The 72,089-nt window shown below is 48.3% G+C and overlaps 2 long non-coding RNA genes across 2 annotated transcripts; one reads left to right on the top strand and one right to left on the bottom strand.

Moving 5' to 3' along the window:
• Positions 1 to 28,572: 28,572 nt before the first annotated feature.
• LOC121745571 lies at positions 28,573 to 31,143 on the bottom strand. Its single transcript, XR_006038854.1, has 2 exons — positions 31,011 to 31,143; positions 28,573 to 30,209 (listed from the first exon to the last, which is right to left on the bottom strand). It is a non-coding gene; the product is annotated as an uncharacterized LOC121745571 (long non-coding RNA).
• Positions 30,195 to 31,740, top strand: LOC121745564. Its single transcript, XR_006038853.1, has 3 exons — positions 30,195 to 30,452; positions 30,537 to 31,155; positions 31,487 to 31,740. It is a non-coding gene; the product is annotated as an uncharacterized LOC121745564 (long non-coding RNA).
• Positions 31,741 to 72,089: the final 40,349 nt, after the last annotated feature.

The raw sequence follows: 72,089 nt of genomic DNA, 5'->3' as shown, positions 1-72,089 counted from the left end.
GAGCATGGTAGCTCGGCCTTCGCGGCACGCGCCTGTCAGGCGCCGAGGCTCGAGCCACCGAGGCCCTCACCTGAGATGAACTTCACCGCATCACTTGAGGAATTCCCTCCCCTTGAGAAGGGTAGAACACTCAAAATTCGGGACACATTTAAGATGGGAGCGTTGCCTTGGAAGGAGGAGTTGGCCGCGACGAAACCAAAGTGGGGTAGCTCCGTGCCACTCCGACTAGGATATGGAGTACCGAGCATCGAAGCGTCCATCCCAATGGTAATTGAAGAAAGGGAGACGGAGACGGGTAACAATTACAAACCGCCGGACTTGCACTGGCCGAACCAACAAAACCTCGGATCAGGGGTGGGGCCTAGCACGGGACCGAACCACGCGAAACAGCCCAAGACACACGATTCACACTCGGAACATGCCAGGAAGCCGACCACGATGGCCGATATACTAAAAGGCGCTTCCGACCCAAATGGCCCGCAAGTATACGGCATCCCGGCCATATACTTTTCCGGGGCGGAGACACAAAAGTTGGCCGAAAGCATCGGGCACGCAATCGTGGGAAAGTTATCTCACTCCATCCCTAAGGGGCATCAAATACAAAAGGCTCTTGAAAACATCAAATTGACTCGTGGCTTTAATTGGAAATACATTAATGCGAAACACATTCTTATCCAATGCGAGGACATTGCGGATTACGCTCGCCTTCTTGGTGGCCCGAGGGGTTCCCCCGTATGGTTCATTGACCGCCACCCGATGAGGGTATTCAAATGGTCCCCAGAATTTGACGCATATTGTGAGTCCCCGATCGCGGCAATTTGGTGTAACCTAATAGGCCTCCCAATTCATTTGTATGATCATTCGGCCTTATTCGCCATCGGCAAACTCCTTGGCACCCCAATCCAAATTGATCGTGCCACGGCCAACAAGTCGCGGCTAACCTTCGAGTCCGAGACGGATCACGAATGGCATGACCAACAAATGATCGAATTCCAATGGGGGCCTTCACACCCGCCGGGTACGGAACCTCATTGTTAATTATGTCTATTAACTAAATGTTTTGGAACGTTAGGAGTATTGCGAACGCATCAACCCAAAACGTTTTAAAAAGATTAATCAAGTCTTATAATGTTCATTTTCTTGCAATAATGGAGCCGTTTACCTGCCCCAACCCGGAGAAATTCTCTAGGGCTTTGGGGCTAGTGTTTAAATGTCATGACCACATTTTCTAAGGATAGGAAACACGGTTGATCGCGACTAAGGGGGAACTAAGAAGCGGGGAAGAAAGGGGAAAACAACACAACTCGACCATAGCTCGAAACCATTGATTGCGAGACATGACTAATTAAGTGCTGACACATAGAAGAAAGATACTCGATCATGAAAACTTGAGTAATTGTTTGTAAAAAATTTAAAATATCAGAGTTTTGAACGCGGTTACATGTACAACGAAAGCAAATGAACGCGGTTACATGTATGAAGACATGAACCTCCGAGAGTCAAAATCTGACTGAATTAAATGCCTTGTCTCAATAGCACTTCCTCCACCACTTCGCTGCTGAACCTGCACATTTACAAATATATGCAGGGCTGAGTACAAAAGTACTCAGTGAACACATTGCCGAAAAATACAAATATACATTTGAAAATATTGTCAAGCCATCATCACAGTAACACTCGGGGTTTTATTGAAAAGGCCAGAGCTTACTAAAATATTCACATTGGACTGCAGTCCCTTTTTCTTGTACTTAGCCATATCTGATCACATTATGCCGTCAAGATGGTGTTCTCGCACGGTCACCTTCTCTGCCCATCATGTCAGAGGTATCCTTGTGCCGGGAAGGTGGCCACCTTCCTCGGTCACCTGCTCTGCCCAACATGTCAGAGGTAGCTTGTTTACACTAATCCGAGCGGGGACACCACCCTTACTGAGACCCGAATTCGACTTATATCATCATTCATAATTCCTTTGGCCTTAGCCAAACAGATAGGCATCATACAAAAACATTTATGGCAAGACAACATCTTTAAGAATCACGAACATGTGTTCGTGTTTTCATAAAATACGATTTGTATTTTTAGTATAGGAAATCTCACCTTGATCGTTTAGTTTCCTTAACTTGAATTTTCCTGACTCCACCTTTAACTCGCGGAGATAGCCTTTTGAAAGCAAACAACGTACTAATAAGACTCGAGAAAATTCTTAATCTTTTAATTAGAATTAGAATGCATGCCCCTGATTACTCATGGCCCAAGAACTTAATTAGAATTATAGCATAAAGCAAACTTATATTGCAGCCCAAACTCCTTTAGGAAAATAATCCCATTTATTCTCTTCTCTAGGCTCAAATTCGCTTAAATTGGAGCAGCCCATTTTCGATCCAAACAATTAAAGAGTGGTCCAACTTATTAAGTTCCATTCCAATTCTTGAATAAAATAAAATCAGTCCACTCCTTAATTAATTCATTCAGCCCCAAATTTATCACAGTAAAAACACTTGGCCCAATTCGGAAGCCCAATCTAATTGTTGGTGGCCCAATGATTTACATAATCTTTCTCCTTACTACCATCGTATCCTCCTCTCTCTTTCTTCTCAACTTTAAATCAAAATCCCCTAAATTCAAGACTAAATTTATGTTGCCCCGAACTACAATCCCAATCCAAATTGACACCACCTACACAGTGCTCGTCGTCCTCCACCGCCTCCTCCGGCGGTGTTTCTCCTCCTGCGGTACTCTCTCTAAATTCAAAAATATGAGATTAAATTTCTCTCCCTCTTTTCCTCTCGCCATCCTTTCTCACCAGCAATTCGCAGCATCGCCGCCGCCAAACACGCACAGGCGCCGGTCTTTGCTGTTGCTGCCTCCCGTCCTTTCACTGCGACTCAGTGTCGTCGCTGACGTATCCGACCGAGGCAGACGCTGCTCAGTCTGCTTCGCAGACCAGCGCCGCCGCCGCCTCCGCTGCCCGTCGGGGTCCCCGCGGCTGCCCTCGTGGACTCGCCGTCGCCGGTGGTCTCGAGGCAGCCCCTCGGCCTTAAAGCTAAGTTCTTTTACTCCCTTTCATTATTTAGTATTTTGTTGAGAATTTGGGCAGTAGCTATGTAGAGTTGGAGGTCTTGAAAATTACTACTGTGTTACTGGAATGTGTTCATTATATTGGGAACTTCAACTGCTACTTGTTCTAAGAGTTGCTATTGTCATGAAATTTCTACAGCCATGATTCTATCTTCAAAAATATGCATATGCTTGTACGTAAATGTAAAGGAAAAGAAGGGTTCGGGATTCACCTTTTTGATGTGGAATAAAGGGTTGGTGGATTGCAGTGCTTGACCCTACAATTGTGTGCAAATCCCTCTCCTTGGACTCCTCTATCCTACGTTGGGTTGGTGTGTGGTGTGTGCAGTGAATTTAGGATTTGTGATGGTGATGAGGGTGAGTGACAAAAAGATTTATATACATATATATATATATATATATATATATATATATATATATATATATATATATATATATATATATATATATAAAGATGCAAGTGGGGATATTTTCTATGCAAGTGGGGCTTATCTTTCAAATATTTTCTGTCAGGGATATGATTTCTTCCTGCCCATATTAAATGCAGCATTAAATGTTGCTGATAACACTCATTCGATTCTCTCAGGATATGCTTTTTATTTTTAATTTATTTATTCTTCTTTCTTTTTTTTATAGTTGTTTATTAAATTTTATTATTTGTATATTTATTTACTTATTTATTTAATTTGGTATAGGAAAAACCCAGTTTAAGCTTGTGGCTTTGGTGTAGGAAAACAAATTACATCCATAGTCTTCCCTGATGATGTACCAGACTTTCTTGGAGTGCGAGCACGACCGTTGAACGGGCTGCGTGAACTTTCCTATAATTGTAATAGATAAGGATTCGATGTTACTTTTTTTACTTGAAATATTCGTTCGAGAATGAAGCAACGATTATTTATAATTCCAAGATCAATTATTATACATGAAAATGGCAGATTTTGAATACTACAACGATCACTTATTCTTTATCTTTAGGCTAATAATAATAATAAGGTACGAAAGTTCGGGTTGTTACATTCTACCCTCCTTAAAAGAAATTTCGTCCCGAAATTTAGGAAGTATTTAGACAAAAAGCTCAGGATATTTCTCCTTCATTTTCTTTTCTAGCTCCCATGTTGCTTCTTCCTGTCCGTGGTTTTTCCACAAAACTTTCATTGTAGTAATCGACTTGTTCCGAAGTTGCTGCACCTTTCGATCTAGTATTTCTACCGACTTTTCTTCGTAACTCAGGTCAGGTTCTAGAACGATTTCTTCGTGGCAAATCACATGTTTTGGGTAGAACACATACCTTCGAAGTTGGGAGACGTGGAATACGTTGTGTACGTTCCCAAAATTGGGTGGTAATGCCAAGCGATATGCTACTGGGCACACTTCTTTCAGAATTTCATAGGGTCCAATAAATCGTGGTTTCAGCTTTCCCTTGAGTCCAAATCTGGTTATTCCTTTGGAAGGGGATACTTTCAAGAAGATCTTCTCCCCGATGTTAAATTTCAATTCTGTTCGACGCTCATCGGCGTAGGATTTTTGCCGGTCTTGCGCTTCCTTGAGGGTCTCACGCGAGGAAATTTAGAGGTGGTATAACAGTTTTAACTTTGATAGGAACTGAATTTGAGACTCCAAGAGAAATATTCGAATCGTTCTTGCTTTGGGTAGGCTCCAAGGTAACCATGAAAATAAAACGATTATAATTATTTCAAATACGTGAGTGTTTGGTTCACCACAAACTTTCACCAGTAGCTTGCAACAAAGGTTTTCATGAAGTGCAAAGACTAGGCTCAATTGGGCTCATTATGCTCACTCCCAGAAAAGAAAAGATACAACTTTTTTTTTTTTTAATCAAACACCTTCACGGTGGAGGGTTCGTGGGTCCCTCATCCCTATATATCAACAAAAGGCCATTACAAGCAATTGATTACAAGAGGACCAATCTTTCTAAAGCTAGAGTGACAAAAACAATTTACACCACACCCTATTACAAATACACCACAAGAGTAAATAGGGGTCAATCCGAGGATGGACCGACACCCACATACTCTACGGCGTCCGGTACTAAGCAAGATCGGTGACCACTTTCCGGGCCTCGTGCTACTCTCATTCATCATCTCTCACCCGAAGATTGGGGACTCCCATTTCGTCCATCCGGATGATGGCTCTAATCCTTCTTGGAACATTTTGTGGGGACATTTGTTGGAAATTATCTTGTTCCACTCCCATTTTGGCGAGCATATCAGCCGCTTTGTTGCCCTCCCTATGAATGAAGGTGGCCCGGAATATATGTCTACGTTTGAAGCCATGCAAAATGGCCATGACACGGCGAACTTGTGCCTGGCCCCAAGTCGTGCCATTGAGCAACTTAATAGCTTGTTCCGCATCTGATTCAATCCATATGGGTAGGTTGAACGCCTTCGCTACCTCCAACCCATAGTGTATGGCCATGAGCTCGGCCTCAAGAGCCGATTGAACGACGAGGGGGGTTGCAAATGCTGGAAGTAACTTCCCATTGTGGTCCCGAACAAGACCCCCTCCGCCACCCTTGTTTGTTGCCTCAAAGAACGCCCCATCCGTGTTAAGCTTGATCCATGTGCGTTCCGGGGGGTGCCACTTAACCGGCATAACTAACGGTCTCGGCCCCCTTGTCTCGGGGTGATTCGGAGGGCTCATTCCGAGTTTCACTCCCTTCCAATGCTTCGGCTTGATGTGACCATTGGCCATGTTGTTGTGGATGAACATGTGAACCTGCCAAACAACGTTGTACGGTTTGAACTGAATTTGCTCATGTCGACTCCTATTCCTCTCCGCCCAAAGGAACCACAGAATGAGGTATGGAATGAATCGACTAAGGTGTCTCCTATCATGCTGTTGGGTCCTAGCGGACCACACTTGCAACCTGTCCGGGATGGTGTCGTTCACCCTAAGTGATGGGGCCGAGCCTTCGAACCAACCGTCGAACTCCCTCCAGACACATGCTGCTCCCCACCCTCGGATGAAGAGATGTTGAAGGGACTTGGTATTAGGCCTCCGTGGGCAGCATTGGCATTTCGACGCAAGCTCAATCTTCCTCCATTGGAGCTTGGAGTCAACCGGTATCCTGTTTGACAATAATCGCCAACTGAAGATTGCAATAGATTTTGTAAGGCCAGCCCTCCAAATGTCGTCGAGACCTTGGATTTTCGGCCTTTGCGTACGTATAGTCTCCCAAGTCGTAGCGAGCGAGAACTCCCCGAGCCGAGAAAGCTTCCATCGAGGGACGTCCGGTTCTCCCGCGACGATTGGGGTATGAAGGATTTGTGTGATAACCTCTTGTGGCATTCCAGCCTGGTTGTGAAGTTGACGTAACTTAGCCTCATCCCAAGTTCCACCCCCAATGTAGTCCGAGATCTTGGCCGATGGGGCACCCCTATCGTCAAGGCAGATCTCGCGAAGGGGAGATTCACCAAGCCAAATGTCATCCCAAAAGTAGGCATCGCCCTGACCGATCACCCATCTAATGTGTGGATTTGCTTGATTTCTCACTTTCATTAACCGCTTCCATGTCGGGCTATTTCTCCCCGAAGGGGAGGCCGCAAGGGGGGAGTTTTTATGACAATACTTGGCCTTCATGTATCTAGCCCAAAGGGAATTTTGCTCCCGGAACCTCCACCAAAGTTTGATACTGAAGGCCCGGAGGACTTCTTTGGTCTTACAAATGCCGAGACCCCCTTCAGGGGTGGGGAGGCAAATCTGATCCCACCCAATCCAATGTGTCTTTTTTCTCTCTGTTGACAATCCCCAGAAAAATCGGGCCATCTGCTGATCCAATTGCTTAAGGGCCCCGGATGTTGGTTCAATGGCCTGGAAAATGTGCAGCGGCACCGCTTCAAGTGTGCTTTGGAGTAGTGTAAGCCTACCTCCAAAGGAGAGGTGTCGATGAGCCCACCCCGAGATTCGTGCAGCAATCTTTTCCCGAAGGAACATAAACATATCTGTACGTTTGACACCACGATAAATAGGAACTCCAAGGTACAAAAACGGGAAAGTACCTCGTGCGAAGCCTCCTTCATTTTGTATAATGTTGGCGCACCCTTCATGTTGTTCGGCAATGTAGAAGTTGCTTTTTGCCAAGTTAATCTGCTGCCCGGAAACCCCGGCATATGTCTCCAAGCAAGTCCGCAGCCGCCTAAGAGGTCCCTCCGCTGCTTGTGTGAATATCACAATGTTATCGGCGTAGGCGAGGTGGCTTATTTCGATGCAGTGGCGAGTAGCTCTAAAAGTCATCTCTTTCTTTCCCAAAATGAGCTTGTCTAATTTTCTTGAGAGGTACTCAGCTGCAATTACGAAAAGTGTCGGAGATATTGGATCTCCCTGTCTAGGCCACGGGTGGACTTAAAGAACCCGGAGGGGGCGCCATTGACCAGCACCGAGAACCAACACGAGCCCACACATCTCTCAATCAAAGAGACCCACGGGGCCGGGAAACCCATCCGGTGTAGCACTTTCAAAAGGAAGGGCCATTGTACTCGGTCGTGTGGCGTCCGGCTGTGGGGGTTGGCTCGGGAGTGGCTGACCACTTTCGAAGGCGTCTCGGATTTTGCGGGTCCGGCCTCGTTCAAGGGGTGGGAAATCCTCGACCGATGGGCCATTTGCTACCGAGGGCGGTTCGGGGGTTGGTCCGGAGGTCCATGGTAGGGCGAGGTTCGGTCCGGCATTTTCGGCTAGGTCCGCCGGCCATTTGTCTCCGAGAAGGGGCTGCGCCACCATGGAGTCTAACATCTCCGGCGTGTCAAGGGTGACAAGATGCAAGAGGAGGTTGGTAGGATTTGGTTGCACATGGCCTCCCAAGTCTAGTGCATCACGTGAGTCACCATTGTGGTATGAGACCAAACCACTTTCCAAAAGTTCTTTTGTTCCCATATCCATTTCAAGAAGTTTGACTCTCTCTTCCTCCAACACTTCTTTTGCTTTTGCAGCAACAAGTACCAGTGTATTGTCGTGACTTGGCTGGGTGACCGTTACCCCGTCGGCGACCGGCCCCTCTCCGGCTGTCCGGTCGGAATCTTGATCGGAAAAGTGCGAATTATTAGGAGAGGCTTCACATACCTTGATTGGCTTGTCCAAATCAAGCTCGTCAAAGAGGTCACGTTGCTCGCACGTCTTTGGCTGAATGGTACCCTCAATTTCTCCGTTTGAAGTCGCCGGAAAAATTGCCCCTTTGCATTTGGGACTCTCAAGTGGGGCACCTTCCTCCTCTCCAAAATCTATCTTCTTCCGGAGTTGCTTGTCTTCGGGAAGTGGAGACGGGATGAATCTCTTCTGGCATTTCTCTTTGGTTGGTGGTGCCGGGGTGCTCCTCCGTGACTTAAGTTTAGCTTTGGCCAGCTCTTAGATACGTGCTTCGGGGAAGAAGGCTCCACCGAGCAAAATGTCATGGCTTGGTCCGAGAGGGTTCGCATTTCATCCGGCGGTGGAGGGTCGCTCGGCGGGCCGTCCGACATGGCCGAACCAATGAGGTTACCGTGGGAGGTGGAGCAAGGGTGGCGTTCGAAGGAGGATTGGGGTCGAGAACGAAGTGATGATGGGGTGTGGTGGTGATCGTCGGCGTGGGAGCAACTTGGGCGGAGGAATAAGGCGTTGTAACCGTTGGGGAGGTGGGATTGCTAGAGAGAAGGAGGATCGTCGGCGTGGGAGCCACCTTGTTACCTTCCCGATGAATAAAGGATGCACGTGAAACTAGGATTAACCTTAGTCGGGAAGAGAGATGGTGATCTATGGCTTGAGCTATACCCATAGTGCTTGGAAATTTTATTGTGGGAAGAGCTTCCCAGATGGAATAAATTGCGAAAGTGTGGGTATGATGAATAAAATGTAGATGTCAATGATATGTTGCCAATATTATATTCAAAATGAACGGTCAAGTAGAAAAGTTTCAAGTATTCCCAGATGATAACAGGAAGACCTGAGATGGTTGGTTACAAATGGATTTGAAAAGAATAGGAAAAACAAACAATTGTAATTTACTCGACAACACTGTGATAGAAGATCATATCAACGAAATTTTTAGAGTTTATAAGCAATTCAGGGAAACTAACTAATAAAGAGGGCAACAAGAGGAAACTAGCCAAGGGAGAAGCAATGTGCCAGCTTTAACATGGAGCTTGTAGAAAAGCTCAGATCAAGAGACAATAGTCATATTTGAATTCAGAAGATGAGAGTACTCATGTAAAATAAAGAGCTTGTCAATAAGTATGTCTGAAAACACAAAGGGTCAATTAAAAAAGTTTAAGGTCCCACCAGATGGTTGCTCCAATATAGTAAGACTGAAAATGATTGGGCTCATGTGGATTTGAGAAAGAAGAATAACAAGGAACTACTCTTTAAGGTCAACAACATCGTGATACTATAACGAATTCACAAAGTTTGTAACCAAATCACAGAAATTAACAAGTAGAGAAGACAACCAGAGCAAACTAGTTCGGGAAAAGAACAAATTACTTTAGACTTGGAGTTACTAAAGAGCTCAAAGCATGATGGAATAATTATAGTGGAAATAAGAAGAGGGGACTATTCTTTATAAATTAAAGAGCTTGTCAACAAGCACATTTGAAAACACTAAAGGCCTAATAAGAATCTTTGAAGAATATATCATCATTGAAGAGACAATAGTTTAGGGAAACATGTTCATTCTAAAGGCTATAAATAAAGCAGCTCCTAGTATAGGAGTTTGGTGGCAAGAATTCAGAGAGTCAAAGTATTGCTTTTATACAGAATGAGTAAAGAAGGATCGTAGTCACCGGAGGTTATCAGAAAACATGAAGGAGAAAGCTCAAAACTGAAAGTGATTCACAATCTTTTTTTTTTTTTTTTAATCAAACACCTTTATGGTGGAGGGTTCGTGGGTCCCTCATCCCTATATTTCAAAAGGAGATGTATACAAAACATGGCCACACCCAATAGTATCGTGCCTATACCAAAATCAGGAGTAGTATGCGGTCCGGTCACATGGGCCCGGACCTCATTATACTCCCTTCCGAACCTCAAACTACAATTAAGCCAAAACCAAAAAGGAAAACAATACACTCCTTTGATCCGACGCTCAAGCCTATTCTTTATCTTCATTTTGGACCCGAAGGTTCGGGACTCCGAATGCATCCATCCTAATGATTGCTGTGAGGAGTCTTGGTGCCGTGATGGCATCCATACGGCAGTAGTCGGTTCTTTCTAGTCCCATTTTGGCGAGGAGATCTCCTGCTCTATTCCCTTCCTGGTGGATGAAGGTGATACGGGTGTCCTGTCGGCGTTTGAGGTTTTTGATCCGTGCCATCACCCGGCTGATGTGGGCTGGTCCCCAGCTTGTACTGTTCAAAAGCTTGACCGCCTGTTGTGCATCTGATTTGACCCAAATAGGCCTTCTGAATTCCGAGGCTAGTATCAACCCGAATTGGATGGCGAGTAGCTCCGCTTCGAGGGCTGAGTGAGCCTTGAGTGGGGATGCAAAGGCTGCAAGCAGGTTACCCTCATGGTCTCGAATAATTCCTCCTCCCCCTGCTTTGTCCGTTGCCTCAATGTAAGCTCCGTCTGTGTTAAGCTTGATCCAAGGGGCATCCGGCGGGTTCCATTTGACCACCATCGCAAGGGGCCTAGTCCTCCTTGGCTCGGCATGGCTCGGGACGTTGACTTTGAGGCGGACACCCTTCCAGTGCTTCGGTTTATAGGATCCGTTGGTCATGCTATTTCTGATGAACATTTGCACCTGCCAAACCACATTGAAAGACTTAAATTGCACCGATTGATGGCGACTCCTATTTCGTTCCGCCCAAATGAACCATAAAATAAGATATGGCATAGACCGGCTGAGATGTTTCTTGCCGGGTTGCCGGACTCTTCGTGCCCAAACTTCGAGCCTTTCTGGGATAGTATCATTGATCCGGAGGGGCGGTGATGATCCCTCGAACCATGAGTCGAACTCCCTCCACACACCAAGTGCCCCAGCCCCTTGTATGAAGAGATGTTGGAGAGATTCAATACCCGGTCTGTGTGGGCAACATTGGCATTTAGACGCCATTTCCATTTTCCTCCACTGAAGCTTCGTATCCACCGGGATTCGGTTGGAGAGAAGTCTCCATATGAAGATAGCAATCGAAGACGTGAGGCCCGCTTTCCAAATATCATCGAGGCCTTGGATGATCGGTCTTTGAGTTCGGATGGTCTCCCATGTTGTAGCTAGAGAGAACTCCCCATTGTGTGATAATCTCCATCTCGGCACATCTGGTCCAACCGAGAGGATTGGCGTATCGAGGATCTTCCGGACAGCATGTTGCGCCAAGCCGGCTTGCGCTTGGAGCATTCGTAATTTGGCCTCATTCCAGGCCCCATCCACAATGAAATCTGCAACATGGACAAGAGGGCCTCCCCTATCGTCGAGGCTAAGTTCCCTCAAGGGCGCATCTCCAAGCCAAAAGTCATCCCAGAATAAAATTTTGACTTCTCCCACTACCCAGCGGATGTGCGGTTGTGCATGTGCCCGAACCTTCAAGAGTCTCTTCCAAGTAGGGCTACTCCTTCCCGAAGCTCTAGCCGAGAGTGGGGATGCCTTTTGACAATATTTGACAATCATATACTTAGCCCAAAGGGAGTTCTGTTCCCAGAACCTCCACCATAACTTGATATTAAAGGCACGTAGGACTTCTTTGATCTTACGGATGCCCAGGCCCCCTTCGGCCGTGGGTAGGCATACCTGGTCCCATCTAATCCAATGCGTCCTTTTCTTCTCATTACTCGACCCCCAAAAGAAGCGAGCCACTTGCTGGTCGAGTTGCTTGAGGGCGCCACCGGTTGGCTCGATAGCTTGAAAAATATGTAAGGGGATCGCCTCTAGTGTGCTTTTTATCAAGGTAAGTCTCCCCCTAAAGGAGAGGTGCCGATGTGCCCACCCAGATATCCTAGCCGAGATTTTCTCTCGGAGGAACAAAAACATATCCGTGCGCTTCACCCCTCGGTAAATAGGGACACCAAGGTAAAGGAACGGGAACGTACCTCGGGAGAAGCCTCCTTCACTTTGGATTGTGTTTGTCCAACCTTCATGAGCCTCAGAAATATAGAAGTTGCTCTTGCCGAGATTGATTTGTTGTCCGGAGACCTCGGCATAATGATCCAGACATACACGGAGCCTCCGGAGGGGGCTTGCGGCCGCTTGCGTGAAGATGATGATGTCGTCCGCATACGCGAGGTGGCTGATCTGCATGCTGCCTCGGGTAGCGTTGTATGTCATGTCTTTGTTTCCAAGTATGAGTTTATCAAGTGATCTCGAGAGATAGTCCGCGGCATGGACAAAGAGGGCGGGGGAGATGGGGTCCCCTTGCCTAAGCCCACGAGTGGATTTGAAGAAACCCGTCGGGGCCCCATTAATAAGAATCGAGAACCAACATGTCCCAATGCATCTTTCGATGAGCGCCACCCATTGCTCGGGAAATCCCATTTGCTTGAGGACTTTTAGGAGGAACGGCCATTGAACCCGATCGTAGGCCTTGGCCATGTCAATCTTGATAGCAACATTAGGTGCTGGTTTGCTTCTTTGGAGCTCATGAAACATCTCCTGTGCAAGAAGTACATTGTCGTTGAGTAGCTTCCCTTTGACAAACCCGCTTTGATTAGGTGCAACAACACATGGAAGGAATGGGGCGAGTCGCCTCGTGAGTACTTTAGTAATCACCTTATTGATCACGTTACATAAGCTAATGGGCCTATAGTCTCCCCAAGTCTCGGGTATAGGCTTCTTGGGGATGAGTACGATACTCGTGGCCGTGAAGCTTCGGGGGAGGAAGGCCCCACCAAAGAATTGCCTAACCGCCGCCACCACATCTGGTCCCACAATGCCCCAACTTGATTGGAAGAATAAAGCCGAGAAGCTATCCGGGCCGGGCGCACTATTGGCCGAGATATCAAACACTGCTCTCTTCACCTCCTCCGCATCCGGGGGATTAGGGAGGGCCGCCAATTGCTCCGAGGGAGGGAGTTGGTGTAAGAGGTTAAGGTTCGGTTCCGCGAGCTCCGGTTGGCTTGGGGCAAGGAGGTTTTGAAAGAACTCGACCGCCGAATCTTTGATGGCCTTGTCGTCCGTGAGTTCACATCCATTAGTGGTGATCTTGTGGATACGCAACCGAATCTTCTTCTGCTTCACCCAACTTTGGTAAAACCTTGTGTTCTTATCCCCATCGTCAAGCCAACGGAGGGCAGCCTTCTGACGCCAAAAGTCTTCCTCCATCCTAAGAAGGAGGATGTACTCAGCAATTTGTTTGTTGACCTCCATTCTATTTCGGGCCGAGGGATCTTCTTCAAAATCTGCTTGGGCCACTGCAATGTTCTCTTCACAATTTTTGAGATTGGCGTGTATATTTCCAAAAACCTCTTTGTTCCACCTCTTAAACGTTTGTTTGATCCTAGCCAGCTTGATCTTCAAGTTGAGGAGGCCCTCCGCCTCCGAGGGAGCTATCCAATCTTCACGCACCAACTAGCCAAATCCCTCGTGCCGGACCCACATGTTTTGGAACCGAAATGCTCTACCACCCCCGTGGGTGTTGGGCAGCCTGCTTCTTACCAGGAGCGGGCCATGATCCGAAGCAATGCGGGGGAGGTTCGTGACTCTTATTGCATCAAACATTTGGGACGTCGTCTCGCTAATCAGCACCCTATCCAACCTTTCCATGAGGCCATTCTTAGCCCAAGTGAATTCTGACCCATCATAGCCTGGGTCCAATAGTCTGCAGTCCTCAATGGCCTCGGCAAAATCCACCATTTCAGCCTGTCGGTTTGTGTCGCTCCCCAACCTATCTCGAGAGGAGAGGATTGTGTTGAAGTCCCCTCCAATAAACCAAGGCAATCCTTCCGATACTTGGGTAGTGTCCCTCATCTTCTCCCAGAGTGCATGCCGCTCCCCTCTCGTGCATTTAGCATATACGGCCGAGATCAAAATAGGGGCTGGGATCCGAGGGCAGGTGAACCTCCCATGCAACAGCTGTTCCGAGTCATCCACCACGTCAAAATCCATCCCTTCCTCCACGAAGATCCATATTTTCCCATTGATGTTCGACCCCTTGAAAGATAGCCCCATCATTCTCGAGAATTTGTCCGGGTTAGGGGTGGTAAGCGGCTCCATTATTGCAAGAAAGCAAATATTATGAGATTTAATTAGTCTTTTTAGGACGTTTTGGGTTGACGCGTTCGCGATTCCCCTAACGTTCCAAAATAGAAAATTTAATGACATGATTAACAAGAGGGTTTCGTACCCGGTGGGATTGACGTCCCCCCTTGAAATTCTATGATTTGAAGATCATTCCCTCCATGGGATGCCCCGGCCTCCAGAAGGGCTGGATTGGCTCCATTATCATTTTCATTGTGAGAATTGGAATCTTCCCAATGTTCTTCGTCTTCACTATCATTCTCCATGAAGTTCTCTCGAGCCATGAGGGAGAAATAACGATTGGTACTCATGTGGCTTGATGAGCCATGTGCCTCGGGTTTCTCAAGATCAAAGGGTTTAAAATGGCCTGTGGGTTGCACAAGGTCATCCGAGGCCGGGATCACATCACGCCGCGCCATGTCCGCTCCAATTGGCTTACCCCCGCGCCCACGTCCATAAAATGGGGGCTTAGCGGGTGTCCCTTTTGGTTGATTGAAGTTTTGCGCATCATGTGCAATGGTTATGTCCTTACTCCCCACATCTTGCAAGTCTCCCAAAAAGTCCGGACCCGACCACTCCGCCCCCGAATGCACGTTGGCTTTCGGGCTCTTTCGGGTGTTGCTTTCCTTTCCCATATGCTTCCCTTGTTGTTTCCATTCCATGTTATTATCGGTGTGCATCGGTTCAGCATTGTTCTTCTTAGGTCCAGTCCCTCCATGTTGTGGCTATTTTGGTGTTGCTATGTTATGGTTTCGTTTTGGAGGTCGATCCACCTTCCCGGATGTATAGCAAACTTCACTCTTGTGTCCCACATGTTTACATTCTCCACAGTAGGACGGGATCTTATCCCACTTTACTTGCTGCACCAAAGGTCGCCCACAAATGTCAAGGATGATCTCGTCGGGCGGTGGCTTTGTGATGTCGATTTCGATGCAAAGCTGCGCAAAGGAGAGTCTCGATTTGTTGGCCGTAGCTTTATCTACTTGGATCGGATTACCAAGGAGTTTCCCAATGGCGTAGAGGGCCGAATGGTCATATAGGTGGATCGGGAGACCAATTAGGTTGCACCATATCGCCGCAATTGGGGACTCACAATATGCGTCAAAATCCGGAGACCATTTGAAGACTCTCATCGGATGCCGATCAATGAACCACACCGGTGTCCCTTTGGGTCCACTAAGGAGCCGAGCATAATCCGCCATGTCCTCAAATTGAACAAGAATATGTTTGGCGTTAATATATTTCCAAGAATAACCACGCCTAAATTTAATATTGTCAAGAGCCTTTTGGATTTGGGAGGAAGCCGGGATTGAGTGCGAGAACTTACCAACAATAGCGTGGCCGAGAGATGAGGCCAACCGTTGGATTTCCAACCCGGAGAAGTAGATGGCTGGCACTCCGTTTGACATGGAAGCAAAGCCGATGTTTTGGATGTTCTCCGGGACAAAGACTTGCGGGCCTTCTTCAGCCGACGTCTCCCACACCATCTCGGCCATGGATTTTTGCTTAGTGGGGCTACGTACACCCGTCACCCCTTCACCTCCTAAGAAGTTGTTTATCGGATTGCCTCTCGGTTTAGCCCCAAGGTTTGTTTCGGTTTGGGATCTTTCTACCGGTTCCCTCTCGTACATGGGTTCATCGGGTGGCCTCGGTGTTTCCATCTCCATCTCGGTCCGCTTCGGGTCCATCACATTCATATCCGAGGCCGAGGTCGCGGGCGTGTCTCGGGGGGGCTTCAGTCCCCCCGGTCTCTCAAACGTCGAGCCGGTCTCGAATGATGCTCGGATCTTCCGAGTCCTTCCTTTTTCGAGGGGTGGGAAATCTTCAAGGGATGAGTCATTTTCAATACGAGGTACATTTGACTCGATCTCTTTGTCTCCCCTATTTAGGAGGAGGTTATCCTTCAACGTGTAGACCATGGCCCGCCGTTGCATCGAGTGTCTCCGCGGCAGCCAAATCGATGATATGGAGGATATCATTCTTTTTTGGCTCCATGTGCTGCATTGGGTGAGATGAGCAAGGCTCCACATGTGCCTTCCGGTTTTGGAAAGGAACAAAAGCACTTTCCGAAAGGTGGTTTGTTCTTGAAGCCATTTCGGGAAAGTTGACTAGCTCATTCCCCAAAGTACTTTTTGGCTTGCATGCAGCGGCCAAATCCTCTTGGGATACGCCTAGGGTTCCACCAACATCACCTTCAACGGTCATCTCGTCCATGGCGGTTCCATGGTCGAGGGGTGGCGCCGCCTCTGCTGCCGGAGCGTCTCCGTGAACCACCACCTCCATGTGGGCTTCATCCTCGGGGTTAGAGACCTTAGGAATGGTTCCCGAGCCTTGTGCATCATGGCTATCGATAGGGCATGTAGGAAATAATGTTACCTTGCATTTGGGGTTATCAATGGCGGAGCTCGTGCCGGGGCCGTCAGCCTCGGATGTCTCTTCGTCTCCAAAGTCAAGCTTCTTCCTAAGTTGTTTGTCCTCCGCAAGAGGGGAGGGTACAAATCTTTTCCGGCCAAGACCTTTGGTGAGAGGTGCCGGCGTGCCCTTCCTAGCCATCCTCCTATTCTTCTTGTTTTGCAATTTCACTCCTTTGGCCGGATGCCTCGGTGTTGGGTCTTCGCTTGAGTGAAAGACCATGAGGTGGTCTGAGATATGCCTAGCCTCCTCGGGGTCCGGTGGGGCCGGAGTGGGGTTCGGGGGGGGATCCGGCATGGCCGATCTAGAGAGTGACCGGCCAAAGGCTGACCTTGAGGGCCGGTCGTGGGGGCTCACGGTTGAGAGCGCCGACCAGGTCGGGTGGAGGGTTGACGACGCCGTACAAGGATTGAGAGTCGTCGGGGTTGGCAGCGGGTGGGGCGCCGACCGGCGTGGGAAGGGTCTCGGCGGGCTGTGGGGTGGGGGGCGAGTTGTGGTGGTCGGCGGGCAAGAGTAGCGGCAGTTCGGGTGTGAATGAGGGGTGGCGGGCAATCAAGATGGGGGTATTGCTAGAGAGAAGTGAGAGCGTCTCTCTCTAGAACATAGTTGAGTTTTCCACCATGAGGTTCTAACGCTTACTTGGATTCCCATGAATTCCATTTTCTCACCTCCCCCTTGATCAAAATACTTTTGTTGAATTAAGATCTTAAATGACTTCCTTTGCAAGGTAATGTGCCATTATTTTCCCTCTTCTATGTCAAGATTGTGAATCACTTTCAGTTTTGAGCTTTCTCCTTCATGTTTTCTGATAACCTTCGGTGACTACGATCCTTCTTTACTCATTTTGTATAAAAGCAATACTTTGACTCTCTGAATTCTTGCCACCAAACTCCTATACTAGGAGCTGCTTTATTTATAGCCTTTAGAATGAACATGTTTTCCCTAAACTATTGTCTCTTCAATGATGATATATTCTTCAAAGATTCTTATTAGGCCTTTAGTGTTTTCAAATGTGCTTGTCGACCTCTCTCCCTCCCTCCCCTTTGAGGGAGGTGAAATGTGATTGTTTCATCCGACACATGGTGAAGTCCGGTGGTGAGCAGCCGAAGGGGGAGGCCACGGCCTTGATACACACGATGCAGTCCCCTTCCTCGCCGGAGTGGAAGTTTCGTTCGATTGCACGGCCCAAAACCAAAAGGGATGGCACGCCCCACCCGGAGAAAGCTCGACAAGCTCTCAAACGAGCCGGTCTTGAATCTGGTTCGGAGGTGAGTCGGGCTATGAAGAAGATGGTGTTCGAAATGGCTGATGGACTCGTCGGCAAACTCCATGGTGAAGGGAGGGGGTCGCCGGATGTTAAGCAAGCTCTTATTGGGGAGATGTTGAGCTCCTTAGCTCAAATGGCAAAGAATGAGAAAGCTTCGACAAAAGATTTGGAAAGGTCTTCATGGTGAGGGGATGGCCGGAATTGCGCCGGCGCCGGCTCCGGCTGGCCGGGACCTTGATGTCTGATGCTTGGAGTATGAGATAGTCAACAAGGAGACCAATTCAAGTACACCCCTCCATGTGACGCCTAGGCTAGAGGATGGGTTGGCATGTGACTCACAAAAGAAGGAAAAGACAAAGGTTACTTTGCTTGGGCAAGAGAATGATGGTCCATTTGAGGTAAATGCCATTTTGAATTCAAATTCAGCACCATGTGCTATCCACACCCAATTCGGCATTGATGGAGACAAGAGGGACCATGGCACCGACGGCCGGCCGCCGGAGTACCCGCCGGAAATCCTGGTCCCGCCGGCGAATGCATGGAAGGAGGCTAAAAACTTGTTCGCACATTGGGGGATGGGGTGCATGGTGGGAGCTTCAACACCACATAAAACCCATAAGGACGAGCCAATCCCACTCGACGCCGGCAAGGTCATACCTTTGGGGACAGCCGGAGACTTTGAAGGTACACCTTATCTCTCCTTTACCGATGTTGAAACGGAATATCTCTCGAAGAAACTAGGACTAGCCATTGTTGGGAAGTTTTCCCACTCACTCCCTTCTTCTTTCCAAATTCAAAAAAGCTTAAGGGGTATGGGGCTAGTTGGTTCTTTCACTTGGAAATACTTGAATGCCAAGCACATCCTACTTCAATTCCAAGATATGGCTGATTATGCTAAGGTCTTAAGTGGCCCTAATGGGAGTCCGGTTTGGTTTGTTGACAATCACCCAATGAGGGTGTTCAAATGGGCACCGGACTTTGATACGTTCTTTGAGTCGCCCATCGTTGCCGTGTGGTGCAATATCATGGGACTACCGGCCCATCTTTTTGAGGAATCGGCCCTCATGGCGATCGGCAAGCTATTAGGCAAGCCGTTACAAGCGGACCATGCCACAATCAATCAAATCCGACTCTCTTTTGCAAGGATATGTGTTGAGATTGATATCTCTAACCCCCCAACGGAGGAGATCATGCTAAACATCCTAGGCAAAAATTCAAGACACAAAGTAGCATGGGACCGTATCCCATTGTTTTGCGAGAATTGTAAGCATGTTGGGCATGTCATTGATGAGTGTCATGCGTTGGGAAGGAAGGGTCGAGGCAAGGATTACCGAACACCAACCAAGGCGTTCTACCCTAGCCACAATCATAAGATCATCCGTCGAGAATGGCGTCCAAAGGCGGCGATTAGGGTTGGCACCTCACCGAACATTGATCACACGAACAAGGAAAAAGATAGTGGCAACCAAGAGAAGAACAAGAAAGGTACAATGAACGTCGATCCGTTGGCTCCTCGAGCGCCCCTTGGGAGTCAACCAAGCATGGACGAAGATGGATTCCAATTGGTGTCGAGGAAGAGGAAAGGCAAGGCACATAAGGGAGACATGCACTCCAAAGCTCAACACATCGACAATTTGCGTTTGAAAGACAATGTCGCCACGGTGTCATTCGATCGGGATGACTCTAGTGCGAACGAGCCGAGCACTTGCTCAATGAATGTCTCATGTGGGCTCCCCAACCGGGAGAAGGAAGGCTTCATCGAGGAACTTGATCCGAGAGGGATCGTTCATCGCGGGGGTATCCCTATTGTGGGCCTCAATTAAGTGACGGATCTTGGATTTTGTGATGTGAAGGTTGCACCATGTTAATTGTAGTTTAGTAAGTGTGAGTTTTGGTTGACTCGAGTGAACTTTCTTGGTCATATTGTGACGGCAAACGGGATTCAAGTAGACCCAGCAAAGGTCGAGGCTGTACAAAATTGGAAATCGCCGAAAACACCGAGTGAAATCCACAGTTTCTTGGGATTGGCGGGATACTATCGACGCTTCATCGAGGGATTCTCTAAAATCACGAGGCCAATGACACAACTGTTGAAGAAAGGAGTCAAAGTGGTTTGGACACCGGAGTGCGAGTCGAGTTTCCAACTTTTGAAAGAGAAATTTACAACAGCACCTGTTCTAGTCGTACCGACAGCCGACAAGGACTTCGCCGTCTATACCGATGCATCAAAGGTAGGACTTGGTTGTGTGTTGATGCAAGATGGGAAGGTGATAGCATATGCTTCCCGACAGTTGAGACCGAATGGATTGAATTTTCCGACTCATGATTTGGAGTTAGCAGCAGTGGTGCATGCACTGAAAATTTGGAGACACCATCTCTATGGAGTGAGATGTGAGATATATACGGATCACAAGAGTCTCAAATACTTCTTCGAGCAGAAGGAGCTAAACATGCGACAGCGACATTGGTTAGAGATCGTGAAAGATTATGACTTTGGTATTCACTATCATCCGGGCAAGGCGAACGTAGTCGCCGATGCTTTGAGTCGGAAGAACCAACCTCAATTAGCTTTTCCTAAAGCAAGAGGAAGCGTTGATTCGCGAATTCTACAGAATGAGATTGGAAATAGTAAAAGCGCCTGAGACAGTAGGAGGAAGTTTAGCGACGCTAGTGATCGACGTGATAAGAAGTTGGAAGAATTACGTGTAAAGGTGAGAGCCGAGAAGCTCGATAATTACCGTGAGGAGGCGGATAATGCTTTGACGTACGATGGACGATTGTGTGTGCCGAGCGATGAGGCGCTAAAAGATGAGATTTTGAGTGAAGCGCACGACACGCCTTACACTGCTCACCTCGGAAATACGAAAATGTATCGAGATTTGAAGCGACGTTTTGGTGGAATGGAATGAAAGGAGACGTAGCGTCGTATGTGGAGCGATGTCTAGCATGTCAACAAGTGAAGGCCTTACACCAACGGCCATATGGGAAATTGCAACCGCTTGAAATTCCCAAATGGAAGTGGGAGCGATAGCCATGGACTTCGTGAAGGGTTTGCCAACGTCACAAAAGGGAAATGCTGCAATTTGGGTGATCATCGATCGACTAACTAAAAACGTGCACTTTTTACCAATTCGAATTACTTATGGCGCGGACAAGTTAGCAAAGCTCTACGTGAATGAGATTGTGCGTTTGCATGGGGTGCCAAAGACCATTGTGTCCGACTGCAATACGAAGTTCACATCAAAGTTTTGGATGAGTTTGCAACGAGAATTGGGCACGCAATTGAACTTCAGCACTTCATATCACCCGCAATCGGACGGGCAGTCAGAGAGGACGATTCAAACGCTTGAGGATATGATACGAGCCGTTGTCTTAGATCGAGGGGAAAGTTGGGAAACTGTTCTACTGTTGGTTGAGTTCGCCTACAACAATAGCTACCAAGCGACGATCGATATGGCTCCGTATGAAGCCTTGTATGGCAGGAAGTGTCAATCCCCACTTTATTGGGATGAAATTGGCGAGAGGAAGATGTTAGGACCAAACGCTATAAAGGAAATGACCGAAATTGTGCATTAAATCCGCGCAAGGATCAAGGAAGCTCAAGCTAGGCAGAAGTCGTATACTGATGTGCTCCGAACGGAGATCAAATTCGATGTTGGTGACAAAGTGTTCTTGAAAGTATCCCCGACTAGAGGAGTTGTGAGGGGTGGAGTGAAGGGCAAGCTGAAACCGCGTTTTATAGGACCGTACGAGATTATCGATGAAGTAGGTCCTGTAGCGTATCGTTTGGCGTTACCTCCCAGTTTTGGGAACGTCCACAACGTGTTCCATGTATCGCAGTTGCGCAAGTACGTGTTCGACCCCAAGCATGTGATTCATCAATAGGAAGTGATCCTAACCCCCGACATGAGCTACGAGGAAAGGCCCGAGGCAATCCTAGATCGGAAGGTGCAAGAGTTGCGAAACAAGTCGATAGCATCCGTGAAGGTGTTGTGGAAACACCATGGTCCCGAGGAAGCCACGTAGGAGTTAGAAGATAGAATGAAAGAAAAGTACCCCGAGTTGTTTACGTTAGATGGTCAAATTTCGGGATGAAATTTCTGTTAAGAGGGGAAGGATGTAACATCCCAAATTTTTGCGACTTTTATTTTAATATGTCGATTGGAAATTTCATTTATGGAATTAAATTGTTGCTACGGGATTGAGTTTGATTATGTGGAATAAATTGTCATGGATGTTTTGGAATGAAGTGCTCATATTTTTTTATGTGGGGGATCAATTTAAATAAAATCATGCATTTAGTTCTAGCCAAGTAAAGTGGCTATTGTCGGCCCTTCCAATTATTGGAAATGTTATTCTTTCTTGGATTTGATTAATTGTTTTGGGATATTCATCCAAATTAAATCCAAATCAAATTATCCATAAATTGTGCTACATGAAATTCGAACTCTAACCTATTGTTTTTGTGAGTTTCGAATATTCTCTATTTTAATTAGGAGGATGAATTAGTTCCTTTGATTTAATTGGTACCCTGTTGTTTTGCTTAGTTATTTTGAATCCAATTAAATCTTGCCACATTTTATTCCCTCACCCCAAATTAAGTTAAGAGTTGAATTATTTCCTTGTGGCTAATTAAGACAATTTTTGGACCCCCTATTTGTAGAGGATAAAATATTTGTTTCCTATTTTGTGGAATTTCTTTTATTCAAATAAATACGCAATTTAATACCTATGTCTAATTAATTGGGGATGTGAATATTTTTCTTCTATTGTGTCTCCATCCCACACGTTTTTTTTGGCTTAATTTCCTTGTGGAAATTTATTTAATTGTTGCCTATTTTATGGGAGTCTTTTCCCATAAAGAAATTACCAAATTTAAATCCTATTCTATTTAATTGAGGATTTAAATAATTTCCTTGTGCACATCATCAAAATTTTCGCCCTCCCTCATTATTTTCCTACTTGGAGATTTAATTTATTTTGTTCCCTTGTTTATGGAATATTCATTGCTTTATTTCCTAAATTGTGGATCTATTTCTCTCCAAGTAAATACCAAATAATTCCTTGTTAATTCCCAGCCATAATTTTTGAAAATTATGCTTCTTTTAATTGTGGGATTTTAATTATTGGCCCCTATTTTATTCCCCCACAATTAATTAAATTTTGGATTTAACCTAGAACTATAAAATCACCTAAACTAAACCCTAGCCCCCATTTTTTCTTCTTACCCTTGCCGTCCACCCCCTCTCTCCCTCTCTCTCACACGCCTCTCCTCTCCCTCTCCATATTCTCTCCAAAAATCCACCATTCATCCTTGTTCTTGCATCCGTTAGAGTTGATTTTCTAGAGTTTCCGACGAATCGCATCAAATTCTTGTTTCCACCGATTCGTTTTTATCAAGAAAGGTATATTTGATTCATTCTCCCTCATTCTTTTCATTTAACCCTTGTTCTTGAACCCTACATGCATATAGTGAGTGTAAGAATCATAGATCGCAAAATTTATCAGTGGGAATTTGTGTTTGCATGAGAACTTAGATGAATATGCGTTTTTGAATGAGGTTATGTGGAGTTTGATTTGAATCCTTGGTGAATAATGTGAGTTTATGTGAGAGCATGATTGTGAGAAACTTTTAAGCATGATTGTGTGTTATAAGCATGAAAAAAATTGTGTTTGGATGATTGAGGAAGAAACCCTATTTTCGAAATTCTTAAGCCAGAAATCTGTGATGTTCGGACAGTGGATTCCGACGTGTATTTGACCAACCAAACGATTGAATTTTGACACGAAATTTTTAACTGAGTAAACTTTAAGGTGTTTTCTGTGTTGTGTGTGAATTTCAGCACTTGTTGATGAAAGATGAATGTTTAATAAATATTTGAAGTTGACTGCGTAATTCTGCCAAAAACTTGTACTCACGCTCAGAAAGTTTCGTTTTCTATTTGACCGACCAAATGGCCTCCTTTTGATGTGAATTTTGAACTAGATGAAATTTGAAGTGTCTTCTGAGTTTTGTGAAATTTCAGCCTCATTGGACATCGGATGAACGTTTGGTAAATTTTTCAATGGAACTGCATAGTGCTGCCAGAATTTTTGTGTTCCGACCAGAGAGTTAAATTATTGTTTTGACTGACCAAATGACGTGATTTTGGTGTGGAATTTTAACTGGATGAACTTGAATGTGTCTTCTGTGTTGTGACCAAATCTTAATCTCATATGAGGTCGTATGGACTTTTGGTGAATTTTACAAACCAACCGCGCAGTTCTGCCAGATTTGTTGTTATGTGGAAATATCACTTGTTGCCAAGTTTGAGTGAATTATATGATGCATGTATGATTTAGGAATGTATCATATGACATGATTATGTGTGACACGTTGAGAAATATTATGACATGTTTTCCTTATGTTGATGAATGTTTGGGATGGGTAAATTTAGGAGAATGATAAAAGGAACGATAGGACATGCATGATAATGTTAATTGATGAGAGGCTGATTTGTATTGTGGTTTAGCAAGGGTTATTGTGAGTACGTGAGCACAAGGAACGAGGGTTGCCTTAAGTGGATATTGAATTGTTTAAGCAAACGAGGTGGGCTTTCTTTTTCAAATCTCTTTATTTCCCGGAAATACGATGTGGTGTTATAAGGGTGGTTTAACTTGTTATGTCATGCCATGTTATTTTGTTTGTGAGATTGTTGCCTGATGCCTAGTTCGTCTGAGCTTGCTCCGTTAGGCTATATGGTTGTGTTGTGAAACAAATTCGGGTCTGAGTAGGTCCGCAAACCCTATCAGGCTGTGTACACTGGTGGGATCGTGAGCTGTCCTTGCTAGTCGGCCGGTCTCGTGGTCAAATAGTGTGGCCACACTTTCGTCGCACTGTGATATGATGATTGTGATTGATGGATTGATGTGAAAAGTGGGGAGATAAATTGTCTGGCCAGACTTGAAATATTTTTGTGTTCTCGTGATATTTCTTACTACATATAAAACTCGAGATCACTGGTATGGATGACATAACTATATTAAAATATTTTCGGCATGAGCCCATTGAGTACAATAAGTACTCAAGCACAAAAGGAATCAAAATAACCACAGGAGAGAGAAGCTCTTCCTTCTCTCTAGATTTCACCCATCGATCCACACTCCCCTAAACATCTCACGGCCGATCACCACCCACCGAATCTTCTCACGTTCGATCACCACTACCCATCGAATAGCCTCACGACCGGCCAACCACCGAACCACCTCACGGCCGCTTCCCCCACCTCCCGGTCCGTCTCCCTCATTCGTTCCTCGGCCTCTTGCCGGTTCCGACGCTCGCGCCCCTCTCGGAACCGCCTCCGTGCCACGACCCCCCTCCCACCCTCTGGCCATGCCGGATCCGTCACCACAAACTACCCCTCATCCGCCGGACCCCTAAGCGGCGAGGACTATCCCGGACCAACATATGGTCTTCCTCTCGTGTGAGGACACAACCCCGAATCTATCAACCTAAGCCATGAAGAAGAAGACTCAAAAGAGTCAGATTGAGGATAGGAAGAGTACCTCCGCACCTCCCTCCAATGGCACCGGTCGGAAAAGATTTGTGCCTTCGCCCCTCCCGGAGGACAACCAACTACGGAAGAAGCTTTCCTTCGGTGCGGATGAGTGCCCTCCATCCGAGAGTTTTAAACACAAGGGTCCCATCTTTCCGGCGATCCATCGAATGGCCAAGCAAGGGATGCCCAATGAGTCTAAGAGTGCCCCTACGATTCATAATGCGGAAACAAAAGGTGACATCAAGTCCGGCGAACTTCCGGCCTCCGGCCAAGGGTCCGGCGATGGTAGGCCGGCTGGTGAACCAAGTGGAGACCTATCCTCGGTCGGCCCCCCTCCGATTGTTGACGGTTGACGTGAGACGCAACACCCCATGAAGGTTGGTGTAGTCAACTTGCCAAGAGTGGATAATGGTACAAACTCTCTTTTGAAAAGCTCATTTGTCCCTTACCAACCTAGTAGTAGAGTCACATGTGCTGCAAAGGACGCTTTGGAAAGTACGATTGTCTCATTCCCGGATTTGGTAAAAACTACAAAACTCTCATTGGAAAGTAGCATGGTCCCTTACCACGAAGGGGGCTCAAGAGAGGTGCTAGCCGTTGAGGCTATCATGCAGCCAAAAACACACGAACTCATCCACCTTGCCACCTCGAACTCGGCGGAAACCCTCGATGTAATGGCCGCCCAACCCCTACTCTCCGTCGGACCTTTGGAGCATGGTAGCTCGACCTTCGCGGCACGCGCCAGTCAGGCGCCGAGGCTCGAGCCACCGAGGCCCTCACCTGAGATGAACTTCACTGCATCACTTGAGGAATTCCCTCCCCTTGAGAAGGGTAGAACACTCAAAATTCGGGACACATTTAAGATGGGAGCGTTGCCTTAGAAGGAGGAGTTGGCCGCGACGAAACCAAAGTGGGGTAGCTCCGTGCCACTCCGACTAGGATATGGAGTACTGAGCATCGAAGCGTCCATCCCAATGGTAATTGAAGAAAGGGAGACGGAGACGGGTAATAATTACAAACCGCCGGACTTGCACTGGCCGAACCAACAAAACCTCGGATCAGGGGTGGGGCCTAGCACGGGACCGAACCACGCGAAACAGCCCAAGACACACGATTCACACTCGGAACATGCCAGGAAGCCGACCACGATGGCCGATATGCTAAAAGGCGCTTCCGACCCAAATGGCCCGCAAGTATACGGCATCCCGGCCATATACTTTTCTGGGGCGGAGACACAAAAGTTGGCCGAAAGCATCGGGCATGCAATCGTGGGAAAGTTTTCTCACTCCATCCCTAAGGGGCATCATATACAAAAGGCTCTTGAAAACATCAAATTGACTCGTGGCTTTAATTGGAAATACATTAATGCGAACATTCTTATCCAATGCGAGGACATTGCGGATTACGCTCGCCTTCTTGGTGGCCCGAGGGGTTCCCCCGTATGGTTTATTGACCGCCACCCGATGAGGGTATTCAAATGGTCCCCAGAATTTGACGCATATTGTGAGTCCCCGATCGCGGCAATTTGGTGTAACCTACCTAATAGGCCTCCCAATTCATTTGTATGATCATTCGGCCATATTTTCCATCGGCAAACTCCTTGGCACCCCAATCCAAATTGATCGTACCACGGCCAACAAGTCGCGGCTAACCTTGGAGTCCGAGACGGATCACGAATGGCATGACCAACAAATGATCGAATTCCAATGGGGGCCTTCACACCCGCCGGGTACGGAACCTCATTGTTAATTATGTCTATTAACTAAATGTTTTGGAACGTTAGGAGTATTGCGAACGCATCAACCCAAAACGTTTTAAAAAGATTAATCAAGTCTTATAATGTTCATTTTCTTGCAATAATGGAGCCGTTTACCTGCCCCAACCCGGAGAAATTCTCTAGGGCTTTGGGGCTAGTGTTTAAATGTCACGACCACATTTTCTAAGGATAGGAAACACGGTTGATCGCGACTAGGGGGGAACTAAGAAGCGGGGAAGAAAGGGGAAAACAACACAACTCGACCATAGCTCGAAACCATTGATTGCGAGACATGACTAATTAAGTGCTGACACATAGAAGAAAGATACTCGATCATGAAAACTTGAGTAATTGTTTGTAAAAAATTTAAAATATCAGAGTTTTGAACAAAATAGACTTGAGTCTTTTCAGATGCACAACGAAAGCAAATGAACGCGGTTACATGTATGAAGACATGAACCTCCGAGAGTCAAAATCTGACTGAATTAAATGCCTTGTCTCAATAGCACTTCCTCCACCACTTCGCTGCTCAGCCTGCACATTTACAAATATATGCAGGGCTGAGTACAAAAGTACTTAGTGAACACATTGCCGAAAAATACAAATATACATTTGAAAATATTGTCAAGCCATCATCACAGTAACACTCGGGGTTTTATTGAAAAGGCCCGAGCTTACTAAAATATTCACATTGGACTGCAGTCCCTTTTTCTTGTACTTAGCCATATCTGATCACATTGTGCCGTCGAGATGGTGTTCTCGCACGGTCACCTTCTCTGCCCATCATGTCAGAGGTATCCTTGTGCCGGGAAGGTGGCCACCTTCCTCGGTCACCTGCTCTACCCAACATGTCAGAGGTAGCTTGTGTACACTAGTCCGAGCGGGGACACCACCCTCACTGGGACCTGAATTCGACTTATATCATCATTCATAATTCCTTTGGCCTTAGCCAAACAGATAGGCATCATACAAAAACATTTATGGCAAGACAACATCTTTAAGAATCACGAACATGTGTTCGTGTTTTCATAAAATACGATTTGTATTTTTAGTATAGGAAAGCTCACCTTGATCGTTTAGTTTCCTTAACTTGAATTTTCCTGACTCCACCTTTAACTCGCGGAGATAGCCTTTTGAAAGCAAACAACGCACTAATAAGACTCGAGAAAATTCTTTATCTTTTAATTAGAATTAGAATGCATGCCCCTGATTACTCATGGCCCAAGAACTTAATTAGAATTATAGCAAAAGCAAACTTATATTGCAGCCCAAACTCCTTTAGGAAAATAATCCCATTTATTCTCTTCTCTAGGCTCAAATTCGCTTAAATTGGAGCAGCCCATTTTCGATCCAAACAATTAAAGAGTGGTCCAACTTATTAAGTTCCATTCCATTTCTTGAATAAAATAAAATCAGTCCACTCCTTAATTAATTCCTTCAGCCCCAAATTTATCACAGTAAAAACACTTGGCCCAATTCGGAAGCCCAATCTAATTGTTGGTGGCCCAATGATTTACATAATCTTTCTCCTTACTACCATCGTATCCTCCTCTCTCTTTCTTCTCAACTTTAAATCAAAATCCCCTAAATTCAAAACTAAATTTCTGTTGCCCCGAACTACACTCCCAATCCAAATTGACACCACCTGCACAGTGCTCGCCGTCCTCCACCGCCTCCTCCGGCGGTGTTTCTCTCTCTAAATTCCAAAATATGAGATTAAATTTCTCTCCCTCTTTTCCTCTCGCCATCCTTTCTCACCAGCAATTCGCAGCATCGCCGCCGCCAAACACGCACAGGCGCCGGTCTTTGCTGCAGCTGCCTCCCTTCCTTTCACGGCGACTCAGTGTCGTCGCTGACGTATCCGGCCTAGGAAGACGCTGCTCAGTCTGCTTCGCAGACCAGCGCCGCCGCCGCCTCCGCTGCCCGTCGGGGTCCCCGCGGCTGCCATTGTTGTCTCGCCGTAGCCGGTGGTCTCGAGGCAGCCCCTCGGCCTTAAACCTAAGTTCTTTTACTCCCTTTCATTACTCCCTTGTGGTCTCGCCGTCGCCGGTGGTCTCCCTTTCATCTTACCTACATTCTTGGGAGCTAGTACCGAAAGTCCAATCAAGTTCTTGCGTGAGTTCGAAAAATCTGCGGTGTGCAGAAAAGGCCAAATGGGTCAAGTGAGGAGGACTTCAAGCTAAGGGTCGTCTCCTTCTCTTTAAAGGACGAAGCAGATACTTGGTTCAGAGGGTTATCACCCAACACCATCAAAACATGGTCGGAATTCTAGGAGTTTCTCAACCAATTCCTTCCAACATCGAAGGCAAGTGCACTCCGAAAGGAAATCAGGGAAGCCACTCAAGGGTATGATGAGAGCTTAATCAAATATTGGCACAGGTACAGAAGTCTTCTGGATGCATGCCCAAACCACAACATGTTGGAAGTGGAGATCTATTCAAGGTTCTACGATGGCATGGATGCGAAAAAGAAAGACCTGGTGAATTAATCAAGTGGGGAAAATTTTTCCCAGCTCCGGTTAAGTAAAGCCAAGATTTCCCTAGAGAAACCTCTATGCAAAAAGAGGGTACGATGATACATTAGAAACTCTGTGCCAAGGCGATGTGGAGAGTACCCCCATGGAGAAGGACGATGAGTAGCTGAAGAACCGGGTTGACAACCTCACTGTGATTTTCAAGACTACGAGCCCAGTCATCAGACTTATCAAGCAAACTATCCCAGCCAATATCCACCCTTCCAAGGTCAACCTATAGCCCATGGTTCCCCAATGCAGAGTATTATACTCCAACATGGCAAGGAGGGAACCGACAAACTCAAGATCCTCAGTGTTACCAAAGCCAAGCTTGTCCAAATCAACATCAATATCAACCTCAGCCGCAGCAGAGTCTTGGACCACCCTTAGACGAGAATCGTTATGCAGACTCTATAGAAGAAAAGATTGGGGGATTGATTATATCCCAGCAGAGCATGAGTCGTTGCTTGAGGTCAAATGACGAGCTGACCCTGGAAATGCAACAGACGTATGATGAGCAAAAAGCTAACATGGATGAAATGATTAAGCAATCCCTGCTATCTGATATCATGAAGGGGATACAAGAGGACAAAGCAAGGTTTAGGGGAGATGAACAGATGATAGGTGAAGAAGGTGTCTGTTGCCCCGAACTACAATCCCAATCCAAATTGACACCACCTGCACAGTGCTCGTCGTCCTCTACCGCCTCCTCCGGTGGTGTTTCTCCTCCTGCGGTACTCTCTCTAAATTCTAAAATATGAGATTAAATTTCTCTCCCTCTTTTCCTCTCGCCATCCTTTCTCACCAGCAATTCGCAGCATCGCCGCCGCCAAACACGCACAGGCCCCGGTCTTTGCTGCTGCTGCCTCCCGTCCTTTCACGGCGACTCAGTGTCGTCGCTGACGTATCCGGCCGAGGCAGACGCTGCTCAGTCTGATTTGCAGACCAGCGCCGCCGCCGCCTCCGCTGCCCGTCAGGGTCCCCGCGGCTGCCCTCGTGGTCTCGCCGTCGCCGGTGGTCTCGAGGTAGCCCCTCGGCCTTAAAGCTAAGTTCTTTTACTCCCTTTCATTATTTAGTATTTTGTTGAGAATTTGGGCAGTAGCTATGTAGAGTTGGAGGTCTTGAAAATTACTACTGTGTTACTGGAATGTGTTCATTATATTGGGAACTTCAACTGCTACTTGTTCTAAGAGTTGCTACTGTCATGAAATTTCTACAGCCATGATTCTATCTTCAAAAATATGCATATGCTTGTACGTAAATGTAAAGGAAAAGAAGGGTTCGGGATTCACCTTTTTGATGTGGAATAAAGGGTTGGTGGATTGCAGTGCTTGACCCTGCAATTGTGTGCAAATCCCTCTCCTTGGACTCCTCTATCCTACGTTGGGTTGGTGTGTGGTGTGTGCAGTGAATTTAGGATTTGTGATGGTGATGAGGGTGAGTGACAAAAAGATTTATATATATATATTATATATATATAATATATATATAAAGATGGAAGTGGGGATATTTTCTATGCAAGTGGGGCTTATCTTTCAAATATTTTCTATGCAAGTGGGGCTTATCTTTCAAATATTTTCTGTCAGGGATATGATTTCTTCCTGCCCATATTAAATGCAGCATTAAATGTTGCTGATAACACTCATTCGATTCTCTCAGGATATGCTTTTTATTTTTAATTTATTTTATTCTTCTTTCTTTTTTTATAGTTGTTTATTAAATTTTATTATTTGTATATTTATTTACTTATTTATTTAATTTGGTATAGGAAAAACCCAGTTTAAGCTTGTGGCTTTGGTGTAGGAAAACAAATTACATCCATAGTCTTCCCTGATGATGTACCAGACTTTCTTGGAGTGCAAGCACGACCGTTGAACGGGCTGCGTGAACTTTCCTATAATTGTAATAGATAAGGATTCGATGTTACTTTTTTTTACTTGAAATATTCGTTCGAGAATGAAGCAACGATTATTTATAATTCCAAGATCAATTATTATACATGAAAATGGCAGATTTTGAATACTACAACGATCACTTATTCTTTATCTTTAGGCTAATAATAATAATAAGGTACGAAAGTTCGGGTTGTTACATTCTACCCTCCTTAAAAGAAATTTCGTCCCGAAATTTAGGAAGTATTTAGACAAAAAGCTCAGGATATTTCTCCTTCATTTTCTTTTCTAGCTCCCATGTTGCTTCTTCCTGTTCGTGGTTTTTCCACAAAACTTTCATTGTAGTAATCGACTTGTTCCGAAGTTGCTGCACCTTTCGATCTAGTATTTCTACCGACTTTTCTTCGTAACTCAGGTCAGGTTCTAGAACGATTTCTTCATGGCAAATCACATGTTTTGGGTAGAACACATACCTTCGAAGTTGGGAGACGTGGAATACGTTGTGTACGTTCCCAAAATTGGGTGGTAATGCCAAGCGATATGCTACTGGGCACACTTCTTTCAGAATTTCATAGGGTCCAATAAATCGTGGTTTCAGCTTTTCCCTTGAGTCCAAATCTGGTTATTCCTTTGGAAGGGGATACTTTCAAGAAGATCTTCTCCCCGATGTTAAATTTCAATTCTGTTCGACGCTCATCGGCGTAGGATTTTTGCCGGTCTTGCGCTTCCTTGAGGGTCTCACGCGAGGAAATTTAGAGGTGGTATAACAGTTTTAACTTTGATAGGAACTGAATTTGAGACTCCAAGAGAAATATTCGAATCGTTCTTGCTTTGGGTAGGCTCCAAGGTAACCATGAAAATAAAACGATTATAATTATTTCAAATACGTGAGTGTTTGGTTCACCACAAACTTTCACCAGTAGCTTGCAACAAAGGTTTTCATGAAGTGCAAAGACTAGGCTCAATTGGGCTCATTATGCTCACTCCCAGAAAAGAAAAGATACAACTTTTTTTTTTAATCAAACACCTTCACGGTGGAGGGTTCGTGGGTCCCTCATCCCTATATATCAACAAAAGGCCATTACAAGCAATTGATTACAAGAGGACCAATCTTTCTAAAGCTAGAGTGACAAAAATAATTTACACCACACCCTATTACAAATACACCACAAGAGTAAATAGGGGTCAATCCGAGGATGGACCGACACCCACATACTCTACGGCGTCCGGTACTAAGCAAGATCGGTGACCACTTTCCGGGCCTAGTTCTACTCTCGTTCATCATCTCTCACCCGAAGATTGGGGACTCCCATTTCGTCCATCCGGATGATGGCTCTAATCCTTCTTGGAACATTTTGTGGGGACATTTGTTGGAAATTATCTTGTTCCACTCCCATTTTGGCAAGCATATCAGCCGCTTTGTTGCCCTCCCTATGAATGAAGGTGGCCCGGAATATATGTCTACGTTTGAAGCCATGCAAAAGGGCCATGACGCGGCGAACTTGTGCCTGGCCCCAAGTCGTGCCATTGAGCAACTTAATAGCTTGTTCCGCATCTGATTCAATCCATATGGGTAGGTTGAACGCCTTCGCTACCTCCAACCCATAGTGTATGGCCATGAGCTCGGCCTCAAGAGCCGATTGAACGACGAGGGGGGTTGCAAATGCTGCAAGTAACTTCCCATTGTGGTCCCGAACAAGACCCCCTCCGCCACCCTTGTTTGTTGCCTCAAAGAACGCCCCATCCGTGTTAAGCTTGATCCATGTGCGTTCCGGGGGGTGCCACTTAACCGGCATAACTAACGGTCTCGGCCCCCTTGTCTCGGGGTGATTCGCAGGGCTCATTCCGAGTTTCACTCCCTTCCAATGCTTCGGCTTGATGTGACCATTGGCCATGTTGTTGTGGATGAACATGTGAACCTGCCAAACAACGTTGTACGGTTTGAACTGAATTTGCTCAAGTCGACTCCTATTCCTCTCCGCCCAAAGGAACCACAGAATGAGGTATGGAATGACTCGACTAAGGTGCCTCCTATCATGCTGTTGGGTCCTAGCGGACCACACTTGCAACCTGTCAGGGATGGTGTCGTTCACCCTAAGTGATGGCCGAGCCTTCGAACCAACCATCGAACTCCCTCCAGACACATGCTGCTCCCCACCCTCGGATGAAGAGATGTTGAAGGGACTCGGTGTTAGGCCTCCGTGGGCAGCATTAGCATTTCGACGCAAGCTCAATCTTCCTCCATTGGAGCTTGGAGTCAACCGGTATCCTGTTTGACAATAATCGCCAATTGAAGATTGCAATAGATTTTGTAAGGCCAGCCCTCCAAATGTCGTCGAGACCTTGGATTCTCGGCCTTTGCCTACGTATAGTCTCCCAAGTCGTAGCGAGCGAGAACTCCTCGAGCCGAGAAAGCTTCCATCGAGGGACGTCCGGTTCTCCCGCAACGATTGGGGTATGAAGGATTTGTGTGATAACCTCTTGTGGCATTCCAGCCTGGTTGTGAAGTTGACGTAACTTAGCCTCATCCCAAGTTCCACCCCCAATGTAGTCCGAGACCTTGGCCGATGGGGCACCCCTATCGTCAAGGCAGATCTCGCGAAGGGGAGATTCACCAAGCCAAATGTCATCCCAAAAGTAGGCATCGCCCTGACCGATCACCCATCTAATGTGCGGATTTTCTTGATTTCTCACTTTCATTAACCGCTTCCATGTCGGGCTATTTCTCCCCGAAGGGGAGGCCGCAAGGGGGGAGTTTTTATGACAATACTTGGCCTTCATGTATCTAGCCCAAAGGGAATTTTGCTCCCGGAACCTCCACCAAAGTTTGATACTGAAGGCCCGGAGGACTTCTTTGGTCTTACGAATGCCGAGACCCCCTTCAGGGGTGGGGAGGCAAATCTGATCCCACCCAATCCAATGTGTCTTTTTTCTCTCTGTTGACGATCCCCAGAAAAATCGGGCCATCTGCTGATCCAATTGCTTAAGGGCCCCGGATGTTGGTTCAATGGCCTGGAAAATGTGCAGCGGCACCGCTTCAAGTGTGCTTTGAAGTAGTGTAAGCCTACCTCCAAAGGAGAGGTGTCGATGAGCCCACCCTGAGATTCGTGCAGCAATCTTTTCCCGAAGGAACATAAACATATCTGTACGTTTGACACCACGATAAATAGGAATTCCAAGGTACAAAAACGGGAAAGTACCTCGTGCGAAGCCTCCTTCATTTTGTATAATGTTGGCGTACCCTTCATGTTGTTCGGCAATGTAGAAGTTGCTTTTTGCCAAGTTAATCTGCTGCCCGGAAACCCCGGCATATGTCTCCAAGCAAGTCCGCAGCCGCCTAAGAGGTCCCTCCGCTGCTTGTGTGAATATCACAATGTCATCGGCGTAGGCGAGGTGGCTTATTTCCATGCAGTGGCGAGTAGCTCTAAAAGTCATCTCTTTCTTTCCCAAAATGAGCTTGTCTAATTTTCTTGAGAGGTACTCAGCTGCAATTACGAAAAGTGTCGGAGATATTGGATCTCCCTGTCTGAGGCCGCGGGTGGACTTAAAGAACCCGGAGGGGGCGCCATTGACCAGCACCGAGAACCAACACGAGCCCACACATCTTTCAATCAAAGAGACCCACGGGGCCGGGAAACCCATCCGGTGTAGCACTTTCAAAAGGAAGGGCCATTGTACTCGGTCGTAGGCCTTAGCCATATCGATTTTTACCGTGACATTAGGGGCCGGCGCACATCTCGAGAGCTCATGGAACATCTCCTGTGCCAAAAGGACATTATCATTGAGGAGCCGTCCCTTCACAAATCCACTCTGGTTTGGTGAGATAACCATAGGGATGAGCGAAGTCATTCTCTTCGACATTATCTTTGTGATAATCTTGTTGACGACGTTGCACAGGCTAATGGGGCGGTAGTCGCTCCACGACTCCGGCACAAGCTTTTTTGGGATGAGGACAATGCTTGTGGCCATGACTCTACGTGGGAGGTAGGCACCCCCGAAGAATTGGCCTATAGCCGCCACCACGTCCGGCCCAACCGTCGCCCAACAGGCCGGGTAGAACAAGGCCGTGAAACCATCCGGCCCTGGGGCACTGTCCCCGGAGATGTCAAAAACAGACTTTTTAACTTCCTCTGTGGATGGGGGGTCTGGGAGAGCAGCCACTTCATCCAAGGGTGGGAGTTGATGGATCAAATCAAGGTCTGGCTCGGACAAAGTGAGGGGCCCCGGGGCCAGGAGGTCTTGGAAGAACTCCACCGCTGAACTTCTTATCTCCATTTCGTCCGAGATCTCCCGGCCGCCCACATTGATCTTGTGGATGCGCATGCCGATCCTTTTTTGTTTGACCCAACTTTGGTAGAATTTAGTATTCTTGTCGCCCTCCCCTAGCCATCTTAGGGTAGCCTTTTGTCGCCAGAAGTCCTCCTCCATTTTAAGGAGTCGAATGTACTCGGCAATGCATCTATTGATCTCTGTCCTGTTCTCCGGGGTTGGCCTTTCTTCGAAATCGCTTTGGGCCAGTGCGATTTTCACCTCCATATCCCTGAGGTTGTTATGGATGTTCCCAAAGGTCTCCTTGTTCCACACCTTTAGGGTTCTCTCTAGTCGAGCAAGTTTGATTTGGAAATTGAGGAGGCCTTCGGACTCCATCGGTTGGCTCCAATCTCCCCGAACAAGGTCCTCAAATCCCTTGTGTAGGACCCACATGTTTTGGAACCTGAATGGCCTACCCCCGCTGTTGTTGCTTGTCACTTTACATCTTACCAACACAGGCCCGTGGTCCGAGGCAATCCGGGGCAGGTTCGGCACCCGAGTAGTTTCCAAGGTTTGTGCCCATCGTTCGTTCACAAGGATTCTATCCAATCTTTCAAAAAGGCCATTCTTGGCCCACGTGAACTCCGACCCATCAAATCCCGCAGTCCTCAATGGCCTCCGCAAAGTCCATTTCAGCTTGGCGGTTTGTGTCACTCCCTACTCTGTCTCGCGGAAGGAGAATGGTATTGAAGTCCCCTCCAATCATCCAGGGTGTACCCTCCAAAAGTATAGAGCACTCCCTCAATTCATCCCATAAATGAAGTCGTTCGGTCCTCGTGCATTTTACGTAAATCGCCGAGACACACAAGTGGCTAGCAAGGCGAGGAGATCCAAAGCGGCCGGATAGGGCCTGATCCGTATCTCTCTCGGCCACGAAGCTGGCCCCTTCCTCAACAAACACCCAGATCTTCCCATTTCTATTCGAGCCTTGGAAAGCCAGCCCCAAAGCCTTTGAGAACTTCTCCGGGTTAGGGCTTGTGAGCGGCTCCATTATTGCAAGAAAGTGAATATTATGAGTCTTAATTAATCTTTTAAGAACATTTTGGGTAGGCGCGTTAGCAACTCCCCTAACGTTCCAAAACATAAAGTTGACAGACATGATTAATGGGGAAGTATCTTACCCGGTGACCGTGAGAGGTCCCCCTGAAATTCCACCATTCGTAGTCGTTCCTCTCCTAGGCATTCTTCCTCATGCATGAGCATGGGATCTTCCCCATCGGCAAAAGGGATGGTTCGGGGAATCCCCTCTTTATCTCCATCCCCCTCCAGTTCATCATCATCTTCTAAGAAATCTTCATTCTCCATGAGAGAATAGTATTGGTTGGAGCTTAGGACATTTCGGGCTGCTTGGGACCCACGGCCCATTGCCGCTCCCCGTGCGCCCCCTCTCCAACAAGTGAACGCTCCTCGTCGTGAGGGCGTGTAGCCGTTCGGGCTCCATGGAATTCACCACCACGATGGGTTGAGCTAGCAAGCACTCCGACGGTTTTATCGAAGGTTTCTCGGCCATAGGAACTCTCACCACCTTCATGGACGCTTGCAACCGGAGCTAGGTCAAAGTTACCATGCACTTCGCCCATGATGTCTTGACCCGACCACTCCCTCGGCTCGGAGCCATTAGCCGAGGATCCGGCCTTTGGCTGCCCCTTCGACCCTTTGTTTTTCTTTTGATGTTTCCACTCGTTAGTGCTAGCCATTTCCTTTGGTTGTTCCGTTTTGTCCCTTCCCCCTTGACTCTCATGGTGTGGCTGTCTCGGTGTTACATTATTGTAGTTCCTCTTCGGGGGACGCTCAACATTGCCCGCCGCGTAACACACCTCACTTTTGTGTCCTACATGCCTACATTCCATGCAATATGCCGGGATCTTGTCCCATTTCACTTTTAGCACCGTCTCACGTCCACAAATATCTAGAATGAACTCCTCGGGAGGTGGCTTCGTGATGTCAATCTCAATGAAAATGCGAGCAAACGAAAGTCTCCACTTGTTGGTCGTAGCACGATCCACTTGTATCGGGGTTCCAAGCAATTTACCGATTGCAAAGAATCCAAGCCCCTTGGCCTAGCGGTAAAGGGTGCTGGATACCGCGTCCATCCTAGAGGTCTCGAGTTCAAACCCTGGGTGGCGTAATTTGTCTTTCCTCCTTGTTATAGGAATTGATTTGTAATTTCCTCCTTCATATATATGATATAAATATATGAAGTTAATTTAAAAAAAAAAAAAAAAAATTTACCGATTGCAAAGAGGGCGGCGTGATCAAAAAGGTGGATTGGGAGGCCAATGATGTTGCACCAAACTGCCGCGATCGGGAACTCACAATACGCATCAAAATCCGGGGACCACTTGAAAACCCTCATGGGATGCCGATCAATAAACCACACCGGCGTCCCTTTCGGTCCACTAAGCAATCTGGCATAATCCGCCATATCCTCGAATTGAACAAATATATGCTTAGCATTAATATATTTCCATGTAAAACCTCTATTGAATTTGATATTATCTAATGCCTTTTGTATTTGGTATGAAGTGGGTATAGAGTGGGAGAACTTACCCACAATGGCGTGCCCAATGCTCGAGGCTAGCTTTTGGACTTCCGCTCCGGAGAAGTAGATTGCCGGAATGCCATTGGAAGTAGTCGCAAAGCCAATATTTGGGATGTTATCCGGCTCAAACACTTTCGGCCCTTCGATGTTCGGCGACATCCGAACCGTATCCGCCATGCTCTTGGGTGCACTTGTGTTCCGCGCACCATCTTCATTTCCTTCGGGTCGGGAGTTTCTCAATGAGGCCTTGTGCCGCGTCGCCCAAGCGTTGCCTAGTGGTTCGGCTCCAACCCAGGCTTGCGGTCCACGGTGCTCGAACATATCAGCCATCGGCGTGTCATCCTTGGCCGGCCTCCCGTCCGCAACCAAGGCCATGTTCTCGGTCGTCTCGGCAGCCTTGTCGGGGGCCGAGGGCCCTAACGTAGCTCGATGTGGTGTGGCGTCCGGCTGTGGAGGTTGGCTCGGGAGTGGCCGACCACTTTCGAAGGCGTCTCGGATTTTGCGGGTCCGGCCTCGTTCAAGGGGCGGGAAATCCTCGACCGATGGGTCATTTGCTACCGAGGGTCGTTCGGGGTTGGTCCGGAGGTCCATGGTAGGGCGAGGTTCGGTCCGGCATTTTCAGCTAGGTCCGCTGGCCATTTGTCTCTGAGAAGGGGCTGGCCACCATGGAGTCTAACATCTCCGGCGTGTCAAGGGTGACAAGATGCAAGAGGAGGTTGGTAGGATTTGGTTGCACATGGCCTCCCAAATCTAGTGCATCACGTGAGTCACCATTGTGGTAAGAGACCAAACCACTTTCCAAAAGTTCTTTTGTTCCCATATCCATTTCAAGAAGTTTGACTCTCTCTTCCTCCAACACTTCTTTTGCTTTTGCAGCAACAAGTACCAGTGTATTGTCGTGACTTGGCTGGGTGACCGTTACCCCGTCGGCGACCGGCCCCTCTCCGGCTGTCCAGTCGGAATCTTGATCGGAAAAGTGCGAATTATTAGGAGAGGCTTCGCATACCTTGATTGGCTTGTCCAAATCAAGCTCGTCAAAGAGGTCACGTTGCTCGCACGTCTTTGGCTGAATGGTACCCTCGATTTCTCCGTTTGAAGTCGCCGGAAATATTGCCCCTTTGCATTTGGGACTCTCAAGTGGGGCACCTTCCTCCTCTCCAAAATCTATCTTCTTCCGGAGTTGCTTGTCTTCGGGAAGTGGAGACGGGATGAATCTCTTCCGGCCGTTCTCTTTGGTTGGTGGTGCCGGGGTGCTCCTCCGTGACTTAAGTTTAGCTTTGGCCAGCTCTTAGATACGTGCTTCGGGGAAGAAGGCTCCACCGAGCAAAATGTCATGGCTTGGTCCGAGAGGGTTCGCATTTCATCCGGCGGTGGAGGGTCGCTCGGCGGGCCGTCCGACATGGCCGAACCAATGAGGTTACCGTGGGAGGTGGAGCAAGGGTTCAGAGAGTCAAAGTATTGCTTTAGTACAGAATGAGTAAAGAAGGATCGTAGTCACTTGAGGTTATCAGAAAACATGAAGGAGAAAGCTCAAAACTGAAAGTGATTCACAATCTTGACATAGAAGAGGGAAAATAATGGCACATTACCTTGCAAAGGAAGTCATTTAAGATCTTAATTCAACAAAAGTATTTTGATCAAGGGGGAGGTGAGAAAATGGAATTCATGGGAATCCAAGTAAGCGTTGCTGATGAATCTTCTTGGTTAACTACAATGGTGATACTCCGTTGTTTAATTCTTCATAGAGAATGGTAACTGAGTTATGAGAAAGATTGGTCTCAAGCTATTTTCACTTTATGATCACGTCAGATGACCATATGTGGGGATTACGACTCTTTGGTACTCTTAGTTCGTTGTTTACTTATAATTGTAAAGCTAGGTTCTTTGTTTACATTGTAATCATATTCTCTTGCTATGTATGTGTTCATCGCTTAGTTGGATCAAAGGTACGATCCTTTGGAGTGATTGGATTGTCCAGAAAGACAATGGCTAACCCAGATTATTCATGTCATTGGGACGTAGAGAATGACATCTAACCCCTACCATCTTTCTAGAAACATCATTTTGTTCTATGTTGGATTGCTTTTCCCGTGACGAAGTTTCTTTCTTATCGCGTCCTTTTCTTTTCGTCGCTCGGGAAAGCGAGAAAAGTTCATACTCTATTTCTAAGTTCGAGTTCATATTGTGTTCTAGAAGGAACGCATAACTAAGTATTCTAAGTTATTGGAAATTTCGATTTCCCCATTCTAGCAACATGATTCAATGACTACTCAAAATGATATATCATTTCACAAACTCAAAAAGAGACATCATTTCAACAATTGGTACCAGACTCGTATACTTTATACTTTCATATTTCAATACCTTTTTCCATTTAGGAAAGTTACTTCTTTTATTCATACATTCACAGTCTTTAGCCAAGAAAAGACTTACTAACTCTTTCTTTAAGCACGCTACCAAATCAAGAACATCAACTCTTTCTTTAAACTTAGTGTTTTCATCTATTCACGCAAATTAACTGCATGAGTTATTTCTCCATTTCAAACTTTCAACAATCTTGACTTTCTATGAAAAAGAACAAGTTACCTTTTTCCTCATTGAGCGCGATTGGTGGAAGTGCTAAGAGCATTTTCATCGATTAGACAGTCTAGTGGAACAAGGCTAGACTGAAGATTTTCAAAGAAGACTCTCGGGTTCAGAGCGAGAAAGAATGCTCTGATACCACTCTGTCACGACCACATTTTCTAAGGATAGGAAACACGGTTGATCGCGACTAGGGGGGAACAAAGAAGCGGGGAAGAAAGGGGAAAACAACACAACTCGACCATAGCTCGAAACCATTGATTGCGAGACATGACTAATTAAGTGCTGACACATAGAAGAAAGATACTCGATCATGAAAACTCGACTAATTGTTTGTAAAAATTTTAAAATATCAGAGTTTTGAACAAAATAGACTTGAGTCTTTTCAGATGTACAACGAAAGCAAATGAACGCGGTTACATGTATGAAGACATGAACCTCCGAGAGTCAAAATCTGACTGAATTAAATGCCTTGTCTCAATAGCACTTCCTCCACCACTTCGCTGCTCAACCTGCACATTTACAAATATATGCAGGGCTGAGTACAAAAGTACTCAGTGAACACATTGCCGAAAAATACAAATATACATTTGAAAATATTGTCAAGCCATCATCATAGTAACACTCGGGGTTTTATTGAAAAGGCCCGAGCTTACTAAAATATTCACATTGGACTGCAGTCCCTTTTTCTTGTACTTAGCCATATCTGATCACATTGTGCCGTCGAGATGGTGTTCTCGCACGGTCACCTTCTCTGCCCATCATGTCAGAGGTATCCTTGTGCCGGGAAGGTGGCCACCTTCCTCGGTCACCTGCTCTGCCCAACATGTCAGAGGTAGCTTGTGTACACTAGTCCGAGCGGGGACACCACCCTCACTGGGACCCGAATTCGACTTATATCATCATTCATAATTCCTTTGGCCTTAGCCAAACAGATAGGCATCATACAAAAACATTTATGGCAAGAAAACATCTTTAAGAATCACGAACATGTGTTCGTGTTTTCATAAAATACGATTTGTATTTTTAGTATAGGAAAGCTCACCTTGATCGTTTATTCTCCTTAACTTGAATTTTCCTGACTTCCACCTTTAACTCGCGGAGATAGTCTTTTGAAAGCAAACAACGTACTAATAAGACTCGAGAAAATTCTTAATCTTTTAATTAGAATTATAATGCATGCCCCTGATTACTCATGGCCCAAGAACTTAATTAGAATTATAGCAAAAGCAAACATATATTGCAGCCCAAACTCCTTTAGGAAAATAATCCCATTTATTCTCTTCTCTAGGCTCAAATTCGCTTAAATTGGAGCAGCCCATTTTCGATCCAAACAATTAAAGAGTGGTCCAACTTATTAAGTTCCATTCCAATTCTTGAATAAAATAAAATCAGTCCACTCCTTAATTAATTCCTTCAGCCCCAAATTTATCACAGTAAAAACACTTGGCCCAATTCGGAAGCCCAATCTAATTGTTGGTGGCCCAATGATTTACATAATCTTTGTCCTTACTACCATCGTTTTTTTTTTTTTAAAAGCACCCTGAGGGTGGAGGGTTAAGGCGGACCCACACCTGTGCATTACCAACAGCAATTGCAGCCAAAACAAACAACCATTGAGCCGCCCAAAAGTGACGGCTCACCACGACCAATTAGAGTACAACGAGGGCCTCCCAATAAACTAGGGTGGTCATCTAAATACTCTTAGCATCCCTATTACAATTATAATGATGCAGCCATCGCATCGTCAAAAACTTAAGTCCGTCACCTAGTTGAGGCCCGCGATAGGGGTGCCCCCACATGGGACAACCCCTCCCGGATCGAGGTCCTCGATGAAGCCCTCCATTTCCCGGCTTAGGAACCCACATGATACACTCATTGAGCCAATGCCCGGCTCATTTGCACCCGAGTCGTCGGCCCCAAAAGTAACCGTTGCTACGTTCTCCTTAAGATGCAACTTATCATTGTGGAGAGCTCTGATGTACCCATCACCCTCGTGGACCTTTCCTTTCTTCTTCCTAGACACCACTTGGAAACCATCGTCATCTACCTGGGCTTGCACCCTCGGTGTTGCTTTCAAGCTAGGAGCCGCTTCCGCACCGCTCTTCTCTTTGTGTGTCCCCGGCTCGGTCTCCCCCTTTGGCATAGACCCTTGGCCCGGCTCCGGGTTGTGGGTGCCATGCACGTTAGTTTTCAGCCTCCATTCCCGGCGGATGGGATTTGACGCAGAGTGGGGTCGGCGGGGTTGTGGTGGTCGGGTGGGATCCGTGGTGGCCTGCTCCTTTCTCCTCCCTAGGATAAGGCATGTTTCCTTGACGTGCCCAACATGCCTACATTCCGCACAAAATAGGGGAATCCGATCCCATACCACCTTGTACCTAGAGTCTTTGCCTAGGATGTTGAGAATGATCTCCACCGGTGGTGGCGTCGAGATATCAATCTCAATACACATCCGGGCAAAGGTGAGTCGGGTTTGGTTGAAGGTCGCATGGTCCACTTGGATTGGCTTCCCCAACAACTTGCCAATCGCAATGAGGGCTACTTGGTCATAGAGATGGATCGGGAGTCCCACCACCTTACACCAAACGGCGGCAATAGGTGTCTCAAAAAATGTGTCGAACTCCGGAGTCCATTTGAACACCCGCATTGGGTGATGCTCGACAAACCAAACCGGCGCTCCATTGGGACCATTGAGCATCCGGCCGTAATCTCGTACATCACGGAATTGGATTAGGATGTGCTTGGCGTTAACGAACTTCCATTTGAATCCATCGACGAAGTTGATGTTGGAAAGGGATTTTTGGATTTGTTGTGGTGTTGGGAGGGTGTGGGAGAACTTTCCGATAATGGCGTGCCCTACCTTGTCCACCAAGCACTTTGTTTCCTCGTTTGAGAATGTAAGCGAAGGGATCCCTTCACACCATCCGAATGTCCCCATCTCCGTGTCGTGATCAGCATCAAGGTTCACCGCGTCGGATTTCGGTGGTCCTCCACTATCCAGCCCGGCACCCGTGTTCGCGGGCTTTTCATCTAGATCTGGCTCAACAGGTTGGGTCTCGGCTTGAGCGGCCTTGTCCGTGATGAATTCCAGCGAGTGACCCAACGTCGGCGGACTCCCAACGGGGGAGGCCACGTCGATGCCTACCTCAGACGCCGAGTGCTTGGGTAGGATTTCCGGCTGGTCCCTGTCCTGGTCCAGCAGCTTGTCCGGCGGGTCCGACGGGTTATCCGGCGCCGACGGCTTCCCGTTGAGCCCGGCCTCACCCCCTCCATTGTTATCCTCGGCCTTGAAATTTGTACCATCACCAGATTTGAATTGCAAGAGGCTTTGACCCATAAGGGAGTCACATGTCTCACTAGCTAGTACATGCCTATCCTTTTCCGGAAATGGTGCAGCAAGAGTGGGTGGGTCAAAAAGCATGTTGGCACCATACCTTTCCGAGGATGTGTCCTCGTCCAAGACAGCTGCACTTGCAGCCGCCTCCACGCACGTTGACCGGAGTACCCCTTGTGCAACGGCCTCATTCACCTCCGGTAATGCACCCTCCAGCCGAGTTCCGGTCACGACTTCCGGCTGGTGCCTGGCCGAGCCGTCCTTTTGTCCCATGGAGAAACGGAGCTCCCCCGTGAGTAATGGGAGAACTCCCGGCACCACCTCAAACGCTCCGGTGCTGGCTTCAAAAGGGCCAGGTCGTGCCTTTCTCTTCCACCGGCCCTGCTCTCTCTCCCCGGGCAGGGAGCTCCAACCGTCTTTTCCGGCAATGGCGCTACCTCCACCATTAGTTCCGGTAATAAGCTCATCGAACTCAAAGACAATCTTCTTCCTCACCCTTCCGGTCTCCGTCAATGGCACACAAGCGCTGCGTTTTGTATTACCACCGTTTTTAATGGGGTGGGGAGTGGCTGACTTTTTCATATTCCGTTTCGCCTTAGTTGGTCGGAAAACCCATTTCGGCGAGGGAGAGGGACTCGTGCCCTTGACCTCCTTCCCCGGTGAGTCCCTTCCGGGCTGGACCATGACCGACGTTAGGCCGGCCGCATATCCACCTCACCCAAAGGTGAGGGAGACCGTCGGCGTTGGACGTGAGATGGTTGGGGCAAGACTTTCTAGAGAGATGTGGGAGCTTCTCTCACTAAGATAATACAATGAGACGACGTCCTTACTACCATCATATCCTCCTCTCTCTTTCTTCTCAACTTTAAATCAAAATCCCCTAAATTCAAGACTAAATTTCTGTTGCCCCGAACTACACTCCCAATCCAAATTGACACCACCTGCACAGTGCTCGCCGTCCTCCACCGCCTCCTCCGGTGGTGTTTCTCTCTCTAAATTCCAAAATATGAGATTAAATTTCTCTCCCTCTTTTCCTCTCGCCATCCTTTCTCACCAGCAATTCGCAGCATCACCGCCGCCAAACACGCACAGGTGCCGGTCTTTGCTGCAGCTGCCTCCCTTCCTTTCACGGCGACTCAGTGTCGTCGCTGACGTATCCGGCCTAGGCAGACGCTGCTCAGTCTGCTTCGCAGACCAGCGCCGCCGCCGCCTCCGCTGCCCGTCGGGGTCCCCGCAGCTGCCATCGTAGTCTCGCCGTAGCCGGTGGTCTCGAGGCAGCCCCTCGGCCTTAAACCTAAGTTCTTTTATTCCCTTTCATTACTCCCTTGTGGTCTCGCCGTCGCCGGTGGTCTCCCTTTCATCTTACCTACATTCTTGGGAGCTAGTACCGAAAGTCCAATCAAGTTCTTGCGTGAGTTCGAAAAATCTGCGGTGTGCAGAAAAGGCCAAATGGGTCAAGTGAGGAGGACTTCAAGCTAAGGGTCGTCTCCTTCTCTTTAAAGGACGAAGCAGATACTTGGTTCAGAGGGTTATCACCCAACACCATCAAAACATGGTCGGAATTCTAGGAGTTTCTCAACCAATTCCTTCCAACATCGAAGGCAAGTGCACTCCGAAAGGAAATCAGGGAAGCCACTCAAGGGTATGATGAGAGCTTAATCAAATATTGGCACAGGTACAGAAGTCTTCTGGATGCATGCCCAAACCACAACATGTTGGAAGTGGAGATCTATTCAAGGTTCTACGATGGCATGGATGCGAAAAATAAAGACCTGGTGAATTAATCAAGTGGGGAAAATTTTTCCCAGCTCCGGTTAAGTAAAGCCAAGATTGTAGTTTCTCTTGGCCCGACATTGTAGTTTCTCTTGGCTACGATGTCTTTTGAACCTCGGTCCTCCGTATGCGGCTGTTTTGGTGGCACGACATTGTAGTTTCTCTTGGCCCCACTCCTTCTTACCCGTTGCATAGCAAGCCTCCCTCGTATGGCCAACATGTTTACAATCTTTTTTTTTTCAATTAAACACCATCACGGTGGAGGGTTCGTGGGTCCCTCATCCCTATATTTCAAAAGGCGATGAATACAAAACGTGGCCACACCCGAAAGTGATGTGGCTTCACAAACTTAGGAGTAGTATGCGGTCCGGAGCCACATGCCCGGACCTCATCATACTCCCTTTCAAAAGTCAAAATACAATTAAGCAAAACCAAAGGCTATACCCTCCTTTCCTCCAAAGCAAGAGTCTATTCTTCATCCTCATTTTGGCCCCGAATGTTCGGGATTCCCATTGCATCCATCCTAGTTATTGCTGTAAAGTGTCTTGGCGCCGTGAGGGCATTCATACGGCAGTAGTCGGTACGTTCCAAACCCATTTTAGCGAGGAGATCTCCGGCCCTATTCCCTTCCCAATTGATGAAGGTGAAACGCATGTCTCGTTGGAGCTTGAGGGTTGCAAGCCGCGCCATCACCCGGCTAATGTGGGCCGGACCCCAGCTTGTGCTATTTAGGAGCTTGCCTGCTTGTTGTGCGTCCGATTCAACCCAAATAGGTCGATTGAATTCCAAGGCGAGGGTCAGCCCAAGTTGGACGGCAAGAAGCTCCGCTTCAAGGGCCGAGTGAGCCGCAAGCGGGGAGGCAAAGGCTGCAAGCATTTTGCCCTTGTGATCTCGGATAATTCCTCCTCCCCCGGCTTTATCCGCCGCTTCCATGTATGCACCGTCGGTGTTGAGCTTGATCCAGGGATCATCCGGTGGGTACCATTTGATTGCCAATGCGAGAGGCCTAGTTCTCCTTGGCTCGGCATGGCTTGGGATAGTGATTTTGAAGCGAACTCCTTTCCAATGCTTCATCTTGTAGATTCCGTTGGCCATACTATTTCTGATGAGGACTTGTACTTGCCAAACCACATTGAATGGCTTAAATTGTGCCGATTGATGGCGGCTCCTATTCCGTTCCGCACAAATGAACTATAATATAAGATACGGCATGACCCGACTGAGGTGTTTCTTGTCGGGTTGCTGGATTCTCCGTGCCCAGACTTCAAGCCTTTCTGGGACAGTGTCATTGATCCGGAGGGGTGGTGAAGATCCCTCAAACCAGGAGTCAAACTCCCTCCATACCCCGCGTGCCCCATCCCCTTGAATGAAGAGATGTTGGAGGGATTCGATCCCCGGTCTATGTGGGCAGCATTGGCATTTGGACGCCAATTCCATTCTTCTCCACTGCAGCTTTGTATCCACCGGGATGCGGTTGGACAGGAGTCTCCATACAAAGATAGCAATAGAGGACGTGAGACCCGCTTTCCAAATGTCATCGAGGCCTTGGACGATCGGCCTTTGGGTTCGAAAGGTCTCCCATGTTGTAGCTAGTGAGAACTCCCCATTATGTGTTGTTCTAGGCCGACTTGCGCTTGGAGAATCTGCAGCTTGGCTTCATTCCAAGATCCATCTATAATGTAGTCAGCAACATGAACAAGAGGGCCTCCCCTATCATCGAGACTAAGTTCCCTCAAAGGAACCTCTCCAAGCCGTAAATCATCCCAAAATAAAATCTTTCCTTCTCCCACCACCCATCGAATGTGCGGTTGTGCCTGCTCCCGAGCCTTCAAAAGCCTCTTCCAGGTAGGGCTACACCTCCCCGAGGTTCTAGCTGTGAGTTGGGACGCGTTATGGCAATATTTAGCCATCATGTACATAGCCCAAAGGGAGTTTTGTTCCCGGAACCTCCACCATAATTTTATATTAAAGGCACGTAATACCTCCTTGATCTTCCGGATGCCCAACCCCCCTTCGGCCGTGGGTAGGCAAACCTGGTCCCATCCTATCCAGTGTGTCCTTTTCTTCTCATTGCTCGACCCCCAAAAGAAGCGAGCCACTTGCTGATCTAATTGCTTGAGGGCGCCGCCGGTTGGCTCGATAGCTTGAAAAATATGTAAGGGGATCGCCTCAAGTGTGCTTTTTATCAAGGTGAGTCTCCCCCCAAAGGAGAGGTGCCGAAGAGCCCACCTAGAGATCCTAGCCGAGATTTTCTCTCGAAGGAAAGGGAACGTACCTCGGGAGAAGCCTCCTTCACATTGGATTATGTTTGTCCAGCCGTCGTGAGCCTCGGAAATGTAGAAGTTGCTCTTGCCGAGGTTGATTTGTTGTCCGGACACCTCGGCATAATGATCAAGACATGCACGAAGCCTCCGGAGGGTGTTCACTACCGCTTGCGTGAAGATGATGATGTCGTCCGCATAGGCGAGGTGGCTGATCTCCATGCTGCCTCGGGTTGCTTTGAATGTCATCTCTTTGTGTCCGAGGATAAGTTTATCAAGTGATCTCGAGAGATAGTCCGCAGCAAGAACGAAGAGGGCGGGGGAAATGGGGTCCCCTTGCCTAAGCCCACGAGTCGATTTGAAGAAACTCACCGGGGCCCCATTAATAAGAATCGAGAATCAGCATGTCCCAATGCACCTTTCGATGAGCGCCACCCATGGCTCGGGGAAGCCCATTTGCTTGAGGATTTTTTGGAGGAACGGCCATTGAACCCGATCATGGGCCTTAGCCATGTCAATCTTGATAGCAACATTAGGGGCTGGTGTACTTCTTTGGAGCTCATGAAACATCTCCAGTGCAAGAAGCACATTGTCATTGAGTAGCCTCCCTTTCACAAACCCGCTTTGATTCGGTGCGACAATACATGGAAGGAATGAGGCGAGCCACCTCGTGAGGACTTTAGTAATCACCTTGTTGATCACGTTACACAAGCTAAAGGGCCTATAGTCTCCCCAAGCCTCGGGTATAGGCTTCTTGGGGATGAGTACGATACTCGTGGCCATGAAACTTCGGGGAAGGAAAGCCCCACCAAAAAATTGCCTAACCGATTCCACCACGTCTGGTCCCACAATGCCCCAACAAGCTTGGAAGAACAGAGCCGAGAAGCCATCCGGGCCGGGTGCACTATTGGCCGAGATATCGAAAACCGCTAGTTTCAGCTCATCCGCATCCAGAAGTTTGGGGAGGTCCGCCAGTTGCTCCGAGGGAGGGAGTTGATGTACGAGGCTGAGCTCCGGATCCGCGAGCTCCGGGTAGCTTGGGGCTAGGAGGTTTTGAAAGAACTCAACCGCCGATTCTCTGATGTCCGTGTCATCCGTGAGTTCACGCCCATTAGCGTTAATCTTGTGGATACGTAGCCGAATCCTCTTCTGTTTCACCCAACTTTGGTAAACTCGGCCAAGGAATTCACGGGCTAAATATAGCCAAGGAATTCGGCCTACCAATCTGGATTGAGTCAGATGCAGAGCAAGCAATTAAATTGGTCAATGGGACGGGATGGGGGCCGGCACTCGCTCGGCAAGCGGTGGCGCAACTAACCATTCTCAAACGCCAACTCAAATTCCGAGCCACCTTCATACACAGGGAGGGGAACAAAGCGGCGGACTTCCTTGCGAAAATGGGGCTAGTCCAAGACAGTGGCCTACGAATGCACTACAACTCAGCACCGAGAGAACTATTGGACTTGGTTAGATTGGACGAGATGGGAGTGTCGCACATCCGAAACCTAGACGGGGACGGGCATCAAAGTTGATCATGAGACGATGGGAGACAATAGTGACTAGCCTTGTGGTTAATTGTAGATTGGAAAGGAGTATGATGAGGTCCGAACCTTGCGGGATCGGACCGCATACTACTCTTGATTTTGTTACGGCACACCACTTTTGGGTGTGGCCACGCCTTGTAATTATCTCTTTTGGAAATATAGGGATGAGGGACCCACGAACCCTCCACCGTAGAGGTGTTTGATTAAAAAAAAAAAAAAAAAAAAAAAAAAAAAAAAAAACTTTGGTAAACTCTAGTGTTTTTATCCCCTTCTTCCAGCCAACGGAGGGCCGCCTTCTGACGCCAAAAGTCTTCCTCCATCTTAAGAAGAAGGATGTACTCGGCAATTTGTTTGTTGACCTCCGCTCTATTCCGGGCCGAGGGGTCACCTTCGAACTCCAATTGAGCCACTACAATCAATGTTCTCTTCACAATTTTTGGGATTGGCGTGTATATTCCCAAAAACTTCTTTGTTCCACCATTTAAACGTTTTTTTGATCCTTGCTAGCTTGATCTTCAAGTTGAGGATGCCCTCAGCCTCCGTGGGAGCCATCCAATCTTCTTGCATCAACTCACCAAATCCCTCATGCCGAACCCACATGTTTTGGAACCGGAACGCTCTACCACCCCCGTGGGTTTTAGGCAGCCTGCATCTGACGAGAAGAGGCCCGTGATCCGAAGCAATACGGGGGAGGTTTGTGATTCTTATTGCATCAAACATTTGGGCCGTCATCTCACTAATCAGTACCCTATCCAGCCTTTCCATGAGGCCATTCTTAGCCCAGGTGAATTCTGACCCATCGTAGCTTAGGTCCATTAGTCTGCAGTCCTCAATGTCCTCGGCCAAATCAACCATTTCAGCCTGACGGTTTGTGTCACTCCCCGTCCTATCTCGAGTGGAGAGGATTGTGTTGAAGTCCCCTCCAATAAACCACGGTATTCCTTCCGAGTCTTGGTTAATATCCCTCATCTTTTCCCATAAGGCATACCGCTCTCCACTCGTGCATTTAGCATACACGACCGAGATCATAATAGGGGTTGAAATCCGAGGACAGGTTAACCTCCCATGCAGCAGCTGCTCCGAGTCATCCACCACAACAAAATCCATCCCTTCCTCCACAAAAATCCAAATTTTCCCATTGATGTTCGACCCCTTGTAGGACAGCCCCAATACTTTCGAGAATTTGTCTGGGTTAGGGGGGTAAGCGGCTCCATTATTGCAAGAAAACAAATATTATGAGATTTAATTAGTCTTTTAAGGACGTTTTGGGTTGACGCGTTCGCGATCCCCCTAACGTTCCAAAATAGAAAGTTTAGTGACATGATTAACAAAAGGAGTTCGTACCCGGTGGGATTGACGCCCCCCCTTGGAATTCAATGATTTGAAGGTCATTCCCTCCATGAGGTGCCGCGGCCTCCAAAAGGGTGGGATTGGCTCCATCATCTTTTTCATTGTGAGAAATGGTATCTTCCCAATTTTCCTCATCTTCCATATCATTCTCCATGAAGTTCTCTCGAGCCATGAGGGAGAAATATCGATTGGTACTCATGTGACTTGATGACCCTTGTGCCTCGGTTTTCTCTAAAGCGAAGGGTTTAAAATAGCCTATCGGTTGCACTAGGTCACCCGAAGCCATACCCGCTCCTCTTGGCTTACCCCCGCGCCCACTTCCAAATGATGGGGATTTAGCGAGCATCCCTTTAGGTTGATTAAGGTTTTGCTCATCATGAACGATGATCATGTCCTTACTCCCCGCACCTTGCATATCACCCAAAAAGTCCGGTCCCGACCACTCCGCCCCCGAATGTCCATTGGCTTTCGGGTTCATCCGGATGTTGCTTTCCTTTCCCTTGTGTTTCCCTTGTTGTTTCCATTCCATGTTATTATCGGTCTGCCTCGGTTCAGCTTTGTTCTTCTTAGCTCCTATTCCTCCATGTTGTGGCTGTTTTGGTGTTGCTACGTTGTAGTTTCGTTTTGGAGGTCGGTCCGCCTTCCCGGAAGCATAACAAACTTCACATTTGTGACCGATATGTTTGCATTCTCCACAATAGGACGGGATCTTATCCCACCTTACTTGCCAAGGGACGCCCACAAATGTCAAGGATGATCTCGTCGGGTGGCGGCTTTGTGATGTCGATCTCAATGCATAGCCGCGCAAAGGAGAGTCTCGATTTGTTGGCCGTTGCTCTATCTACTTGGATCGGGTCGCCAAGGAGTTTCCCAATGGCATAGAGGGCCGATTGATCATATAGGTGAATCGGGAGTCCAATTAGGTTGCACCATATCGCCGCAATTGAAGACTCCCAATAGGCGTCGAAGTCCGAAGACCATTTGAAAACTCTCATCGGATGCCGATCAAATAACCACACTGGTGTCTCTTTGGGTCCACTAAGGAGCCGAGCATAATCCGCCATGTCCTCAAATTGAACAAGAATATGTTTGGCGTTAATATATTTCCAAGTATAGCCACGGCAAAATTTAATATTGTCTAGGGCCTTTTGGATTTGATAGGAAGCCGGGATAGAGTGCGACAACTTACCTACAATAGCATGGCCGAGAGATGAAGCTAACCTTTGGATTTCTAACCCGGAGAAGTAAATGGATGGCACTCCGTTTGACGTGGAAGCAAAGCCAATATTTTGGATGTTCTCTGGGACAAAGACTTGCGGGCCTTCAACAGCCGATGTCACCCGCACCATGTCGGCCATGGATTTTGGCTTGGTGGGGTTCCTCACTCCGGGCTCGGTATTGCCTCCTAAGGGGTTGTTTATCGGATTACCTTTCGGTTTAGCCCCAAGGTTTGTGTCAGTTTGCGGTCCTTCACTCGGGTCCCTCTCGTTCATGGTTTCGTCGGGAGGGCGCTACGTTTCCATTTCCATCTCGGTCCGCGTCGTGTCCGTCGCTTGCATGTCCGAGGCCGAAGGCGCGGGCGTGTCTCGAGGGGGGTTGCGGATTATCTTGGTCTTCGGCCATCCCATTCTCTCTAGTGCCGCGCCGGTTTCGAATCATGCTCGGATTTTCCGAGTCCTTCCATTTTCGAGAGGTGGGAAATCTTCAAGGGATGGGCCATTCTCAATGCGAGGCACGCATGAGTCGATATCTTCTTCTCTCCTATTTGGAAGAGGGGTGGCCTTCGTCGTGTAGACCGTGGCCGGTGGGGATCCGGCGAGGAGGGGCTGGGCCGCCGTCGCATCAAGCATTTCCACCGCGGCCAGGTCTATGATTTGGAGGATATCACTCTTTCTTGTCTCCATTTGCTGCATTGGTAGAGATAAACAAGGCTCTACATGTGACTTCCGGTTTTGGAAAGGGACAAAAGCACTTTCCGAAAGGTGATTTGTTCCCATGCTCATTTCGGGCAAGTTGACTATCTCACTCCCAAATGTACTTTTTGGCACACATGCTACGGCCAAATCCTCTTGGGATACGCTTAGGAAACTGACATCATCACCTCCAACAGTCGTCTCACTCATGGCGGGTCCATGGTCGGAGGGTGGCGCCACCGCAGCTGCCGGGGCATCTCCGTGAACCACCACCTCCATTTGGACTCCATCCTCATTGCATTTAGGGTTATCAAGGGCGGAGCCCGGGCCGGAGGTCTCGGGCTCGGAGGTCTCCTCTCCTCCAAAGTCGAGCTTCTTCCTAAGTTGTTTGTCCTCCAAAGCCATGACCTTTGGTGAGAGGTGCCGGTGTACTCTTCCTAGCCATCATCATATTCTTCTTGCTTTGCATTTTCACTTCTTTGGCCGAGATCCTCGGTGTTGGTTCATCGATTGAGTGAAAAACCATAAGGTGGTCTGGGATAGACCTAGCCTCCTCGGGGTCCGGTGGGGCAGGGGTGGGGTTCGGGGGGGGGAGGGGGGGTCCGGCATGACCGTTCGAGGGAATGACAGGCCAAAAGATGACCTCGTGGGCCTGTCGTGGGAGCTCACGGTTTAGAGCGACGGGCAAGGTCGGGTGTTGTGGTGGTCGGCGTGGTAAGAGTCGCGGCGGGTCGTGGGTGTGTGTGGATGGACGGCGGTATGAATCGAAATGGGGTGATTGCTAGAGAGAAGGGAGAGCGTCTCTCTCTAGAAAGGTTAAGTTTTTAACATGTTTACAATCTTGGCAATAAGAAGGGATCTTATCCCATCGGACTTGTTACACCATCTCCCGCCCGCAAATGTCAAGAATAATCTCCTCGGGGGGGTGGCCTTGTTATGTCTATCTCGATGCAAATGCGTGGAAAGGATAGCCGCGACTTGTTGGCCGTGGCACGATCAATTTGGATTGGGGTGCCAAGGAGTTTGCCGATGGCGAATAAGGCCGAATGATCATAGAGATGAATTGGGAGGCCTATTAGGTTACACCAAATTGCCGCGATCGGGGACTCACAATATGCGTCAAATTCCGGGGACCATTTGAATACCCTCATCGAGTGGCGGTCAATGAACCATACGGGGGAACCCCTCGGGTCACCAAGAAGGCGAGCGTAATCCGCAATGTCCTCGCATTGGATAAGGATGTGTTTCGCATTAATGTATTTCCAATTAAAGCCACGAGTCAATTTGATGTTTTCAAGAGCCTTTTGTATTTGATGCCCCGTAGGGATGGAGTGAGAGAACTTACCCACGATTTTTTTTTAATCAAACACCTTCACGGTGGATGGTTCGTGGGTCCCTCATCCCTATATATCAACAAAAGACCATTACAAGCGAATGATTACAATTGGACCAATCTTTCTAATGCTAGGGGAACAAAAAACAATTTACATCACACCCTATTAAAATTACACCACAAGAGTAGATAGGGGTAAAGCCGAGGATGGACCGACACCCACATACTCTACGGCCTCCGGTACGAAGCAAGATCGGTGGGCCACATCCGAGCCTCGAGCTACTCACGGTCATCATCTCTCACCCCAAGATTGGGGACTCCCAATTCATCCATTCGGATGATGGCTCTAATCATTCTTGGAACATTATGTGGAGACATATGTTGGAATGTATCTTGTTCCACTCCCATTTTGACGAGCATATCGGCCGCTTTGTTGCCCTTCCTATGTATGAAGGTGGCATGGAACATATGTCTACGTTTGAAAATTGCAAACGGGCCATGACGCGGCGAATTTGTGCCGGCCCCCAAGTAGTACCATTGAGCAACTTAGTAGCTTGTTCCCATCCAATTCGATCCATATGGGTTGGTTGAAGAAGGCCTTCGCTACCTCCAACCCATAGTGTATGGCCATGAGCTCGGCCTCTAGAGTCGATTGGGCGACGAGGGGGGTTGAGAAGGCTGCTAGTAGCTTCCCATCATGGTCCCAAACTAAACCCCCCCTCCTCCCTTGTTTGTTGCTTCGAAGAACGCACCGTCCGTGTTAAGCTTGATCCACGTGCGTTCCGGGGGGTGCCACTTAACCGGCATGACTAGCGGTCTCGGCCCCCTTGTCTCGGGTTGATTCGAGGGATTCATTCCGAGTTTCACTCCCTTCCAATGCTTCGGCTTGATGTGTTCATTGGCCATGTTGTTGTGGATGAACATTTGAACCTACCAAACAACTTTGTATGGTTTGAACTGAGTTTGCTCATGTCGGCTCCTGTTCCTCTCCGCCCAAAGAAACCACAGAATGAGGTATGGCATGACTCGACTAAGGTGTCTTCTATCGTGTTGTTGGATCCTTAACGACCACACTTGCAACCTGTCCGGAATGGTGTCGTTAACCCTAAGGGATGGGGCCGAACCTTCGAACCAACCGTCGAACTCCCTCCATACACATGCTGCTCCCCACCCCCGGATGAAGAGATGTTGGAGGGACTCGGTGTTAGGCCTCCGTGGGCAGCATTGTCATTCCGATGCAAGCTCTATCTTCCTCCATTGGAGCTTGGATTCGACCGGGATCCTATTTGACAAGAGTCGCCAATTAAAGATTGCAATGGATTTTGTGAGGCCAGCCCACCAAATGTCGTCGAGACCTTGGATTCTCGGCCTCTGCGTGCGTATAGTCTCCCAAGTAGTAGCCAGCGAGAACTCCCAGAGCCGAGAGAGCTTCCATCGAGGGACGTCCGATTCTCCCGCAACGATTGGAGTATCAAGGATTTGTGTGATAACCTCTTGTGTCATTCCAGTCTCGTTGTGAAGTTTGAGTAGCTTAGCCTCGTCCCAAGTTCCATCCCTAATGTAGTCCGAGACCTTGGTCGTTGGGGCACCCCTATCGTCAAGACAGATTTCGCGAAGGGGAGAATCACCAAGCCAAATGTCATCCCAAAAGTAGGCCTCACCCTGACCGATCACCCATCTAATGTGCGGATTTGCTTGATTTCTCACTTTCATTAACCGTTTCCATGTCGGGCTGTTTCTCCCCGAAGGGGAGGCTGCAAGGGGGGAGTTGTTATGACAATACTTGGCCTTCATGTACCTAGCCCATAGGGAGTTTGCTCTCGGAACCTCCACCATAGTTTGATACTGAAGGCTGGTAGGACTTCTTTGGACTTACGAATGCCGAGACCCCCTTCAGGAGTGGGGAGGCAGATCTGATCCCACCCAATCCAATGTGTTTTTTTTCTCTCGGTTGACGATCCCCAGAAAAATTAAGCCATCTGCTGATCCAATTGTTTAAGGGCCCCGGACGTTGGTTCGATGGCCTGGAAAATGTGCAGCGGCATCGCTTCAAGTGTGCTTTGGAGTAGGGTAAGCCTACCTCCAAAGGAGAGGTGTCGATGAGCCCACCCCGAGATTCGTGCAGCAATCTTTTCCCGAAGGAACATAAACATATCTGTACGTTTAGGTTGGCGCACCCTTCATGTTGTTCGGCAATGTAGAAATTGCTTTTTGCCAGGTTAATCTGCTGTCCGGAAACCCCGCGTATGCCTCCAAGCATGTTCGAAGCTGCCGAAGAGGTCCCTCCGCTGCTTGTGTGAATATCACAATGTCATCGGCGTAGGCGAGGTGACTTATTTCCATGCGGGCGAGTAGCTCTAAAAGTCATCTCTTTCTTTCCCAAAATGAGCTTGTCTAATTCCCTTGAGAGGTAGTCAGCTGCAATCACGAAAAGTGCCGGGGATATTAGATCTCCTTGTCTGAGGCCTCGGGTGGACTTAATAAACCCAGAGGGGGCGCCATTGACCAGCACCGAGAACCAACACGAGCCCACACATCTCTCAATCATAGAAACCCACGGAGCCGGGAAACCCATCTGGTGTATCACTTTCAAAAGGAAGGGCCATTGTACTCGATCGTAGGCCTTAGCCATATCGATTTTGACCGCGACATTAGGCGGCCGGCGCACATCTCGAGAGCTCATGGAACAATTCCTGTGCCAAAAGGACATTGTCATTGAGGAGCCGTCCCTTCACAAATCCACTCTGGTTTGGTGAGATAACCATAGGGATGAGCGAAGTCATTCTCTTCGACATTATCTTTGTGATAATCTGGTTGACGACGTTGCACAGGCTAATGGGGCGGTAGTCGCTCCACGACTCCGGCACTAGCTTTTTTAGGATGAGGACTATGCTTGTGGCCGTGACGCTACGTGGGAGGTAGGCACCCCCGAAGAATTTACCAATTGCCGCCACCACGTCCGGCCCAACCGTCGCCCATTCTCAATCCGAGGCACGGATGAGTCGATATCTTCTTCTCTCCTATTTGGAAGAGGGGTGGCCTTCGTCGTGTAGACCGTGGCCGGTGGGGATCCGGCTGGCCCGCCGTCGCATCAAGCATTTCCACCGCGGCCAGGTCTATGATTTGGAGGATATCACTCTTTCTTGTCTCCATTTGCTGCATTGGTAGAGATAAACAAGGCTCTACATGTGACTTCCGGTTTTGGAAAGGGACAAAAGCACTTTCCGAAAGGTGATTTGTTCCCATGCTCATTTCGGGCAAGTTGACTATCTCACTCCCAAATGTACTTTTTGGCACACATGCTACGGCCAAATCCTCTTGGGATACGCTTAGGAAACTGGCATCATCACCTCCAACAGTCGTCTCACTCATGGCGGGTCCATGGTCGGAGGGTGGCGCCACCGCAGCTGCCGGGGCATCTCCGTGAACCACCACCTGCATTTGGACTCCATCCTCATTGCATTTAGGGCTATCAAGGGCGGAGCCCGGGCCGGAGGTCTCGGGCTCGGAGGTCTCCTCTCCTCCAAAGTCGAGCTTCTTCCTAAGTTGTTTGTCCTCCAAAGCCATGACCTTTGGTGAGAGGTGCCGGTGTACTCTTCCTAGCCATCATCATATTCTTCTTGCTTTGCATTTTCACTTCTTGGCCGAGATCCTCGGTGTTGGTTCATCGATTGAGTGAAAAACCATAAGGTGGTCTGGGATAGACCTAGCCTCCTCGGGGTCCGGTGGGGGCAGGGGTGGGGTTCGGGGGGGGGAGGGGGGGTCCGGCAAGACCGTTCGAGGGAATGACAGGCCAAAAGATGACCTCGTGGGCCTGTCGTGGGAGCTCACGGTTTAGAGCGACGGGCAAGGTCGGGTGTTGTGGTGGTCGGCGTGGTAAGAGTCGCGGCGGGTCGTGGGTGTGTGTGGATGGACGGCGGTATGAATCGAAATGGGGTGATTGCTAGAGAGAAGGGAGAGCGTCTCTCTCTAGAAAGGTTAAGTTTTTAACATGTTTACAATCTTGGCAATAGGAAGGGATCTTATCCCATCGGACTTGTTGCACCATCTCCCGCCCGCAAATGTCAAGAATAATATCCTCGGGGGGGGTGGCCTTGTTATGTCTATCTCGATGCAAATGCGTGCAAAGGATAGCCGCGACTTGTTGGCCGTGGCACGATCAATTTGGATTGGGGTGCCAAGGAGTTTGCCGATGGCGAATAAGGCCGAATGATCATAGAGATGAATTGGGAGGCCTATTAGGTTACACCAAATTGCCACGATCGGGGACTCACAATATGCGTCAAATTCCGGAGACCATTTGAATACCCTCATCGGGTGGCGGTCAATGAACCATACGGGGGAACCCCTCGGGTCACCAAGAAGGCGAGCGTAATCCGCAATGTCCTCGCATTGGATAAGGATGTGTTTCGCATTAATGTATTTCCAATTAAAGCCACGAGTCAATTTGATGTTTTCAAGAGCCTTTTGTATTTGATGCCCCGTAGGGATGGAGTGAGAGAACTTACCCACGGTTTTTTTTTAATCAAACACCTTCACGGTGGATGGTTCGTGGGTCCCTCATCCCTATATATCAACAAAAGACCATTACAAGCGAATGATTACAATTGGACCAATCTTTCTAATGCTAGGGGAACAAAAAACAATTTACATCACACCCTATTAAAATTACACCACAAGAGTAGATAGGGGTAAAGCCGAGGATGGACCGACACCCACATACTCTACGGCCTCCGGTACGAAGCAAGATCGGTGGGCCACATTCCGAGCCTCGAGCTACTCACGTTCATCATCTCTCACCCCAAGATTGGGGACTCCCAATTCATCCATTCGGATGATGGCTCTAATCATTCTTGGAACATTCTGTGGAGACATATGTTGGAATGTATCTTGTTCCACTCCCATTTTGACGAGCATATCGGCCGCTTTGTTGCCCTTCCTATGTATGAAGGTGGCATGGAACATATGTCTACGTTTGAAAATTGCAAACGGGCCATGACGCGGCGAATTTGTGCCGGCCCCCAAGTAGTACCATTGAGCAACTTAGTAGCTTGTTCCGCATCCAATTCGATCCATATGGGTTGGTTGAAGAAGGCCTTCGCTACCTCCAACCCATAGTGTATGGCCATGAGCTCGGCCTCTAGAGTCGATTGGGCAACGAGGGGGGTTGAGAAGGCTGCTAGTAGCTTCCCATCATGGTCCAAAACTAAACCCCCCCTCCTCCCTTGTTTGTTGCTTCGAAGAACGCACCGTCTGTGTTAAGCTTGATCCACGTGCGTTCCGGGGGGTGCCACTTAACCGGCATGACTAGCGGTCTCGGCCCCCTTGTCTCGGGTTGATTCGAGGGATTCATTCCGAGTTTCACTCCCTTCCAATGCTTCGGCTTGATGTGTTCATTGGCCATGTTGTTGTGGATGAACATTTGAACCTGCCAAACAACGTTGTATGGTTTGAACTGAGTTTGCTCATGTCGGCTCCTGTTCCTCTCCGCCCAAAGAAACCACAGAATGAGGTATGGCATAACTGGACTAAGGTGTCTTCTATCGTGCTGTTGGATCCTTAACGACCACACTTGCAACCTGTCCGGAATGGTGTCATTAACCCTAAGGGATGGGGCCGAACCTTCGAACCAACCGTCGAACTCCCTCCATACACATGCTGCTCCCCACCCCCGGATGAAGAGATGTTGGAGGGACTCGGTGTTAGGCCTCCGTGGGCAGCATTGTCATTTCGATGCAAGCTCTATCTTCCTCCATTGGAGCTTGGAATCGACCGGGATCCTATTTGACAAGAGTCGCCAATTAAAGATTGCAATGGATTTTGTGAGGCCAGCCCACCAAATGTCGTCGAGACCTTGGATTTTCGGCCTCTGCGTGCGTATAGTCTCCCAAGTAGTAGCCAGCGAGAACTCCCCGAGCCGAGAGAGCTTCCATCGAGGGATGTCCGGTTCTCCCGCAACGATTGGAGTATCAAGGATTTGTGTGATAACCTCTTGTGTCATTCCAGCCTGGTTGTGAAGTTTGAGTAGCTTAGCCTCGTCCCAAGTTCCATCCCTAATGTAGTCCGAGACCTTGGTCGTTGGGGCACCCCTATCGGCAAGACAGATTTCGCGAAGGGGAGAATCACCAAGCCAAATGTCATCCCAAAGTAGGCCTCACCCTGACCGATCACCCATCTAATGTGCGGATTTGCTTGATTTCTCACTTTCATTAACCGTTTCCATGTCGGGCTGTTTCTCTCCCCGAAGGGGAGGCTGCAAGGGGGGAGTTGTTATGACAATACTTGGCCTTCATGTACCTAGCCCATAGGGAGTTTGCTCTCGGAACCTCCACCATAGTTTGATACTGAAGGCTGGTAGGACTTCTTTGGACTTACGAATGCCGAGACCCCCTTCAGGAGTGGGGAGGCAGATCTGATCCCACCCAATCCAATGTGTTTTTTTTTTCTCTCGGTTGACGATCCCCAGAAAAATTGAGCCATCTGCTGATCCAATTGTTTAAGGGCCCCGGACGTTGGTTCGATGACCTGGAAAATGTGCAGCGGCACCGCTTCACAAGTGTGCTTTGGAGTAGGGTAAGCCTACCTCCAAAGGAGAGGTGTCGATGAGCCCACCCCGAGATTCGTGGCAGCAATCTTTTCCCGAAGGAACATAAACATATCTGTACGTTTAGGTTGGCGCACCCTTCATGTTGTTCGGCAATGTAGAAATTGCTTTTGCCAGGTTAATCTGCTGTCCGGAAACCCCGCGTATGCCTCCAAGCATGTTCGAAGCTGCCGAAGAGGGTCCCTCCGCTGCTTGTGTGAATATCACAATGTCATCGGCGTAGGCGAGGTGACTTATTTCCATGCGGGCGAGTAGCTCTAAAAGTCATCTCTTTCTTTCCCAAAATGAGCTTGTCTAATTCCCTTGAGAGGTAGTCAGCTGCAATCACGAAAAGGGCCGGGGATATTGGATCTCCTTGTCTGAGGCCTCGGGTGGACTTAAAAAAACCCGAAGGGGGCGCCATTGACCAGCACCGAGAACCAACACGAGCCCACACATCTCTCAATCAGGGAAACCCACGGAGCCGGGAAACCCATCTGGTGTATCACTTTCAAAAGGAAGGGCCATTGTACTCGATCGTAGGCCTTAGCCATATCGATTTTGACCGCGACATTAGGCGGCCGGCGCACATCTCGAGAGCTCATGGAACAATTCCTGTGCCAAAAGGACATTGTCATTGAGGAGCCGTCCCTTCACAAATCCACTCTGGTTTGGTGAGATAACCATAGGGATGAGCGAAGTCATTCTCTTCGACATTATCTTTGTGATAATATGGTTGACGACGTTGCACAGGCTAATGGGGCGGTAGTCGCTCCACGACTCCGGCACTAGCTTTTTTGGGATGAGGACTATGCTTGTGGCCGTGACGCTACGTGGGAGGTAGGCACCCCCGAAGAATTTACCAATTGCCGCCACCACGTCCGGCCCAACCGTCGCCCATTCTCAATCTGAGGCACGCATGAGTCGATATCTTCTTCTCTCCTATTTGGAAGAGGGGTGGCCTTCGTCGTGTAGACCGTGGCCGGTGGGCCGCCGTCGCATCAATCATTTCCACCGCGGCCAGGTCTATGATTTGGAGGATATCACTCTTTCTTGTCTCCATTTGCTGCATTGGTAGAGATAAACAAGGCTCTACATGTGACTTCCGGTTTTGGAAAGGGACAAAAGCACTTTCCGAAAGGTGATTTGTTCCCATGCTCATTTCAAGGGCACATGTGACTATCTCACTCCCAAATGTACTTTTTGGCACACATGCTACGGCCAAATCCTCTTCGGATACGCTTAGGAAACTGGCATCATCACCTCCAACAGTCGTCTCACTCATGGCGGGTCCATGGTCGGAGGGTGGCGCCACTGCAGCTGCCGGGGCATCTCCGTGAACCACCACCTCCATTTGGACTCCATCCTCATTGCATTTAGGGCTATCAAGGGCGGAGCCCGGGCCGGAGGTCTCGGCTCGGAGGTCTCCTCTCCTCCAAAGTCGAGCTTCTTCCTAAGTTGTTTGTCCTCCAAAGCCATGACCTTTGGTGAGAGGTGCCGGCGTGCTCTTCCTAGCCATCATCCTATTCTTCTTGCTTTGCATTTTCACATCTTTGGCCGAGACCTTTGGTGTTGGTTGATCGATTGAGTGAAAAACCATAAGGTGGTCTGGGATAGACCTAGCCTCCTCGGGGTCCGGTGGGGCAGGGGTGGGGTTCGGGGGGGGGGAGGGGGGATTCGGCATGACCGTTCGAGGAATGACAGGCCAAAAGATGACCTCGTGGGCCAGTCGTGGGAGCTCACGGTTTAGAGCGACGGGCCATGACGGGCGAATTTGTGCCGGCAAGTAGTACCATTGAGCAACTTAGTAGCTTGTTCCGCATCCAATTCGATCCATATGGGTTGGTTGAAGAAGGCCTTCGCTACCTCCAGTGTATGGCCATGAGCTCGGCCTCTAGAGTCGATTGGGCGACGAGGGGGGTTGAGAAGCTGCTAGTAGCTTCCCATCATGGTCCCAAACTAACCTCCTCCTTGTTTGTTGCTTCGAAGAACGCACCGTGGAATGACAGGCCAAAAGATGACCTCGTGGGCCAGTCGTGGGAGCTCACGGTTTAGAGCGACGGGCAAGGTCGGGTGTTGTGGTGGTCGGCGTGGTAAGAGTCGCGGCGGGTCGTGGGTGTGTGTGGATGGACGGCGGTATGAATCGAAATGGGGTGATTGCTAGATAGAAGGGAGAGCGTCTCTCTCTAGAAAGGTTATGTTTTTAACATGTTTACAATCTTGGCAATAGGAAGGGATCTTATCCCATCGGACTTGTTGCACCATCTCCCGCCCGCAAATGTCAAGAATAATCTCCTCGGGGGGGTGGCCTTGTTATGTCTATCTCGATGCAAATGCGTGCAAAGGATAGCCGCGACTTGTTGGCCGTGGCACGATCAATTTGGATTGGGGTGCCAAGGAGTTTGCCGATGGCGAATAAGGCCGAATGATCATAGAGATTAATTGGGAGGCCTATTAGGTTACACCAAATTGCCGCGATCGGGGACTCACAATATGTGTCAAATTCCGGGGACCATTTGAATACCCTCATCGGGTGGCGGTCAATGAACCATACGGGGGAACCCCTCGGGTCACCAAGAAGGCGAGCGTAATCCGCAATGTCCTCGCATTGGATAAGGATGTGTTTCGCATTAATGTATTTCCAATTAAAGCCACGAGTCAATTTGATGTTTTCAAGAGCCTTTTGTATTTGATGCCCCGTAGGGATGGAGTGAGAGAACTTACCCACGATTTTTTTTTAATCAAACACCTTCATGGTGGATTGTTCGTGGGTCCCTCATCCCTATATATCAACAAAAGACCATTACAAGCGAATGATTACAATTGGACCAATCTTTCTAATGCTAGGGGAACAAAAAACAATTTACATCACACCCTATTAAAATTACACCACAAGAGTAGATAGGGGTCAAGCCGAGGATGGACCGACACCCACATACTCTACGGCCTCCGGTACGAAGCAAGATTGGTGGGCCACATTCCGAGCCTCGAGCTACTCACGGTCATCATCTCTCACCCCAAGATTGGGGACTCCCAATTCATCCATTCGGATGATGGCTCTAATCATTCTTGGAACATTCTGTGGAGACATATGTTGGAATGTATCTTGTTCCACTCCCATTTTGACGAGCATATCGGCCGCTTTGTTGCCCTTCCTATGTATGAAGGTGGCATGGAACATATGTCTACGTTTGAAAATTGCAAACGGGCCATGACGCGGCGAATTTGTGCCGGCCCCCAAGTAGTACCATTGAGCAACTTAGTAGCTTGTTCCGCATCCAATTCGATCCATATGGGTTGGTTGAAGGCCTTCGCTACCTCCAACCCATAGTGTATGGCCATGAGCTCGGCCTCTAGAGTCGATTGGGCGACGAGGGGGGTTGAGAAGGCTGCTTGTAGCTTCCCATCATGGTCCCAAACTAAACCCCCCCTCCTCCCTTGTTTGTTGCTTCGAAGAACGCACCGTCCGTGTTAAGCTTGATCCACGTGCGTTCCGGGGGGTGCCACTTAACCGGCATGACTAGCGGTCTCGGCCCCCTTGTCTCGGGTTGATTCGAGGGATTCATTCCGAGTTTCACTCCCTTCCAATGCTTCGGCTTGATGTGTTCATTGGCCATGTTGTTGTGGATGAACATTTGAACCTGCCAAACAACGTTGTATGGTTTGAACTGAGTTTGCTCATGTCGGCTCCTGTTCCTCTCCGCCCAAAGAAACCACAGAATGAGGTATGGCATGACTCGACTAAGGTGTCTTCTATCGTGCTGTTGGATCCTAAACGACCACAAGCATGTTCGAAGCTGCCGAAGAGGTCCCTCCGCTGCTTGTGTGAATATCACAATGTCATCGGCGTAGGCGAGGTGACTTATTTCCATGCTGGCGAGTAGCTCTAAAAGTCATCTCTTTCTTTCCCAAAATGAGCTTGTCTAATTCCCTTGAGAGGTAGTCAGCTGCAATCACGAAAAGTGCCGGGGATATTGGATCTCCTTGTCTGAGGCCTCGGGTGGACTTAAAAAATCCGAAGGGGGCGCCATTGACCAGCACCGAGAACCAACACGAGCCCACACATCTCTCAATCATAGAAACCCACGGAGCCGGGAAACCCATCCGGTGTATCACTTTCAAAAGGAAGGGCCATTGTACTCGATCGTAGGCCTTAGCCATATCGATTTTGACCGCGACATTAGGCGGCCGGCGCACATCTCGAGAGCTCATGGAACATCTCCTGTGCCAAAAGGACATTGTCATTGAGGAGCCGTCCCTTCACAAATCCACTCTGGTTTGGTGAGATAACCATAGGGATGAGCGAAGTCATTCTCTTCGACATTATCTTTGTGATAATCTGGTTGACGACGTTGCACAGGCTAATGGGGCGGTAGTCGCTCCACGACTCCGGCACTAGCTTTTTTGGGATGAGGACTATGCTTGTGGCTGTGACGCTACGTGGGAGGTAGGCACCCCCGAAGAATTTACCAATTGCCGCCACCACGTCCGGCCCAACCGTCGCCCAACAGGCCTGGTAGAATAAGGTCGTGAATCCATCCGGCCCTGGGGCACTATCCTCGGAGATGTTAAAAACAGCTTTTCTAACTTCATCTGCGGACGGGGGCTCGGGTAGTGCAGCCACTTTATCCGAGGGTGGGAGTTGGTGAATCAAACCAAGGTATGGCTCGGAAAGTGGGAGGGGGCCCGGGGCCAGGAGGTCTTGGAAGAACTCCACCGCCGAGTTTCTGATCTCCATTTCATCCGAGATCTCCCGGCCGCCCACATTGATCTTGTGGATGCGCATGCGAATCCTGTTTTGCTGTACCCAACTTTGGTAGAATTTAGTATTCTTGTCGCCCTCCCCTAGCCATCTTAGGGTAGCCTTTTGGCGCCAGAAATCCTCCTCCATTTTAAGGAGTCGAATGTACTCGACGATGCATCTATTGAACTCTGTCCTGTTCTCCACGGTTGGCCTTCCTTCGAAATCACTTTGGGCCATTGCGATTTTCGCCTCCATATCCCTGAGGTTGTTATGAATGTTCCCGAAAGTCTCCTTGTTCCACATCTTTAGGGTTCTCTTTAACCGAGCAAGTTTGATTTGGAAATTGAGGAGGCCTTCGGACTCCGTCGATTGGATCCAATCTCCCCGTACAAGGTCCTCAAATCCTTCGTGCCTAATCCACATGTTTTGGAACCTGAATGGCCTTCCCCCGATGTTGTTGCTTGTCACTTTGCATCTTACCAACACAGGCACGTGGTCCGAGGCAATCCGGGGCAGGTTCGTCACCCGAGTAGTTTCCAAACTTTGCGCCCACCGTTCGTTCACAAGGATTCTATCCAATCTTTCGAAGAAGCCATTCTTGGCCCACGTGAATCCGACCCATCAAAGCCCGGGTCTAGTATCCTGCAGTCCTCAATGGCCTCCGCAAAGTCCACCATTTCGGCTTGGCGGTTTGTGTCACTCCCTACTCTGTCTCGCGGATGGAGAATGGTGTTGAAGTCCCCTCCGATCATCCAAGGTGTGCCCTCCATGAGTATAGAGCACTCCCTCAATTCATCCCATAAATGGAGTCGTTCGGACCTAGTGCATTTTCCGTAAATCGCCGAGACACACAAGTGGCTAGCTAGGCGAGGGGATCCAAAACGGCCGAATATGACCTGATCCGTATCTCTCTCGGCCACGAAGCTGGCCCCCTCCTCAACGAACACCCAAATCTTCCCCTTTATATTCGAGCCTTGAAAAGCCAGCCCTAAAGCCTTTGAGAACTTCTCCGGGTTAGGGCTTGTGAGCGGCTCCATTATTGCAAGAAAATGAATATTATGAGTTTTAATTAATCTTTTAAGAACATTTTGGGTAGGCGCGTTAGCAACTCCCCTAATATTCCAAAACATAAAGTTGACAGACATGATTAATGGGGAAGTATCTTACCCGGTGACCGTGAGAGGTCCCCCTGAAATTCCACCATTTGTAGTTGTTCCTCTCCTAGGGATGAGGGACCCACGAACCCTCCACCATGAGGGTGTTTAAAAAAAAAAAAAAAAAAAAAAAAAAAAAAAAAGGTACTCCTCATTCATGAGCGCATAGGATCTTCCCCATCGGTTGCATGAATGGTTCGGGGTATCCCCTCTGCATCTCCCTCCCCCTCCAATCCATCATCATCTTCTAAGAAATCTTCATTCTCCATGAGAGTGTAATATTGGTTGGAGCTTAGGACATTTCGGGATGCTTGGGACCCTCGGCCCATTGCCGAGGATAACCTCATCGCCCCCCCATCCACGGGAGTTCTCGCTGCGCCCCGTGCACCACCATTCCAACTAGTGAACGCCCCCCGTCTTGAGGGCGTGTATCCATTCGTTGCTCCATGAAATTCACCTCCAAGAGGGCGGATTCATTAGCCGAGGTTCCGGCCTTTGGCTGCCCCTTCGGCCCTTTGTTTCTCTTTTGATGTTTCCACTCGTTGGTACTAGCTATTTGCTTTTGTTGTTCCGTTTTGTCCCTTCCACCTTGACTTTCATGGTGTGGCTATCTCGGTGTTACATTATTGTAGTTTCTCTTCGGGGGACGCTCAACCTTGCCCGCCGCATAACACACCATCTCACGTCAACAAATATCTAGAATAAGTTCCTCGGGAGGTGGCTTCCTGATGTCAATCTCAATGCAAATACGAGCAAACGAGAGTCTCGACTTGATGGCCGTAGCACGATCCACTTGTATCGGGGTTCCAAGCAATTTACCGATGGCAAAAAGGGCGGAGTGATCAAAAAGGTGGATTAGGAGGCCAATGAGATTGCACCAAATTGCCGCGATCAGTGACTCACAATACGCATCAATAAACCACACCGGAGTGCCTTTCGGTCCACTAAGCAATCGGGCATAATCCGCCATATCCTCAAATTGAACAAGTATATGCTTAGCATTAATATATTTCCATGTAAAACCTCGAGTGAATTTGATATTATCTAACGCCTTTTGTATTTGGTGTGAAGTGGGAATAGAGTGGGAGAACTTACCCACAATGGCGTGCCCAAGGCTCGTGGCTAGCTTTTGGACTTCCGCTCCGGAGAAGTAAATTGCTGGGATGCCATTGGAAGTGGTCGCAAAGCTAATATTTGGAATGTTCTCCGGCTCCAACACTTTCGGCCCTTCGGGGTTCGCCGATACTCGAACCATATCCGCCATGTTCTTGGGTGCGCTTGTGTGCCACACGCCATCCTCATTTCCTTCGGGTCGGAAGTTACTCAATGGGGCCTTGTGCCGTGCCACCCAAGCGTTGCCTACTGGCTCGGAACCAGCCAAAGATTAGGGCCCACGGTGCTCGAGCACGTCGGACATCGACGTGTCATCATCGGCCGGCATCTCGTCCGCATCCGAGGCCTTGTTATCGGTCGCTGCGGAAGCCTTGTTGGGGGGCGAGGAAGCTGCCGTGACTCGATGTGGTGGAGCGTCCGGCTTTGGAGGTTGGCTCGGGTGCGGCCAACCACTTTCAAAGGCATCTCGGATTTTGCGGGTCCGGCCTCGTTCAAGAGGCGGGAAATCCTCCAACGATGGGCCATTTTCTACCGAGGGAGGTTCGGGGGAAGGTCCGGAAGCCCATGGGAGGAAGAGGTTCGATCCGGCATTTCCGGCTAGGTCCGCCGGCCAATTGTCTCCGAGAAGGGGTTGCGCCACCATGGAGTCTAACATCTCCGGTGTGTCAAGAGTGACAAGATGCAAGATGGAGTCTTTTTTTCCTCACGTGATGTCTATGTGCTCACGTGATGTCTCGACCTGGCTGTAACGGCTATGTGCTGTAACGGCTATGTGCTCACGTGATGTCTCGACTTGGCAAGCCACCAAACAACTTTCGGAAAGTGATTTTGTTGTTGTATCCATTTCGGGCATTTTGACTTTCACATCCACCAAGGACACTTGTACCTCCTTTGGACTATACACCATGCACTTTGGTACTAGGGGGAGTGTGTCCCTATCATCGCCGGTGAACTCCACGTCGCTGACGGGGTTCTGATCGGGGTCCGGCACCGCCGCGGCCGCCGCGGCTGTTCCGTCACCGGTGGAGGTTCCGTCCACCTAGGTGACTTCCTCGTCAATATTTGTAGTTGCGGTGCCCTTAGGGGAAGAGTTCCCCATTTCATCCATGTGGTGGCTCGCCGGAAAGATGGACACCTTGCATTTTGGTGACCCGGTGGTGGGACTATCTTCTTTACCAAACACAAGCTTCTTACGGAGCTGCTTGTCCTCCTGGAGTGGTGAAGGGACAAATCGCTTCCGTCCATTGCCCTTGTTAGAAGGAGCCGGAGTGCTCTTTCGGATTTTGAGACGGGAATTAACGGCCTTCAATTTCATGCCCTTGGCCGTCGGTTTGGGAGAGGTATTATCAATGGACCGGAAAACCATGAGCTGGTCCGGGATGGTCTTCGCTTCCTCGAGGCTTGTCGCAGGGTCCGGCGGAGGTTCCGCCATGGCCTAGCCGAGGGCACCTTCACCGAGCAAGGGGCAATGTTCGGGGGAGTGGAAATCAAGGGTGGTGATGGGTTTTGGGAAGGATGATTGTCACGACCGCCCAAACTAGGGGTACTACAAACGAGGCGATCGTGACACGGGATAACATTAAAGACAACATTTAAGGATAACATTTTATATGAAAACTTAATTAGCTTAAAGGAATAATATTTAAGTTCATTAAAAGTTTAGACAACAAATTTTTAGTTTAAAGAAACTTAACGTTATAAATTTATTATTAATTAGCAACGACTTATGGCAAAGGATTTTTCAAAAGAAGCAGCGGAGAAAATAAATATTAAAATCCATTTTTTTTTTTAAATAAAGCACCACGAGGGTGGAGGGTTAAGGCGGACCCACACCTGTGCATTACCAAAGTCAATTGCAACGGACAATCAAAACACCGAATCGCCCGAAAGTGACAATTCGCAAGAACCAATTAGAGTACAACGAGGGCCTCCCTATCAACTAGAGTGGTCATCAATGTACTCTTAGCAATCCTATTACAATTAACATGACGGGACCTTCCCATCACTAAACATAACTCCATCCCTCAATTGAGACCCGCAATAGGGATACCCCCGCGATGGATAATCCCTCCCGGATCAAGTTCCTCGATGAAGCCTTCCTTCTCCCGGTCGGGGAGCCCACATGAGACACTCATTGAACAAGAAGTCCTTGGCTCGCTCGCGCTAGATTCATCTCGATCAAATGAAACCATAGCCATATTGTCCTTTGAGCGCCAATGATCAATGTGTTGAGCCTTGGAGTGCGTTTCTCCCTTACGATCCTTGCCTTTCCTTTTCTGTGACACCAATTGGAACCCATCCTCATCCACACTTGGTTGACTCCCAAAGGACGCTCTTGAGCTCCGCGGATCAGCATCCATTGTGCCCTCCTTGTTCTCCTCTTGGTTGTCACTTTCGTTCTCCTTTTTCGTGTGGTCACTGTTCGGTGAGGTGCCAACCCTAGTCGCCGCTTTTGGACGCCACTCTCGGCGAATGGTCTTGGGGACATGGCTAGGATGGAACACCTTTGTTGATGCTCGGTGGACCTTGCCTCCTGCTCGTCCCTTCCTTCCCAATGCATAACATTCATCAATGACGTGCCCAACTTGCTTACAATTCTCGCAAAACAATGGGATACGATCCCATGCTACTTTGTGTCTTGATTCTTTGCCTAGGATGTTTAGAATGATCTCCTCCGTCGGGGGGTTGGAGATATCAATCTCCAAACATATCCTAGCAAAGGAGAGCCGGGTTTGATTGATTGTGGCATGATCCGCTTGCAACGGCTTGCCTAGGAGCTTGCCGATCGTCATGAGGGCCGATTCCTCAAATAGGTGGGCCGGGACTCCCATGATATTACACCACACGGCAAAGATCGATGACTCGAAGAACGTATCAAAATCTGGTGCCCATTTGAACACCCTCATCGGATGAATATCAATATACCATACCGGATTTCCATTAGGACCGTTTAACACCTTGGCATAATCAGCCACATCTTGGAATTGAAGTAAGATATGCTTAGCATTCAAGTATTTCCAAGTGAAGGAGCCAACTAACCCCATGCCCCCAACACTCTTTTGAATTTGAGGCGTAGACATTTGGGAGTGTCCCATCGGGTGCGAATGACGCGAGCTTTAGCTCCATGAGTGTCGCATGTGGGCGCCCCAACCGGGAGATAGAGGGCCACATCGAGGACCTTGATCCAGGAGGGCATGTACCTAGCGGAGGTATCCCTATTGCGGGCCTTAGCTAGGTGATGGACAGAAGTGTTGGGGATACAAAGGTTGTATCAAATGGTAATTGGATTTTGAGAGTATATAGATGACCACCTCTAGTTGTTAGGGAGGCCCTCGTTGTACTCTAATTTGTCATGCCTTGGCGAGTCGTCACTTTTTGGCGACTCGGTGTATGTTTGTTTGTAACCAATGGTTTTGGTAATGCACAGGTGTGGGTCCGCCTCAACCCTCTGCCCTTTGGGGTGTGTTTGATTAAAAAAAAAAAAAAGGGGAGCGAATGGGAAAACTTCCCGACTATGGCTAATCCTAGTTTTTCCGAGAGATATTCCGTTTCTAAATCGGTAAAGGAGAGAGATGGGATACCTTCGTGGCAGCTGGCCGTCCCCATAGGCTTGGCCTTACCGGCGTAGAGTGATTGGCTTGGCCTTACAAGAAATGTGTGGGTTTGGAGCCCCCACCATGGACCCCGTCCCCCCATGTGAGAAGAGGTCTTTGGCCTCCTTCCAAGCGTTCGCCAGCGAGACCAGATTTTGCGGCGAGAACTCCGGCGGCCATGTGTCGGGGGTGCGGTCCCCCTTGCCTCCATCATTGCCAAAAGGGAGATGGATAGCACAAGGTGCTGATTTTGAATTCAAAATGGCACCTTCCACAAATGGACCATCATATTCTTTCCCATGTAAAGTGGCCTTTCTCTCTTTCTCCTTGTGTGAGTCACATGCATCC

This window comes from Salvia splendens, chromosome 1, assembly GCF_004379255.2.
Source record: "Salvia splendens isolate huo1 chromosome 1, SspV2, whole genome shotgun sequence".
NCBI classification, from domain to species: domain Eukaryota; kingdom Viridiplantae; phylum Streptophyta; class Magnoliopsida; order Lamiales; family Lamiaceae; genus Salvia; species Salvia splendens.
The sequence above is the reverse complement of the archived record's forward strand: the minus strand, read 5'-3'. Positions and strand labels throughout refer to the sequence as shown.